At 39.5% G+C, this 61,726-nt stretch overlaps 2 protein-coding genes across 3 annotated transcripts in view; both read left to right on the top strand.

Annotated features, from left to right (window-relative positions):
• The window catches only part of CDX4 (caudal type homeobox 4), a 9,364-nt gene extending 8,928 nt beyond the window's left edge, over nucleotides 1-436 (top strand). The window contains exon 3 of the mRNA XM_032771813.1: nucleotides 230-436. Coding sequence (XP_032627704.1) covers nucleotides 230-436 — 207 coding nt within the window. The remainder of the gene's footprint in view (nucleotides 1-229) is intronic.
• Nucleotides 437-18,716: 18,280 nt separating this feature from the next.
• On the top strand, nucleotides 18,717-51,567 carry CHIC1 (cysteine rich hydrophobic domain 1). 2 transcript variants are annotated; one of them, XM_032771808.2, is made up of 6 exons: nucleotides 18,717-18,891; nucleotides 28,692-28,746; nucleotides 42,405-42,560; nucleotides 45,913-45,969; nucleotides 46,238-46,297; nucleotides 47,713-51,567. In XM_032771808.2, exons 1-6 carry the CDS (start codon nucleotides 18,734-18,736, stop codon nucleotides 47,761-47,763), a joined length of 537 nt encoding a protein of 178 aa, XP_032627699.1. In that variant the 5' UTR covers nucleotides 18,717-18,733; the 3' UTR covers nucleotides 47,764-51,567. The 2 variants fall into 2 exon arrangements, with proteins under 2 accessions (XP_032627699.1, XP_032627700.1); XM_032771809.2 differs by lacking the exon at nucleotides 47,713-51,567 and adding an exon at nucleotides 47,451-47,705.
• Nucleotides 51,568-61,726: the final 10,159 nt, after the last annotated feature.

Below are 61,726 nucleotides of genomic sequence, written 5' to 3' on the forward strand. Positions count from 1 at the left end.
CAATAAGGTAATTCCTATGTTGCTGTAGTTCTAATTAAAACACAAAAATATCTATAACATGGGCAGACATTAGAAAGTAATAAAGTTTCTATTAGCTATAATATGTTTGCATACTAAACATAGCTTTGTCACTCCTTAAAGCTAATTTTTCCTTTTCTGTTGCTAATGTTATTGTACACCGCTCTAACTACTTATAAGAATTAAACATACATTGTTTATAACATTTCAGGTGAAAATCTGGTTTCAGAATCGCCGAGCCAAGGAGAGGAAAATGATCAAGAAGAAAATCTCTCAGTTTGATGGCAGTGGGGGCTCAGTTCAGAGTGACTCAGGTTCAGTCAGCCCAGCTGAGATGTCTAACTCTCTGTTCCCGCCACCACATGCAATAAATGGATTACAGCCCATTGAGATACAGCAGGTCATAGTCTCAGAATGAACAGGAGAAAGTGAAAAGGATGCATCTTTTTTCTCCCCTTGAAATGTCAATTTTGTAAAGGACAATTCTCATTCAACTTGTTTCAGATTGCTAGCTGTCTTGCACAGGAACTAGGACTGTTTTCAAAATTTTATAATCATTGCAGCTATCTCAGGGAACCCTTGCTGCTAAAATTCATCACTCAGAAAACTTTTGAGTAGGAGATAATTTTTCTTCAGATACTGACAGAGTGAAACAACTGAAAACTCAGGTGAACATAGTTCTAGTCTGTTTATATATTGCTGAAAAATTGTTGCTGAATTGATTATAATGGATTAATATACAGGGCCCGTGCTTCCATTTAGGCGACCGGCACCAGGATTTGCGGGGGCAGCAATTCGGTAGCGGGGGGTCCTTCCGCGCTCTGGGTAAGCGGCAGCAATTCTGTGGCAGGTCCTTCACTCGCTCCGGGACCCATCACCGAAGTGCCCCAAAGACTAGGAGCGCGGAAGGACCCCCCGCCGCCAGCCGCAGAATTGCCACCAATGACTGGGAGTGCAGAAGGACTCTCGCCTAGGGCGCCAAAAACCCTGGCACCGCTCCTGCTAATATACCAGGAAATGTATGATACTGGGTGTATTTGTGCATTACTTTTTAAAAATACAACTAGAGTAAATTGTAGCTGTTTACAAAATGTTCAGATTTAGACTATCAAATGCCACCTTTTAAAAAAAAGACAATAAAAGAAATGTTTTAACACAAGAAATAATATTCTGTTCTATATAGGATTTTATTTTACATGCTCATAATCATAGTCTTTTAGCATCCATTTATACAGTGTTATGTTATAATCTTGGCAACAACTGAATGGCAGTATAAACAATATTAAGGACAATATAAACAATATATTGCATCTAGCTAAATAAAAAGTATCATCTTTGTCCTACATAACTGTACACAGTACATTCAAGTTTTCTGAATACAACAGAATTTCAAATTTGTAGCATTATACAGCAAACCTGCCAAGAGCTGTTCAATGCTAAAAACTTTAGCAATTTGTCAGCTATACAGACTCACAGTATATATGAAGTGGTTCAAAAGATATAAACATTGTTCACTTTTCAGTGACTGTATATATTATTGTTTAAGAATGGGAAGGAAGTCTAACATTATCATGAAGTTGTTCAGTAATACTGTAACAAATTCTGTTTATCTAATGACATAAAAAGCTTAGAGTCAAATATCAGCCTTCAGCTAGCAGCAGGTACTACCCACTGATTTTAAATAAAATGTGTGTGTTGGTCCATGGGCAGAAGGTAGCCCTTACAATTAATTTGGGATGACAGGTAGAATACCAGCAAAAGTGCCAGAGTACAGTGTGTAATCACTGGCAGCAGTCTTGCATTTACAAGCAACTCCATAACCTTACTGATATGGAAACAAAAATATTTTACTAAAGAACTATCATTCTGTTTCAGTCTTCAAACAGATAATTGGAAACAAGGACAAGAAAAAAGGAACACAAAGAGTAAGGAGAATATCAGCAGTTGTTCTCTGAAAGACTTTCACATGTCCCAAACATATTCATTACTTCAACAGGGTTGAATTATTTTTCTCAGAACTAAAGGATCAAATTCTCCCTTCATTACAGTCAAGCAGGATTAATAATAAGTGTACCTGGGAGCAGAAGACTGGTACATCATTTTTAATGCCAAGTAATGCTAACTAAATAAATGATTCTTTATCTGGTTCTAAAATGAAATCACTGCTTGCTTTCACTGCTTTCCCGATTCATTTAAAGATGTCCCACCATAACTGCTATAAAATGGTTACCAAGATTCTAGCATAATATTCAATATTATTACTACTACTGCTTTTTTATTTTTTGGGTAGAAGGAAATGTCTGTGGTTAGATTTTAAAGGCAGAAAATCTGTAACCTAATGGATCAATAACCCATTCTGAGTGATTTCTCCAAGTTACTTCCCAGAACAGTGCTTCTCAAAGCCAGCCCGCCGCTTATTCAGGGAAAGCCCCTGGCGGTCCGGGCCGGTTTGTTTACCTGCCGCGTCCGTAGGTTCGGCCAATCGCAGCTCCCACTGGCCGCGGTTTGCCGCTCCAGACCAATGAGAGATGTGGGAAGGGCGGATGCAGCAGGTAAACAAACCGGCCTGGCCTGCCAGGGACTTTCCTTGAACAAGTGGCAGCCCGACTTTGAGAAGCACTGTCCTAGAATATGCTATTCATATGGAATTAAATTCCCACAGTTTATTGCAAACAAACTGCAAACAATAAATCTTTTGTGTACATGTAGGAATCAATCATTGCAGCTTCCCTAAAGTGAGAACAAAGTCAGATTACTAATGGTGTACGGACAGTCAAAAAGTGTTCAGTGGTATTATTGGAGGCCTATTAGTATGGACACTTTGGAGGACAGTTAATCATATCTATTAACACAAATATGTTTAAAGTAGTATGCCGTGGTTTATGCCAGAAGAAACATATCTGCCAACAGAAGACTCGGCCCATACATATGCTAATCTGCATTGTTCATTCAAAGAAGACACGTATACATCTATTCTGGTGAACGATTTGAGGGAATAGTTTCCTCAGTTTGACCAGTTTTCTTGCATATATTGTCCCTTTGTAGACATAAGGACCATGTGATGGCTGCCTAAAATATGGGATGAATGAAGGAGGCATAGAAAGTCATTCTCCTCACCCCAGCACTTCGATTCTGAAGGTAGCTGTAATGTTTTACAAATGCAAGAGGGAACATGTCTGGAGCAGGGCAACTGCCTTACTATACCAATTGCCCCCACACCAGCAAACATCAGGAGGTCAATTCTCACAGAAGGGCAGGCTACAGCTTTTCTGAAGGTCTCAATCACTGGCAAGCAAGCTCACCCTGACACCCCAGTGGTGTCACAATTATTCCTTCTCCTACTCTATGTAGGCTTAAATCCATCCAGCCACAGCTACTCAGACAGTTCACCTCCCCCTTCCCCACAAGTGCTCCTCTGGCCTTGAAGGCTTAATTGAGACATAAATGTAACTTGTTAAATAGTGTGAGATTTTGCAAGTGGCTACAAGCACATGATAAAATGCGTATTTTTCTAGTACTTTAAGAAACTGCTGCCCTTCTTAGGCCATGTCTACTACAGGGACGGGACTATAGTGATGCTGTAGCCATGCCAGCACAATCCCATAGCACAGATGCCATCTACAGCAATGTTGGAGGGTTCTTCCATCACCACAAGAACACTACCTCTCCAAACTACAACAGCCAGGAGCATTCTTCAGTCAAACTAGCTGCTAGTCACTCCAGGGTATGGATTTTTCGCACTTCTGAGCACCATAGCTATGTCAACCTACATTTTAAGTGCAGACCAGGCTTCAGTGAGTAATGTTATTCTGGCTAATTAATTGTAGGTATCAAGCAATGCTTGCTAAGTAATTAGCTTTTTATAACTTCTAGATTAGGGAAGCGTTGAAAAAAATCCCATCAAAATGCTACTGTCTGTAGCACTCTAGAGATGGATTTTAAAAAAATATAAATAAACAAGCAAATAATATTTTCTCTTCTGGTTCTCATCTAATGTATCAGTAGGAAGATTTTAGCTGAACTGTAAAAAGATTAACAAATAACAGTAAAATTTAGAACTGAAATAGTAGTTTATATTTTCAGAGCAGCGTATAAATGTTAACTCATCAATCCTCACCATACATGTGAGAAGTTGGCAAGTATATTCCCATTTTACAGCTGAGGAAAATGGAACAAAGATTAACTGGTTTGCCCCAAAGCCACTCAGATAGTCTGTATAAGAGCTGGGATTCGAATTCAGGCATTCCTCGCTCCCAGGCCCATTCTATTGCCCTGCTGCCTTCAAAGCAAGAAGCAGGAATGGCATGAAAAAAGTTTTTGGAAACATATTACAAGTTATTCACCGAATGGATGCACACAGGAATTTTTGCTATCTAAACAGGCTCTCTTCCCAACAAGTTTATTGTACAAACTGAAATCAAACCTTCATCTAGCTATTTATCTGGTTCAATTCCAAGATCATTCATAATAGCTAACATGCTGCAGTTCCACACAAGCTGCAGTTTGCCCACTAGCCTTTCTGAGAGACCAGGCTGCCAGGAAGCAGGGGTGTTCACAAGGGATGGGGGCAAGAAGGAAAGCCCCCCCCTCCAATATTCATCTAAAAATATGTGTTTCTGCTCCAGCCCCAGCCCCTGCTACCCCTCAGCTCCGGCAGCTGATCATTGTTCACTGCCCCAGCCCCAGCCGCTGCTCCAGCCCTGGCCGCTGACCCAGCCCCCAGCCACTGCTCCAATGTGCCCCTCCAAAAGCAGTCAAATTTAAATTCCTGGGAACACCCCTGCCAGAAAGTGTCATGGTAGGAGAAAGGGAGCAACAGAACTGCTGAAAGCACAAGATTATACTTCAGAACAGCCATTGTTTGTATAAGGATCTCCTCTAAAATGGGATTTGATTTTAGATGTGGATGTGCTAAGACGTGTAACACATGAAAGTCTGTGAATGGAACAGGAAGAGAATGGAGCATGTATTTAAACCCCAAGAGGACATTTTAAGTAGATTCATTTTTTTCTATGAAAAATGTTGATGGAACAAAAAAAATAATTCTTTGAAATTTTTCTATGATTTTTGTGCATTTTCATTAAAAAAAATAAAATGTTTTGGTTTCCGGCAAATAAAAACTGAAAATTTTCAACTGACCAAGCAGAATTTTTCAGTTAAATAAAAAAAAGTTTTTTCTAATGAAAACCCCGAAAATTTAATCAAAAATGGTCATTTACTGTGGAAATTCCCATTTTGACAAAATAGACAATTTCCATCAAAAATGCTTGTGACTGAAAATTTTCAACCAGCTCGGTTTTAAAGGACTTAAAAACATATTACTAAAGATTTTGGGCTTGAACATCCAATTTGGCACTGGACTCGGGTGCCTCTAAGCCTACGTCATCTTTTCCACCAATTCTGGTCCCAGACCACAGTACAGTTTAGAACTGCTCTACACTGTAGAGGACAGTTACAGTAGAGGACACTTACAGTAGGACAGAATAGCCCTGGCCACATCTCCTGCCTGCCACTCTCAACCAGTCCTCTATGTCAGAAACCAGGACAGGAGGTCAGCACAGAGCCATTACACACCAGCTCTATGACAGCCCCTACAATGGGGCCCTGCAGGGCCATTGAAAGTCTTCATTATATCCCCTTAATGCTGCTGGAGCAGAGCAAAGTGGCTGCTTCATAAGGCACAATCTGGCCATTAATATTTAATGTTTATGCCCATGACATCCCAGGGTGAGAATACAAAGTGAAGGATAAAAATAACATTTCCCAATATTTATCTTGTCTCCTTTGAAGACTTCTCCACTGATCTTAATTAGACTCTCCCTTAGCACGATAAGGCAATTTAAACAATAGTAACTCAAACATGATCTTTCTCACTCAGGGGTATAGTTTCCAACCTCTCACACTTCTTGTCTTTTACACTTCATATAAATATAAAATGACTAGATTGCAAATCAAAGTTTAAATACAGCTATTTGCTTGGTATTATTGGGCCGCAACCAGTAAAATGCTTTAAAACTATACAGATTATAAATAAAAACTTCTGCATCTCACACTTGCTAAATTTCAGCAGCTAGCAAATCCTACTTCTTTGAATCATCTTTATTCTTAGGTGGATGCTGCAGCTCAGCCAATGGTTTGCCAACAACTGCCTTTCTCAGGCCCACTTTCTATAAATACTTAATCAAGAACCAGTGTTTTTGCCATTGAATTAATATGAAAGCAATGTGCAATGAAGTACTCAACTATTTGGATTCATGAATACAATCCTAAATACTGATCTGTTAAAAAAAACCCCACTATTTAAAAACAGACTAGTAGTGATTGGAAAGAACCACATCTGAAAACTTCCCAACTTCTAGAGAAAAGTGCAGAATTCAAACCCGCACTTTGTCACTAATTGCTATGTGTAGAACAGGTCAAATCAAAGCCCTGGATCAGAATACTTCAGAATTTTTCAGGGTCAGATATGGAGCCTGATTTTGCAACTTGGACCCAACTCTGGATTATAAACTAATGGTCATTACCGGAGAGCACAGAACTAAATATTCCTGCACAGAGCAAGTTATTTCCTGGCCTTAAACAGTTTTAAATGCCACAGAAAAGTAATTTAGTTCAGCCTCCATCCCTCTCACATCACCCATGCACTTGAATCCAGCAAATTGGCCTGTTCAAAGATGCCTAGTAATTTACATATGTTAACTAGTCCTGTAAAAAGTGCTTAGGGTATCTCAAAGAGATGTTGGATGTAGATAAGCAGGAATAAATTTCCATCAAACACAAAAACCAAGCAGTGAACATAGGACTCACATAAATGTACGAATGGAAAGGACTTGAGGTCATCTCTAGTCCATCATCCCATACTGAGGCAGGATAAAGGAAGGAAAAAAGGTACACACAAGATTGCTAGTGGGATGCATTATGAAAAAGAGACCCACAATACCATGAAAGTCAGCTGAATCTTTGTGTAATGTTTTCAGTCGATATAATATCTTTAATTTCCAGACAAAGAAATGTTGGGTAATATTAATGCATCCTTTTGGGACTGTTTCTAAAAAGATCACTTTAAGCCTCAGATATTTGACAGATAGCATCAAAATGGATGATTATTGGGAATTTTAATACTTCTAGGAGATGCCCTTTCAAAAAACATAACTGAGGGGCAAATTTTGATCCCTTTACACATGTTTAGTAGCACCACTAGACCCATTAACTTCAATGGGAGTATTTGCAGATTAACCTCAGCAGAAGAATCATAACCTGTTCATGAATGATTATGAAAGAGAACAGTGTAGTCTAATGGCTGAGCAGATCCCTGATTCTGACACCAGCTTCTGCCAAAACTTTCAGCAAGTCACTTAGATCCAATCCACAAAGGTTTTTAGGTGCCTAAACCCCAGATTTAGGCACCTAAATCCCAGGCTCCACTGTGATCCACAGAATTCCTGCCAAATACTGAAGGTACCTAAACTGATCCAGCATCTAAGTTTTCAGGGTAAAACTTCCCTAGGTGCCTATGTTTCTGCCTCTGGGCATACATACTGCTCCCTAACTCTAACCACATTCAGTCATACCTGCCACCTAAACCCCAGAACAAGCCACAAACTGGGGGGAAAATCGGTGTTTGCACATAGCTCACATGCTGGATCTGATCCAGAAGGCATCCTGAGGCTGCCTCCTGGATCAGCTCCCATTAAATAGCTGGCTAAAGACAGAGAAGGTGGTGGTGCTGTTCACTTTGTAACTTTCAGCCCACTGGTTAGATCACACATTTGTGATATGGAAGACTCAGGTTCAATTCTCACCCCCCCTCCACACACACCTGTATGGGAGAAAGGAATTTAACAGGTGAAAATCATAGAAATGTAGGGCTAGAAGGGACCTCAAGAGATCACCTAGTCTAGACACCTGCACTGAGGCAGGACCAAGTAAACCTAGACCATCCCTAACAGGTGTTTGTCTAACCTATTCTTGAAAACTTACAATGATGGAGATGCCACAACCTCCTTTAGCAGCCTTTTCCTGAACTTAAATACCCTTATAGTTTTCCCCATATCTACCAAAATCTCCCTTGCTGTAGATTAAGCCCATTACTTCTTGTCCTATCTTCAGGGGGCATGGAGAACAATTGATCACCATCCTCTTTATAACAATCCTTACATTTCAAGACTGTTATTAGATCCCCCCTCAGTCTTTTTTTTTTTTTCCCCCAAGACTAACATGGCCAGTTTTTTTAACCTTTCCTCAGAGGTCAGGTTTCATAAACCTTTTATCATTTTTGTAGCTATCCTCTCGACTTTGTCCAAATTTTTCCTAAAGTGTGGCACCCAGAACTGGACACAATACTCCGGATGAGGCTTCACCAGTGAATAGAGCATGACAATTACCTCCCATGTCTTACATATAACACTCCTCTTAATTCACCTCAGAATCACATTAGCCTTTTGAGCAATTGCATGACATTGCTGCCTCACAGTCAATTTGTGATTCACTATAACCTTTTTGGCAGTGCTACTGCCTAGCTAATTATTCCCCATGTTGTAGTTGCATATTTGACCTTTCCTTCCTAAGTGTAGTACTTTGCACATCTTTATTGACTTTCATCTTGTTGACTAAACACCAGTTCCCCAATTTTTCAAGGCCGTTTTGAATTTTAATCTTGTCTTTCAAAGTGCTTGCAACCCCGCCTGCAAATTTTATAAGCATACTCTTCACTTCATTATCTAAGTCATTAATAAAAATATTTGAATACTAACAGACCCAAGGCAGACCCCTTCATAACCCCATTAGATATATTCTCCTAGTTTGATAGCAAACCATTGATAACTACTATTTGAGTATAGCTTTTCAACCAGTTAAACACCCACCTTAGAGTAATTTCATCTCCCTAGTTTGCTTATAAGAATGTCATGTGGGACTGTGTCAAAAGCCTTACTAAAATGAAGATACATCACATCTACACCTTCCCCCACATCCAGTAGGCCAGAAGGAAATTAGATTGGCTTTGCATTTGTTCTTAACAAATCCATGTGGGCTATTATTTACCTCCCAGTGTCTAGTTTAAGTGGCTCCCCACCTAGTGTCTGGCTTTTGTGGATTGCATTCTTAGGTGCATATCTCTCCCCATTCGTTGTATTGGGAACCTAAGCAATGGCTTTGTGGATCACCATGGTGTTCCTGTGATTTTCTAGTTGCCTAAAAGTTAGGTGCCATGACATTGAGTGGTGCATGACCTAAGTTCCTTTGTGGAGCCAGGCCTAAAATTCTAAAGAGACTGGCTGGCTCTTGCCACCTCCAAAGCTGTGCAAGCAGATGCACATTCTGCACTAGGAACATCTGGTAGTTGCTAGAGTAGTTGTAGCAATGGGGATAGGAGAGAGAGCCCAGTAAGGCACTTTCCCCAACTTACTGTGAGGTGGGGAAGAGAGAGAGAGAGAACCTGGGCCACTCTTCCCATGTAAACTCCAAGGATTTAACATGTTGCCCCAGCAGATCATTCCCCATAGTGGGATAACAGCCTTTTCTGACTACCAACTAATGCAATTCAAGTGGCAGCAATGAGCACTGAAATTTCAGAGTTCAACTCTGCTGAGGATGCATGATGTGGAGATTGTTACAGCTGTACATAACAGAATTTGTTTGAATCTTTTCCCTTTTTTAAAAAAATGTAGAAAATTAGATTAAAAAACCAACACTAAAAGGAAGTTATTTAGGTTGCAAAATCACGCGCTTCAAAGTTAGGTAATGCCAGAATATAGGTTGCCCAGACAGCCCTCATTCTGTTTTTTTGTGCATATGTGTTATGATAGTTTTTAATTATATGATCACAAGCTACTTTTTTCAGAGGACCCCTGTGTCAAGCTGTCCTGCAATAACTCAAGAACATGAGTACCAGCCTCAGGGCAGACTGTTAAGAGCCAGGGCACAAACCCCAGATTGGCTGTGAGTTCTATACTTAGATTTCACCAACCAAGTATTATGTGTAAACTCCTCAGGCATTATAACAGCCTAAATGTGGAAGTACTCTGATCTATCTTGTCAACTAGGCAAGCTTAACTTTGTGCTATCAGATAGATGGTCTCTTGCACCACAGATCACAGCAACATTCAGGGTATTTCCAGTCCCAAAGGACCAGTTACTTACCCCAAGTCAACTGCAACTTTGATCTCACACCAAAGACAACTCCTGTAGACAATCCTATGATAAACTATCTAAAGATTTATTTAAAAGGAAATAAGAGAGTTATTTACAAAGTTAAAGCAGGTAAACATATAAAATTAATAGAAGCTTTTATAATAAGTGAGCTCTAGATGTCCTTTAGGGCTAACCCAGGCTACACACTGTATATCTTATGCCTAGAAAACCTTGTCCTCAAGAGTCAAAGTGCCATAGAGATACAGTTCCTCCTTGTTAGGCCTTTTTATTTTTTCCCACTTTTGCTTCAAACTGCAACCTCAGCTGGTAGGAGGAATTCACATACATTTCTCCTCTTCATGGGCAGGTGAGGGGGGAATGTCAAAGTCTTTTGTTCTCTGTTGTTCCACAATAGCTCATTTGGTGTCAGTGGGCCTTGTCAGGCAGGTCATAACACCTTCTGCCGGAGACTAGTATTTCACACAGATTAAAGCTTCTCTCCTGTCTGGTGATTTACAGTTACAGACGCTTATAATACAAATGCTCAAATATTGCCTTGCAATATAGAGATGTTATAACTGAGATTAATGCATGCAGCAACTCACAAGCATTCAATGAAGTCTAAACACTAAGCACATTTTTGTAACTCTAACACCTATTTTAACAATACATTACTAACACACAAGTGACCCAGACTGGTTCCCGCTATGTATTTGTCAGTATTCAGTTGAGGCAGGGGGACCCTGGCATAAGCTGGCACTTGGTTTACCAGCATCACAACCTGTCTCATTCAGTGCACAGGATGGATGCACACGGGAACAGGGCAACTGTAAATCTGGCATTTCCTAATTTTCAAGTCCTTGACTTTGCAGCCAAAATAACTTATTTTAACAGCTTTTGAACGTTATTATTATTATTGTTAGAGTAACTCAAGCAAGACAGTTAAAACATCCGGATTGTTTTTGTTTTTGTTTTGGTCTTATATTTGCAGAGATTACAACGAATGTTGTCATAATCAGGGATAAAGTTAGAACATTTCAAATAGCAGTAAGTATGAATTTCTGGTGATTCACTATGCTCATGTTTTTCCAGGGGAAGAAGAGGAAACTATGCAGTTCTCAGGAAAGATACCAGCTTGTCCCACATTCTAACAGAGTACTCCCAGCAACTGTAGGTGGGGGTTTAACAATCCAATTCCCACTAAGAATAAAATGGTTAAAATCCTAGACAGCAATTTGAAAATTTACCCTTAGATCTTCACCTATTGGCTTTATAATACAGTTCTCTGTATTGTAAACACCTGCCACTATAAACTTTTATTCCACAGACGCAAAAATTACTCTCCCCTAACTATACCGTACCTGAGAAAGTGTATGAAAGTAATACAGGAATGTACACATTTGAATAATCTATAGATTACATTTTCCTAATAGTCTTGTTCAGTTCACTACTAATTAAGGACATTGTGCTGAGAAAAATAAACCTGTACCTATTTTACTAGGTAATCAGTAGGTATTTTTATGCTCTGTCATAAACTAAACTGTAAAGAGGAAATACATTCACAACCTGTCCATCAAGATGAAATAAATAAAAAAAAAGTCGTTCAGCGTTTCCCCATTTTATAAATCCACCACAACATCAACTCCTCTTTCACAGAGCTACTTACTCCTTCATATAACAATTGAGCTAACTTCTGAATGCCTTTGCCTGCCACCCTCAATACTCCTAACTATACCATACTACCAGGTACTATGCAGCCCAGATTCACTGTTGTACCTGTAAATTAATCTCCACTATTAATAAAAACCCAAGGCCCTGCGATGGGATAGCGAATACCAGGTCAGAGAGCTCTTCCTGCTGTATTGGGTTTGGGTTCTTTTTGTAATTTTTAATGAGGGAGGGTTTTTAGGGAAAAGAAGACATTCAGATTTATCCCTGAGGAGTGAGCTGTGTAGCGCACGGAGCTATATCTTGGTGTAAAGGTCTCTGTGAATGAAACTTCTGAAGTGGAGAAATTCTTTTAAGATATAATCTAGTCTCTTCTTTTTTTCACTTTTTTACTGTAACAGGAAAACCCAGTATGGCCTCCTGTGTAAATACACTATCTTCCCAGGCCCCAGCAAACCTCAAGTCTGTTTCTCACTTGCTGCCCTTTCCCTTTGTGAGGTGTGATTTGCAATTCCTGTTTACAGCAGCTTCTAACACCACATTATGTCAGGCATTAAAGACCATGGCCCAGATCCTCAAAGGTATTTAGACACCTTTGAGGATATTGGCCCATACTCGTAAGGAGCTAACTTGGTTTTTTTTCAGTAAAAAGACAGGAGAAGCATAGCTGGGCTGAACGAAAGGCACCAGTGAAAAAAACAGGATGTAGTTTCTCATTGATAAATGATGGCTGTGGCTTTAACTGTGTGGCCTGATGAGATAGGTAGACACCATAAAAACTCACAGGCTCTCACTCTCATGAGACTCGTACTGTGTGAGAGAACTTCTGGAGAGTTGACAGAATAGCTACGGTAGTAGCACGACTCATGGCTATAAGTAAGGTCAAGAAATCATCCGGGCCTTTTTTTCCCCCTTAATTAAGCCATCCTTGTTTGAAAAATGTTAAATTTGGACTCTGTTATTAACCAGTGCACCCAACACGTTGCCTTTTCAATCTCACCAGAGTTTATCACAAAAGGGATTAAAGAAGTAACACTACAAAACAGATCTCCCTCTACTTTCTGTTCTTGTATTTAAATCCATTCATTCATTTTCCCTTTTAATCAAAGTTTGCAGAAGATGATAGGGGATACCCAGATCTATATGCCTTCTTGATACTGCTCAGATTACCTGCTATTTTCCTGAAGAAGAGTTTGGTGTAAATTTGTCTCTGTCATGCACAGAAATGGTAAAAAGATATTACTTTGTCTTTCCAGTATCCTGGGACCAACACTGCAACAACAACACTGCATTTTCCGAAAAGGCTGTTTTAAAGTTTAAAAGTTAACAGAATAGTTTGCTGCACCATAAGTGAGGCATACCCAGCTCCAATGATCCCTTGCAGCCCCCTCAGCAAAGAGATCACCCAGCTTACAATGGCTCATCTATCAAACTTAAAATGTGTACTGAGTCTAAAGATACACTTCTATTACTTCAGCATTATCTACATATATGAAGATGTACAATCACCCTATGGGATAAGAGTTAACTGTGAGCCATTGGACTTGTTTGTTACCTATGAAATTTAAGATCTGGTTGTGTCTGAATGATGCTGAATGATGATTGAGCGCTGAAGCTTTTTGGGAGCATAGTTTTAAAAAATACAAATAATGAAAAAATAATTCAGAAGAGGGGTCTTCTAGAGTTAATGCTAATAGGCATCAAGAAAAGTGAGAATTATAATGCAATATTAATTCAAAGACAGGAAGCTCCAATATTTCTCTGCATAATCATCATTCAAACATATATTTGTTGTTCTAAGAAGAACCAGAAAATAATTCATCCACCCCAACTTTCCTCACAATTTCAGTAGCTTCTAAACAGAGGTGGGCAAACTATAGCCCGGGGGCCGCACCTGGTCCTCCAGATGTTTTAATCCGGCCCTTGAGCTTCCACTGGGGAGTAGTGACCGGGCTTTGCCCTGCTCCAGTGCTCCAGCCAGGGAGTGGGATCCAGGGTTTGCCCTGCTCCATGCGGCTCCTGGAAGCAGCAGCATGTCCCCCCTCTGGCTCCTACGTGTGGGGCAGCCAGGGGGCTCTGCACACTGCCCCTGCCCCAAGTGCTGCCCCCACAGCTCCCACTGGCCAGAAACCATGGTCAACGGGAGCTGCAGGGGCAGCACCTATGGAGGGTGCAGCACACAGAGCTGCCTGGCCTTACCTCCACGTAGGAGGTGGATGGGGACATGCCACTCTTTCTGGGAGCTGCTTGAGGTAAGCACCGCCTGGAGCCTGCACCCCTGACCACCTCCTGTGCCACAACCCTCTACCCCAGCCCTGATCATCCCTCCTGCCCTCGAACCCCTTGTCCCAGCCCAGAGCACCCTCTTGCACCCCCAACCCCACAGCCCTCATCCACTGCCGCACCCCCAATTTTGTGAGCATTCATGGCCCGCCATACAATTTCCATACCCAGATGTGGCCCTTGAGCCAAAAAGTTTGCCCACCCTTGTTCTAAAACCATGTTAGCATAACACTTCCCACGTTCTTTTAACAAACTTGTGCAATAATTTCTTGATTGTGCTCAATACAATCCTTTCCTTTAGTCTGAATCCTCACCTATTCGGAATCGTGGTTTCAAAAGGTTGTAGATGGCAATCCCTTGTCCCTGCAAAATGACAGAGTTAATTAGGACACAGATTGTTGGAAGCCCCATCCACCCACACTACATAAATATTCTGATGTAGTTTTCATAGACTCATAGGACTTGAAGGGACCTCGAGAGGTCATCTAGTCCAGTCCCCTGGACTCATGGCAGGACTAAGTATTATCTTCTAGACCATCCCTGATAGATGTTTGTCTAACCTGCTCTTAAAAATCTCCAATGATGGAGATTCCACAACCTCCCTAGGTAATTTATTGCAGTGCTTAACCACCCTGACAGTTATAAAGTTTTTCTTAATGTCCAACCTAAACCTCCTTTGCTGCAATTTAAGCCCATTGCTTCTTGTCCTATCTTCAGAAGTTAAGAACAATTTTTCTCCCTCCTTCCTTTCATATACTTGAAAACTGTTATGTCCACTCTCAGTCTTCTCTTTTCTAAAACAAACCCAATTTTTTCAATCTTCCCTCATAGGTCATGTTTCCTAGACCTTTAATCATTTTGTTGCTCTTCTCTGGATTTTCTCCAATTTGTCCACATCTTTCCTGAAATGTGGTGCCCAGAACTGGACACAATCCTAATGAGTTTTCACACAGGTCATTACAAACCCATACTGAAAAGGTAATAGGAGCTAGCTACTTTTCCCATGAAGCCACAATTGTTGTACACTCCCTTCAACACTTCTACCTGCAACTGAATGCTAATTAGACATCTTCTAAATATCTGTTGTGTGCATTAGTATGAAGAGTGCAGGCTGTTGCTCTGACACTTAGTTTTATTAGAGACACAAGATGGGTGAGGCAATATCTTTTACTAGACCAAACTCACTAATTTAATTAATTAGCATTCTGCAGGTATTGAGGCTGGAAATTGCTAGTACGTAAGTGCTCTGGTTCTAAACTGTTCAACTGATTGACTTGAAACACCTCCAAGAGGGAATTTTTCTGCTGCTGAGCAATGGCTCACACACAAACTTGGATTTCAGAATCTGCTTTTTTTCTTCCTGAGAGTCATGTTGGCCACGAGGACAGCAGGGTTATGCCCGCTGCAGTTATATTTTAAATAACACCATGAAGCCTATAGCTTCAAGGACAGTCCACCAGAACCGCCAGAGCCGAGGAAAGTCTAACATAAAGGCTAAAACTTATAGTATTGTTGCATTACAGCTGTCTAGGCCATGTACTGCATTATAAAAATTTTATATGCTATGACTAACAGACAGTTACCACCATCAAAAATAGCCATAAGGTATTTATCTTATCCCATTGTAATATAATAATATAACTAGGCTTGGAAGGGTTAGATTTTTATTGGTAAATGTTAATAACGGTTGATTTCACAATACACATACAAACCACCAAAAATATTTCCATCAATACTAATTGAAATTTACACGTAAGTAAAGTAAGAAAAATGCTGCCTAACAAATTGACGTATACTGTTAACGATCCATTATTTGCATGTGACAAGAAAAAGCTTACCCAGGTGTCTAACTTACCAAACAATCCAGAACATAAGCTTTCATTTCTTTTAAAAATCTATAATTATAGAACACTTTCTTCCTGGGTTATGAAGAAAATTTTCCAAATGTGAATCCAGGGGTGGCTCTATGTTTTTTGCAGCCCTAAGCACGGCAGGCAGGTGGCTTTTGGCAGCACACCTGCAGGCTGTCTGCTGGTCACGCGAATTCGGCGGCAAGCCTGCAGGAGGTCTGCCGGTGCCGCGCCATCGGCATCCCTGTCACCGAAGCCGCAGGACTGGTGGACCTCCCACAGGTGCACCACCAAAAGCCGCCTGCCTGCCGCCTTCACAGCAACTAGCAGGCCGCCCCCCACAGCTTGCCACCCCAGGCACACGCTTGCTGCGCTGGTCCCTGAAGCCGCCCCTGTCTGAATCATTACAGAGCTGTCTTCCCAAGTCTGCAAACAGACTGCTCTGTATCTCCACTGCTGATAATTTGGTCAAGCAGCAGAAACTGACAAGACTTTAGCCAATATCACCTTGCTATTCAGAACCCTATCCGTAGCAGTGAAAAAAATTCAGAAGCATGCTGGTTCCACCTTGCTGCTACTTTGGAAAACCATGAAGAGTAGCAAACTTAGGTAATGGAACTACTCACCATGGAAAACACCCCCAAACACAAACAAAAGGAGGCTAAGAGTGCAGACCTATTCCCCCTCTTCCCAGAAATGGAGGTGAAAACAGTGGAAAATGAGTTACTAGCCTACTTCCTTCCAGCACCTTCAAACATGACTTCTGTTAACCAGGTGAAGATGGGGATTGAAGACAGCACTCTGGTAGGAATCTAAGGACTTGTCTACACTACCACGTAGGATCGATGTAAGGTATGCAACTTCAGTTATGTGAATAGCATAGCTGAAGTTGACGTACTTAGATCTACTTACCGCGGTGTCTTCACTGCAGTAAGTCGACAGCTGATGCTCTCCCATCAAGTCCATTTGCGCTCCACCTTTGTGGAGTATTGGAGTCAACGGAAGAGCTCTCAGCAGTCGATTTATTGCGTCTATACTAGACACAATAAATCGACCCCTGCTGGATCGATCACTGCCCGCTGATCCAGCAGGTAGCGTAGACAAGCCCTAATATTCTCCTTGCCAGCACTTCGAGCAAAAGTGGGACTTCACCATGGCATTACTTTTGGATCTCCCTGGCAAGGGTTTCCTTTTTCATCACCTCTGATTAATAGTAAATGTCCAGTAAACTCTTCGGCATTAGTGGCTTAGTGAACTGCATGCTGCAATACATTTGGCTGTCTAATACAGACCGGCTGGAATGTTAATTATAAGGCACCTTCAGAATCCAGTATGCCAAGTATTGTATGCCATACTCCCCAGTGTTGTTATGGTTTAGGACTTTGGTTAAATAGTACCCAGAGTAGAGGAAATGTTAACAAATCAGTGGCCCTCCTCGCAGGAGTTATTTCACATATGGCTACTCTCTACTTTTGCTAGTCCTGGACTCTTTCCTATACGGCTCTAATTCCTTGTCAGCCCTCCCTTTCCCTCTGCTCACCCTCCAAGCTACTCCAATAGATTCTCTGTTTCCCCAGTGCTGCTTCAGACTTCAGTTTCTATCCTTTGGATAACCACATAGACTCCAGTCCATTAACAATCACGACCATTTCCCCTTCCCATCCTCCTCACATTGGCTATCTAGCAAGTTTCTTGTCTAAAACTCTTCAGTCTGGATGAACAAAAGCAGTGGTAGAAAGTACAGATGCAGTCTGCCAAGAATGCAAGAGCTCTCTAATTAAATGAACTGGTTTCATTAAATAGACAAGTCACTGACAGAAAAAGGAAGGAGTAAAAGATAAATCAGCAAAAACTGCATTGCTGACAAACCAGAGGATGGTAGCAGAGAATGCCACTGGATCCCTGGCACAGAGGTGCCAGTTATCTGTTCAAAGGTAATATTATTCATCCCAGACCTAAATAGTGCACTGACTCCTGATTGCTAAGCTTTCGTGCTGTAGAAAGTCCTTGAGTAGACATGCACTGAAATGCTTACAGAAACATGCAGTAACACAGGCAGTGTGACCTAATGAACCAGAACTCCTTTGACCTGGGTTTTATTCCTAGCTCTGCCACTCACCTGCTGAGTGACCTTGGGCAAGTCATTTCACCTTTCTGTGCCTCAGTTTCCCCATCCGTAAAACAAGGATACTAATAACGATCTTCTCTGTAAAGCCTACACAAGCGCTAGCTACCAGTGGTATTGTACGGGGCGCACACGGCAGGAGGAGTTTCTAAGCCCCGGAGCTTCCTTCCCAACGGAGCTACTGCCGCTCAGAACTGTGTGGTGCCGCGCTGTACCTCTGCCCCTGGGCGCGGGCCGGGGCTCCCTGCCAGAGGCCCGGGGGGAGGGGGTTGGCGCTGCTTTCTGAGGCATGAGGTACTGGCTACGGCGGGACGACCGGGCTGAGCCCCCGTGGCAGAGCGCGGGGCTGCTAGGCACCCGACCCGCCTATCCTAAGGAGCCTCCAGTTGGCCACGGGGGGCCCCCAACCTGCCTCCCCTTTACACACAGGCGGAGGGACCTTGGCTGCCATGACCTGACGGGGCCCTAGGCGGCAGCTGCCCCCACCACCTCGCTTTGATGAGAACCGGGAGAGGATGGATGCAGGACTCGGAACGAGCCCATCAGGAAGCGCATGCGCACACCGCGACTCCCCTTCACCCTCCACGAGCAGCCCTAGCCCCGCCCACCTTGGGTCAGTGCGCATGCGCACTGGGCGTTTCGGTGGGGGTGGGGGGAGATGAGCGTACTGCTCCCCAATATGGCAGACTTCGACACTATCTATGAGCTGGAGGAGGAGGAGGAGGAGTCCGAGCCGGTGGTGAGGAGCCAGGAGCTGCCCCGGCCCCGAGATGCGCCAGACCCTGTGGCGGTACGGGGCGCCGGGCACATCACCGTGTAAGGCGTGGGGGCTACTGGGGGCGGGCGGGGCTGAGCGAGTAAGGGGCGGTAGGCAGGGGAAGGGGGCCTGAGGGAGCGTGGGCAGGAGCCCCGCGTGAGGGGGGAGCTGCCTTGCTGAGCAGTCAGATCCGTGCTCGTGGGGATGCTGCTGCTGCTGCTGCGGGTGGAGGCGATCAGGAAGGGTTCTTGGCTTCGGGCTACTCTGTCAACACTACCACGAATAATGCAACAAAAGTAGCTCCCTGCCTAAGGGCTTTGTGACTCAGGCCTGGCTCCTTTACATCTTTGTTTCTTTTTTGTATGCTTTGCCTTAGGCTGGAAAACATCCTGTTTTCCAGCAACTTGGGTCAACCAAAAACCTTGTCACTATCTATTCTAGCTGCAGAAGAAACAGCTGACCAGCACTTAGTATCTTAAGTTCATTGCTCTAGACTGAGAATAATTCCTGCTTGGGTTTAAAAGTTAACACCACAAGACAACAGAATCAATGGGTGATTTAAGTGTCTGTGCCCACAGTTTTACTATATTCCTTCTTGGGTTCAACTCAGCCGTTGGGCCTCCACACAGTACTGCAGAGAGAGGACATCTGGGTATGTTGTGTTGTAAATTTGAAACATTTGAGTTACTGAATTTGATTTTTACTATTTTTACTATGGGCAGTACAGAAGTTTTGTAATTAAAAAATCTGAAACAAAATTAAATAAAGCCAGGAATTTTGCCATTATTTTATAGTATCATAATACATAGAATGATCAAGCAGCATAACACACTGTCAGCTGTTTAAAAATAGGCTGTTTCTTACCAGTGAAGAAATTGAACATAAGGCAGTGTACAGATTATAATTTATCTTACACAGTAAATGGGATGGGGAATCATCAGTATTTCACATTTGTGTATTGTATAACTCCATAAACCATGTTTCATCTTATGCTTGTGTTTGGACTGTTAAAAGACGATGCATTTCTCTCTGTGGTGTGATCTAATGGTTTGAAGCAAAGACATGGGGAATAAGAGAATCTTGCATCCTGATAGACACAGTATCAAATATAGTTTTGGTTCTATCTGTAAATCCCTAAATCAGGTTTGGTTTGAGCTAATATTTATGTGCACGTTATTCCATGGCACCACAGAATTTCTGCTTGTGCTGATGGAGGTCCTCTCTATGATGGGATTAGTCTCTAAGGCAGTCTTTTGTTTACATTTTTCTGGTGTACTGGGAGCTTTCGAAACACAAAAGTATGAAGTTCCTGCCCCAGATATCATACAGTCTAAAAAGGACAAATGATGGGGATAAACGGGATGTAACACAGCAGCAAAGTAATTGGAATGATAGGCACATATCTTACTAATTATGCAGTTAGTATTTAAAACGTGTTTTAGATAAAAATTGGCTTCAATCACACATTTGTTTACTTCTCTCACAACTGTCTTTGTGCTCTCTTCCCCGATGACTGTATTACATCAATGCCTTCACTGAACTAATCCTTAGATCTGCTTCTCTTTCAGTTCCCTTCTCAAAACCCAGCTCTAGTGTGATACCTACAAGAAATGCGCCAACTAGTGATGTCTAAGTCAAGGGTAAAAGAAAGCAATACATTAAATGATTCAGTATCATCAAGTTGTGTACTTGGCCTATATAATTGCATGATCTTATTGGTATTCTCATCTTCCCTTCCCACCTCTTTGAATAAGAAAGGTATGGCAAATAGAAATGATGGTATAGTGCTCTTTATTGCCTTGTCCCAGTCATGTGATACAGGTCACTCTTACATCTTAAAACACCTCAAACTAATACAACCGGTTATTAAACACAGTCAATGAATAAAACTCAAATGGACTCTAGAAGGTCGGAGTAGGTGATGCTGACCCACTGGCAAATGAGAACTATTGTGTCTCTTAACGGACTCTGTCAGTACATGCTATCTCTGAACTTTAGTCACTTTGTGATCATAAAGCCACTTCTTCTGTTGGAAACAATACCTTTCATAAGTGGCCTATTGGATAGGCCACCAGGAGGCTTGTTTGTCTTTTGAAGATGCCTAGAATACTCCTGATAGCACTCCTGTTCTGACAGAAGTAATACAGGCTCACCTAGTCAGTGAAAACCATAGAGAAACACAGGAACCCATTGTACTCCTTGGGTTTTATTTAGATATCTTCTGTTCTTCATTTAGAACTGAGCCTTATGGATGGTTATGATGTATGATCTTGGTACAAATGGTATAACGTATCTTGGCAGGTTGCCAGCCATTTTGGAATCTTGGCATTATCTACCACTTGCAATAATTGTTCTTATTCCCATCTAACCTTCTGGTCCAGATTCCTTGAATGTAATTACTTCAGGGTTAATAGGCCCAAGAAACTTGTTAGATGTTGGTGCGAAGGTTTTATGCCCATGGTGATCCTAGTAAAGCACTTTAAGGTGGGCTGCAATATTCTACAATACTAAATATGGATCCTCGGATTCCACTAAGGTCTTTTTTTAATCAAGTGTTCTGCTATTTGTACTGATTCTTCTGCTAACCTTTTGCCTGTGCATTTTAAGGGCTAGAGAACATATTGTTCAGCTGATATTATAGTGGGTGCTAGTTGCAACCCATATATTTAGGTTGCCTAACACTTTCAGTTTTAAAAGATAGGAAATGCCTCTGCCACCTGAATTCTGCCCCTTTTGCATATGCATTATGATATGATGATTAGTGGCATCATATACTATTTTTTCCATAAGATTCCTGCATAAAGTGTGCAGGATGGATGGTGATCAGGGAATGAGGCAGTTCAGTATCTTTTTATCCTCGGCATTCAATGTGTGATCTTTGCCTTGTTTACTGCATACCATCAAAACCCTGTACAGAATATAAAATTAACTATTCCTTCATGGCCTTTACTGGAGCACTCATCGCTACAGAATCTGAGGTTTCAGAGTAGCAGCCGTGTTAGTCTGTATCCGCAAAAAGAGCAGGAGTACTTGTGGCACCTTAGAGACTAACAAATTTATTTCAGCATAAGCTTTCGTTGGCTACAGCTCACTTCTTCAGATGCTTAGAATGGAACACACAGAGACAGAAGATATTTATACATACAGAGAACATGAAAAGGTGGAAGTACCCATACCAACTGTAAGGGCCAATCCATTGAGATGAGCTATCATCAGCAGGAGAAAAAAACCTTTTGAAGTGATAATCGAGATGACCCATAGAAGGTGTGAGGAGAACTTAACATGGGGAAATAGATTCAATTAGTGTAATGACCCAACCATTTCCAGTCATAGAATCTGAGTGCATCGCAAATATTATGAATGTATCTCCACATCTGTCAGCAAGAGTCATAGAATTCTCCCGATTTTACAGATGGAGAAACTGAGGTGGAAACTTATCTGAGGTCACACATTGAATCCGTGGCAGAGGCAGAATTAGAATTCAGGATCCCCTGTCTCCCAAATTTATGCTAATACCTTATTATCAGAGATGCCAAGCATCCACAGCTCCCACTGATTTCAATGGCAGTCATGAATGCTTGTTACTTTTGCATATCAAACCCCACACATGTCAAGTTGCTCACCTACAGAACAACACACAGTTAGTGGTCACCTACTAAAATTTTAGTTTAAATGACTTATAGGACAAATGCTTAGTTTCATCTGGCAAAAACTACTTTGCTTCACTTGCTGTTTTTAGAGTTGCTAGGGGATAACTATGATCCGTGTCTTGTGGCTGGAGAAAGCCAATGAGGAAGTGTTAGAGCCACTAATGCAATTGATTACAGTCTCCTTGCACAAGAGCAAGATGCCAACCTCTTTTAAATAGTTTGTGGTTTGCCCCTTACTCAAGACTCCATCTCTTGAAGCTGACACCTGTTCACTTATTGTTGGGCTCCAATTCTTCCTCCTCTGGGGATGATTAATTCATTTTGTGAACTTGGACAAGTACTCAACCTTCTTATGCCATAGGCCCGTCTATACTGAGGCTTGGAAGGATTAGATTTTTTTACCGGTAAATATCAGTGAACATCTATTTCACCGTACATACACGAACCAACAAAAAATATTTCCACAATTTAAATTTTGATTATCAGACAGACAGAGTAAGAAAAATGTTGCTTGAGAACTTAAGGATTTGATTTAAGGATATTTACTTATATTTTGATGTGATAACTTTGTACAGCTGTGAAGATTTAAATGGATAAAAATTGAAAAAATGCTTACAAATAAACACTATTATCTGTAAAATTATTTTTTTAAAAATCATATTCTGCCAAGCCTATCTATGCTACACAGTTTAACTTTTTGAATCACCATGTAAAGCTTTTGATGTAGTCCCACAGAACATTCTCATAAGGAAACTAGGCAAATGTGGTCTAGATGCAATTACTATAAGGTGAGTGCACAATTAGTTGAAAGACCATACTGAGGGTATGTCTACACTACGGGATTATTCCGATTTTACATAAACCGGTTTTGTAAAACAGATTGTATAAAGTCGAGTGCACGCGGCCACACAAAGCACAATAATTCGGCAGTGTGCGTCCATGTACTGAGGCTAGCGTCGATTTCTGGAGCGTTGCACTCTGGGTAGCTATTCCGTAGCTATCCCATAGTTCCCACAGTTTCCCCCGCCCATTGGAATTCTGGGTTGAGATCCCAATGCATGATGGTGCAAAAACAGTGTCACGGGTAAATGTCATCACTCATTCCTTCCTCCGTGAAAGCAACGGCAGACAATCATTTCGCGCCCTTTTTCCCTGGATTGCCCTGGCAGACGCCATAGTATGGCAACCATGGAGCCCGTTTTGCCTTTTGTCACTGTCACCATATGTGTACTGGATGCCGGTGACAGGGGCGGTACTGCAGTGTTACACAGCAGCATTCTTTTGCCTTTGCAAGGTAGCAGAGACGGTTACCAGTCGTTCTGTACCGATCGATATAAAGGGCCTCGTGTGGAAAGGTGCAGCATTAAATCTGTTTTAACGCTGATAAATTCAGTTTAAACACATAGTGTAGACCAGGCCTCAGAGAGCAGTTAGAAAATATCAGTGGTTCACTGTCCAACTGGGAGGGTGTATCTTGGGGCCCTGTAGAGTTCAGTCTGGGGTCTGGTATTAATCAATATTTTCATTAATGACTTGGATAATGGAGTGGTGAGTGTGTCTATAAAATTTGGGGATGGCACCAAGCTGGGAGGGTTTGCAGGCACTTTGAAGGGTAGAATTAGAATTCAAAATGACCTTGACAAATTAGAGAGTTTGTCTGAAATCAAGAAGAAATTCAATAAAGACAAATGGCAAGTACTTCACTTAGGAAGGAAAAATCAAATGCACAGCTATAAAATGGGGAATAACTGGTTAGGTGGTGGTACTGTTGCAAAGCGTTTGGGATTATAGTGTATCACAAATTGAAGATGAGTCAATGTGTTGCAGTTGCACAGAAGACTAATATTATTCTGGGGTGTATTAACAGGAGTTTCATATTTAAGACACAGGAGGTAATTGTCCCATCATCTTGTCACTGGTGAGGCCTCAGTTGCAGTACTGTGTCCAGTTCTGGGTGCCACACATTAAGGAAGATGTGGACAAAGTGGAGGGAGTCCAGAGCATCGCAACAAATTGAATAAAAGGTTTAGAAAACCTGACCTATTGCAGAAGGATTAAAAAAACTGAGCATGTTTAGTCTTGAAAAAAGAAGACTAAGGGGAGACCTGATAACAGTATTCAAATATGTTAAGGACTGTTATGAAGAGAGAGTGATCGGTTGTTCTCCACCTCCACTGAAGGTAGGACAAGAAGTAATCTGCAGCAAGGGAGATTTAGGGTAGATATGAGGAAGAACTTTCTAACTATAAGTGTATTTAAGCTCTGGAATAGGCTGCCAAGGGACATTGTGGAATCCCTGTCATTGGAAGTTTTTAAGAACAAGTTGGACAAACATGTGAGGGATGGTCTAGGTTTACCTGGTTCTGCCTTAGGGCAAGGGGCTGGTCTGGATGACTTTTTGAGGTCCCTTCCAGCCTGACATTTCTATGATTCTATATTATAACTCACACATATGTCAAAGAAAGCCTGCTTCTAGTGGTGGACTCAGAGAGCGCAAACTACATAACAAAGATAATGTCAGGGGGTGACTAGATTACATTTTGTAAGTATCTAAATGGGAAACAAATTATTAATAATAGACTCTTCAAACTATCAGAGAAAGGGACATAATCCAATGACTGGAAGTTGAAGCTAGTCCAATTCAGACTTGAAATAAGGCATATATTTTTGACACTGATTGTAATTAACCATTGGAACAATTTGCCAAGGGTCATAGTGGAGTCTCCATCACTGACAATTTTTAAATCAAGATTGGATGTTTTTCTGAAAAATCTGCTCTAGGAATTTCATTTGGGGAAGTTCTTTGGCCTGTAATATAGAGGAGGTCAGACTAAATGAACACAATGGACCCTTCTGGCCTTGGAATCTATGGATCTGAATTCAGGGCTCAGAAATTATTGTTGCTAGTAGGCTTGTTGAATGGCTTCCCTGGCTGCTGTGAGTAGGGATTTTGGTTATCTGAGAACTGCATTGTAGAACATGAAGCATGGTTCTTAGAGGGAACCGCTAGGTACACAGTAGTAAAAGTATGCTAGAACCCTGCAAGGAACTGCTGTCTAAACATACTTGTAATTTAGCACAGTTTTACTCCCAACATAGACAAGGTCTCAGACATCTCATCTGTAAAAATGAGTAAGAGAATCTGGTTGTAAACAAGATACAGTTTCTCAGTTGAGCTTTCTTGAATGTGTTATACATTACAATTTTTATTTGAAATTGGAGGGAATGGTTTTGGGACTGATACAGTAGTGGTGAATGAAGGTGTGCTACAATAATGCCTTCAAAGTCCACTCAGTAAAATATACGCTGCTATTTTAAAAAAGCACTTGTCATTCTTACCAAATGTAATTGAAAAGTACTAATCTATTTTTCCCCATTGGTGGGGTTGGTTGTGCTGAAGGAATTTTAAAGGGACATAAATCAGTGAGTACCTCAGAATTATATCAAGTGTTTCAATTTTCAAAATGGGGTATCTAAATACAATTATATTGTCTTATTTTATTGCTCAGATTTTGTAAACTAATTTAGATCCATCATTGCTAATAGTTGGGAAATCCCATAGTAGATGCTCAAGTACAGACTTTTTTAGTTGCTAGTTGTTATGTATTTGTACACCTAATTTTTTTTCCTTAAGGTTAAATAAAGACTATCTTATTACTCTTGTAGTTATGTAGGATTAAATAAGAAGACAAACTGAAAATGAATTCTGGCATGTCAAAATACATTGGCAGAAAGTGGAAACAAGATATAGTTTAGTAACCTTTGTATTTGCCTAAATGCTTAAAGGTAATCCAAAACAAACACGAGTTTAATTTAGGAATTAGTGTTTACAGTGAAGATTAATAGAAATTAACTCTTTGTAAATATTAATGAGATATGTCTTTTGACTTGTAGTACTTCTGCTTTCTGTTACTAGATTTATAATGTTTCTTTAGCACCATGAGTCTTAAATTTGTCTTTTACAAACTGTAGTCTTGGGTTGCTATTGCTGTGCGTAAGAACTATTAATATACTTAATTAGAAGTGATACGCTAATGTTTATACTATATAAGAAATTAAGAGAGCAGATACTTGAGGAAGACGAAAAGGACAAAAGCATTTTTGTAAAAGTTGGACTATTGAGCAGACGTATGGAGTAACAACACGACACTTCAGCTGCTTAGCCAGCTGACTTCTAGAATTTAAGTGTGCATTTGAGTTTCTTAATTGACAAACTTTAAGTGAAACGAAATGACCACGTAGTTTTATTTAAGCATAGCATCAGGTGTGCATTTGGGGTGCAACCTCAGGCATACATTTATGTATATCTGATTTTTTTTTATTGCACATTTTATGCAGGTGCTGCTTTTAACAGACTACTAGCGTCATGGCTCTGACTGTTATATTAGCTATTTGAATGCTTTATAAGACTTCACTAGTACTGTTGACAAACATTGTAATGGGCTTAGTTATAGAGTTTTTCTAAGACTGCACCAGTTTTCTTTGTTATGCTTCACTTTTGTTAGAGTTAATTATGCACTAATCTGCACTGCTGATTTCATGTGTTGAATCAGTGATTCTAAGACCTGAGTGGTTAAGGAGCCAAATTAGCGATCAACATTACCCAAGAGTCACAGTAATGTGAATTGATTATATAAATAATTCTCACAGCCTAACTTAATTGGTTAATAACATAGTAAAAGCATCCTGACTGGTTGTTAACTTAGATTGGTTAATAATTAAATCACACAGTGTTTTAATAACATGTTCTGCAAAGAGCCACTTGCGGCTCACAGGCGGCACTCTGAGTATCACTGTTAAATTGTCAGGTTTGTCTGTGGTGTTACGGTATGCAGAATGGTGGTGGACGTGTAGTGGTCAGGAATGTTGGAATTTGCATAGATGACTGATGTAACTTTGAGGGGAAAGAACTTGTGATTTATCTTAATCTTGGTTTTTGGAGGCTTGTTATGCATATTCTCCCCCTCCCCCAAAAAACTTAACAAAGATTGCTACAAGAAATATAACTGTACAAAACACATCAAAGGAATATTATGATTAAAAGGAAAGGTTGGAAGTAACCAGGTAAGATAATTTAGTAGGGTTTGTAGTGAAGCACTAAACTCAGTGCGCAGTAAACAGCTTTGTTTCTTCAAGTATAAAAGTTTGTAGCTCAGTGAGGCCATGTATATCGCAGGACCCTGTAGAACTGTGAAGGATAGAGCTTCATAGGAGAAAGAAGTGAAGTATCTCAGGGACCCAGCAATCATAACAAAGCCACAAGGTGCTTGCTGAGTGGCAGGATTAGCCTCTGAACCTATTTAACTTCTTAGCTTTATACTTGTAAAAAGAAAGCAGCTTTCACCGCACCAAGTGACATGTTTAAGCATGAACCTGGCAATCTACAAACCAGTTTACTTACTAAACTGATTAAAATTTTCAGTTTGTGTAGGATCAGGAGCTACTCCTATTTCCAGTTCCCTTGCAGAGCTGCTAAGCTCTGCAAGATACCTGGCTCCCTTTAGGTTTCACTGTCTATTGCTGAGCAATGTGTAAATTTGACACAACTACTTTTCTGATAGAAATCCAGCCACTATTGTTGATGAATGTAAAATTTATTTTGCTTAAAATTCATATTTCTTAAAATCTATGGTATGCATGAGTTTTCATAAGTATTGCATGTCTGAATTTGCTTCAACTTAATATAACTGTTCTTAAATATTAGGCTACAGGGTTTGCATAGGGAAGACAAACTAGTTTAATTTATTTATTGCTAGATATATCTGCTATATGTGAATTTGTGACATGAACAAGCACAAACTAATAACTTGTATAAAACGATTAATTGGACCTCTTCAAATTGCAATTGGAGTCTAATATTAATAGTATTTTTTTATTTAAATTTGATTTAAATTTGAGTTACTGCTGTTTTCTGAAAATTCTTTGTCTGGCCATCTGTTTAAAAATTAGTTGCTTCAAGAAGGCAAAAAGCTACACTTTTAGTCACAAATTTTTTTTTCTGTAAAAGCATTTTAGGTGTAAAAACACTTTAAATTTATGAAAACTTACATAATATGTTAATAGTACAAACAAAAATATAGGAAAACATTCTACTCTCATTCGTTTTTTTCTTAAACACCAAATCAAGTGTTGCATAACTTATTTTATGTTTCCCTTTTTAAAATATAAGTTGGATGGAATATATTCTGTTTGTCTCTTTTATCTTCAAGGTTTGGCTTGAGCAACAAGTTTGACACAGAATTTCCTTCTGTCCTGACAGGAAAGGTAAGTCTGAGTTTGCATTGAAATTTTAAATTCAAAAGACTTTTCATCCAATAATTTGTGCATTACAAATGTCTAGAAGCATTGTTCTTGAGTTCAAGTAGAATAAGTCTAAGCCAAATCCTTCCCAGGTCAGTAGTGACAGGAGGTTGTTACTGTCTGCCACTCTGTCCCACATGAACCAATTTGGCAATCGCTGCCCAGTTCCTAGTGCATATGTCCACATCGTAAAAACTACTCACCACAATTGCAGTCATTGCCAGTCTGAGCAAAGAAAGACCAAGGACCAAGGGGGTCTAACATCACCTACAGTATCTTCACTCCTCTACAGGCAGTCTCTTCAAAACATGACAATGCCACACCCTGGTTTATGGATCCAGAAGCCTGCGCTACCAGCTGTGTGGATTAAATAAAAGACTTCAGTGCCTTTCAATCTGGTTTCTCTCTCAAGCACTGAATTCAATTTAACACTTTTTTTGGGTGGGGGGTGGAATTCCGTTTCTCCATAGACTGTCTGGCCTCCGGTGTAAGCCTGTAAATGGAAAAAGTTTGATCGCTTTGCTAAGCACGTCTATAGTTATTTGGTCGTTTGTAGAGATGATATATTGCAGAAGAAAAAGTACAGTCGGCTCACCACGTCTTTGGAGGAAATTCTCCCACTTTTCATAGTATTCTGTATCTTGACTGACAGAGATTAGCAGAAATCCCCTTCTTAAATTGATAGTCATCTATTAATGAAATGTTGTGACCAGATTCTTGGTTCTTGCTTTAAAACCTTTCGTCGTTCATACATACCTCTATTTCAGATTTGTGCTGCTTTAGTCTGGCTTTGACTTTTCTCATGTCTTTCATACCTTTAAATTCAGTTACATTACTCTAACTTTTCCCTTTGTTTCACCCCATACTGTACTATTCCTTTTCAGAATCTGGGGACGAAAAGTTCAACTCTTGTTACTCTCCCTAATGACAAAGCACATAGCTAAGGTCTCCTGCTGCCTTTGCACTCGCTATTGAGTCATATTAACTTTGTACATATATGCATTTGGATGGCATCCTCTGTCTGGTTCTGACAAATCCACCTGTTTCTCCTCCTGGAACATGATGATTATGAAAATACTGCATCTCTGTCCCACATATTATTTGACAACAGTTGAATTAAATGGTGAAAAGGCAGGTTGCCATTTGGATTTTCAAGGTGTTACAAGGCAACCTGGTAAATCTAGGCCTAATCCCCGATTAGGGAAAGAATCTCATTGACGTCATTGGGTTTTGAATTGGACCCAGTATCACTAAAGGGGTTTTTGCCATGTTACATGTTATTATATTCTCCTGGACCTTAAGTTAAACTTTCAGAAATAATTCCTTGATGTAAAGCAACAAACGAAACTCGATTTGAAAAGAATATGAAAACTCAACAGATGTTTCAAATAAGCATATTTTTCTATAAATGAAGCTACCAGTACGGAAAATTCGATGAATAATTGTTAAAGCGTAATTCAATATTGACATTAACAAATGCCAGTTTAAATAAAACTTTAATGGAAACATCAATGTCTCTCTCATTTTCCTCTTAATGGTGTTTTCAGCGTTAACTGGTTTATGAGCATTCTCCAAGTTCGTTAGCAAACATTTTCATTACAGGTCAACTGACTTTTCTCTTCTTTAGATTCAGAGGGACAAAACAGAAGTTGACTGGTTTCTTATATCCCCCTTTCATTCTTTCTTGTTGAGGGCTTTCATATAATGTTGTAAATAATAAATCATATCTGATATAACTGGGTGCAGGATTCAATAGAACCTCAGAGTTATGAACACCTTGGGAATGGAGGTTGTCCGTAACTCTGAAATGTCTGTACCTCTGAAAAAAAACATTATGGTTGTTCTTTCAAAAATTTACAACTGAATGTTGACTTTGAAATTTTACTATGCAGGAAAAAAATGCTGCTTTTTAACCATCTTAATTTAAATGAAACAAGCACAGAAAGTTTCCTTACCTTAGCAAAACAAAATTAAACTTTCCCTTTATATATATATATATATATATATATATATATAAGAGACAAAACAGGCAAATACAGTACTGTGTTAAATTTTATATATATATATATTTAACACAGTACTGTATTTGCCTTTTTTGTCTCTGCTGCTGCCTGATTCTGTACTTCCAGTTCAGGTGTGTGGTTGACTGGTCAGTTCATAACTGGTGTTTGTAACTCTGAGGTTCTACTATATATTTTTTGTTTTCAGAAATCAGAATCTTGTTTACCTTTTTCCCATACCAATTTGAGGAGCTGTTCTCAGTTATAGACATCTTGAAATAAACAAATAGTCTCCTGCGGGTTAAAAAGTAGGGCTGTCAAGTGATTAAAAAAATTAATCACAATTAACCATGCGATTTAATTGCACAGTTAAACAATAATAAAATCCCATTTATTTAAATATTTTGGATGTTTACTACATTTTCAAATATATTGATTTCAATTGCAACACAGAATACGAAGTGTACAGTGCTCATTTTATATTTATTTTTTATTACAAATATTTGCATTGTAAAAAACAAAAGAAATTGTATTTTTTCATTCACCTAATGCAAGTACTGTAGTACAATCTCTTTATCATGAAAGTTTAACTGACAAATGTAGAATTATGTACAAAAAATAGCTGCATTCAAAAATAAAACAATGTAAAACTTCAGAGCCATTCAGTCCTAGTTTGTGTTCAGCCAATTGCTCAGACAAACAAGTTTGTTTACATTTGCAGAAGATAATGCTGCCCACTTCTTGTTTACAATGTCATTTGAAAGTGAGAACGGGCATTCGTAAGGCACTGTTATAGCCAGCGTAGCAAGATATTTATGTGCCAGATACGCTAAAGATTCATATGTCCCTTCGTGCTTCAACCACTATTCCAGAGGACATGCATCCATGCTGATGATGGGTTCTGCTAGATAATGATCCAAAACAGTGTAGTCCAATGCATGTTCATTTTCATCATCTGAGTCAGATGCCACCAGCAGAAGGCTGATTTTCCTTTTTGGTGGTTTGAGTTCTGTAGTTTTTGCGTCAGAGTGTTGCGCTTTTAAGACTTTTGAAAGCATGCTCCATACTTCGTATGTCTCAGATTTTGAAAGGCACTTCAGCTTCTTAAATTTGGGTTGAGTGCTGTAGCTAACTTTAGACATTTCACATTGGTATTTTGTCAAATCTGCAGTGAAAGTGTTCTTAAAATGAACAACGTGCTGGGTTATCATTTGAGACTGCTATAACATGGAATACATGGCAGAATGCAGGTAAAACAGAACAGGAGACATACTATTCTTCCCAAAGCAGTTCAGTCATAAAGTTAATTAATGCATTTTTTTTTTAATGAGCATCTTTAGCATGGAAGCATGTCCTCTGGAATGGTGTCGGGAGCATGAAGAAGCATATGAATGTTTAGCATCTCTGGCTTGTAAATACCCTGCAGTGCCAACTACAAAAGTGCCATGCGAATGCCTGTTCTCACTTTCAGGTAACATTGTAAATAAGAAGCAGACAGCATTATCTCCCATAAATGTAAACAAACTTATTTCTCTTAGTGATTGTCTGACTAAGAAGTAGGACTGAGTGGACTTCTATGCTCTAAAGTTTTACATTGTTTTGTTTTTGAATGCAATTGTATAGCAAAAAAAATCTATATTTGTAAGTTGCACTTTCACGATAAACAGATTGCACTATGGTACTTCTATGAGGTGAATTGAAAAATGTTATTTCTTTTGTTTATCATTTTTACAGTGCAAATATTTGTAATAAAAAATAATATAAGGGGAGCACTGTACACTTTGTATTCTGTGTTTTTAACTGAAATCAATATATTTGAAAATGTAGAAAAACACCCAAAATATATAATAAATTTCAATTGGTATTCTATTGTTTAACAGTGCGATTAATCACAATTAATTTTTTTGAGTTAATCACGTGAGTTTACTGCAATTAATCGATAACCGTAATAAAAAGCAAATAATTTCTCTTGCTAACTGCCAGTTACTATCATGTTTGGTTTTGAGGAAGAATCTTGTGCTCAGGTGAATACAAGAAGCAAACATGCCAGTCCTGGCCATTTGCTGATCTATTTTAAAAAAACCAAAGCATGTCTGTTTAATTTCAGTATAAATGTATTTTCAGTGGCACCCAAAGTTCACAAGGGTGAATTTTGCAGTCAGTTGTTACATTTATTTTAAAAATAAATGTAACGTAAAAAGCATCGGAATGATTGTGCTCTGAAAGTCCATGTTATACATAGCATAGTCCCTTCTTTAGTGAACCATTCTGTTGTTAAGATGTATAAGATTCTTTGTTAAGAATAATGCACAATGCAATAAAATAAAGTAGTATTTTATTCAGAACACAGGCATAACAATTTAATAGATCTGTGAGTTCATATTGTCCAGTTCAGCAGCTTGAATGCATTAGATAAGCCATTAGATGTGGGCTGTGTTTTCTTTTATAATAAATTATTACTGGAGGAAAACTCAAAGGTAAATCCTTAAAGTAACAACAAAGGTCTAATTTTTAAAACGATGTTGTCTAGGTAACTGTCTCCCAAAAAATATTAACACTTGGGAATTATGATACTGGCTCACGTTGTGACTCTGGGAAATTTGCTTAACCTGTGTAAGTCTCAGTTTCCCCCTCTGTAACATGAGGATAGTAATACTTAAACTTTAAAGTGCTTTTGAGATCTATAGACAAATGCTATTGAAGTGCTAGGTATTGTTGTTACAACACTATACTGTTTCTTAACTGAAATATTCCCCCATTGTTTACAAATACTGGTTATTCATTATAGCGTTCTTGAGTGCTAAGATGCAGAGAAAATAAGCAAACAGAAAATGGTAACTGAAAAGCACATTGAAACATTGCTCTCTTTTTCTGGGAAATGGGCACATGTGTAGTGGAGGTTATATGGACTCTGAAAACAGATATATAGGGGCAAAGTTTCAGGGGGGTCAAAAATAGGCCTACTAATCTAATCAGTTTCTCAACTTTCAAGATAAATTGATACTAACAACACATCTACCTAGGTAGAACCGGGTCTTCAAACGGTCGATGCTGCATGTTTTTGATTTCTTTACGGTTTTTAAGAGATGAACAAGAGGTAGCGTCTAATATTTAAAATACTGATTGTATAACTTCATTATTGTAAATCTAGCTTGACAGGTTTTGGTGGCCAAATTCTATATGTATATTTTATAGGTATGTTGGGTTCATTTTAAATAGTTTGTTTAAAATGCTATTTAAACTAAGACTTATCTGTAATCTTGTATCCAAAATAACCTATAGGACTATAGGTTTAGGAAAGAGGAGATTCCTTCATTATCACAAAGGCTAAACCAAACTAGAAAAGTACTATTCATGATATATGGCACAACAGCACACTGCTCCAGGTGACAAGAAAATGACAGAGCCAGTGAACCTTAAAGAAGAAAGTGGAGCTTCCTGCCCTGATCTTAAAACAATAAGGGGTCCTATACAGAGATTAGTGTGCAATTCAGGGAAGTGTAAGCCATAAAATGTACCCTTAGTATTGTGATCCAACACGGCATGTGATGGATAGCGTTTGTGATCATGATGATTGAAGGAGGCAGATCAGGCCTGCTGGGCTTTGCTTGGTCTCTTCCTCTGTTTGCAGATTCTCTTGCATCCTGTTGTAAAATATTACGATCCCCCTTCTTTTATGTGTTTTTAAAGGCCTAAAAGGAACTAATCTCTCTTTACAATGTGGACTGCACGGCCAGAAGCAGCATACTTATCTTTCTTTTCAAGATCCAGACAGAAACCCTCCAAGCAATTTTTCCAAAATTATTCAAATGCAGAGTTTAAGCATTCTGTGAATTATGTATTGACAATTAACTAAAATCTTTCCAATACAACACTTTTAGATTAATCTCTCAAAGCTTCAGAATCAAATGGAGGAAAGCTACAGATTCAATGTGGCAACAAAATGGATATGGTCCACTTAGAATTTGTGTTCTGGAATGCATTGTATTGGTAAATTGGCACAATATTATGTATTTCATAAAAAATACAGCACATTATTAATTTCTTGGTGTGAAAAATGCTACATCTTTATCTGATTACAAAAAAATTTGATACCAAATGTGCAGTAACTTTTTTAATAACCACCTACAGTACTTATATGTACAAATAAACATGGTATGAATGCTTATAAATTAGATGGATTTAAAACTCGGTTTTTATCTGTTGAAAAGCATTTGTTCTTTAATTTGAGACAAAGGTTGCTGAGCTGTAAATTAATTGTAAACTGACATGAACAGAATTATATTATTTCTGTCTACACTAAGGTGAATCACCTTGGTATCGAATACCAAAACTTACTTTTCTCCATTAGAAACTTATCTCTGATTCACAGACCTATTTATCATTGCTTGATTTCTAAAACTGTGGTAAAAAGACTTGCATACTAGAGACATCTACGTAACTCCATTGCCTTCAGTAAGTTTGTGCCAGGTGATGTAACTTGTTGAAACTTGGTGCGCAAAGTTTCGTGATGTAAAAGAGAGACTAGAATCCAGTCACACTTCAGAACAGAACCATAATTTAAGACGTTAATTTCCTTAAAAGTTAACACCACAGACTCATTAATACACTCAATCCCAACATGCCTGGAGAATAAGCATCCACCATCTGTAACTGCAAAAATTGTGTGTTACTGGGCTAGATAGGAGTCTAGCAAGATTTGTTTGTTTTAATACAAAATTTGCATTAAGAGTACAGATGAAGTGTTATGGAATTATATCCATTTTTCATAAGTCTCACAAAAATTAAAGATGGGGAGAAAACCCTCCTGCTATTGTAGGATTTTTTTCTTACACTATATATTATTATTTTTCCATTTTTCTTTTAAAAAAAATTCCAAGTCAGGGGGGGATTCCTGGGCTTTCCCCACTTCCCTTAGTTGATTACTTTGTGTGCCATGTGCCTTAATTTTTAAATTAACATAAACCCATCCACAAATAGCTGTGATGATAAACAAATTTCCTTTATTCCAGTGAAAGATCCAGTGCAAATAAAGTATTTTAAATTTTGATATTTCAGTCACTATCAATTGGAATTGTTCCATTTGTGCTCATGAAAAGAATTAATTTAATTTGTTTTTAAAAAATTAAGTATACACTGTATTTGAACTTGCCCATTTGTCAGAAAATGTAAGCTTGTTTCCTTAGCCGAAAAAAGTAAATACTCTTCTAAAATATTCACTGTATAGTTATTCATTCGTGCTACCAAAAAGTACCACCCTGATTAATATTCTTTTGTTAACTGGCAGCAAGCCTGGCTTATGTGCACACCCAAATCACCACTGATTTTAATGATCAGTGATCCAAATGGTCAGGAAACAGCTGTTGTGGTTTTTTGGCACCCACTCCTGCACTCTTTTCTATGCTCTTGGCTCTTAGGAGGTAGCAGGATCCTATCTTCAACATTTCCTGCCCCCCTCCTCTGCAGATGTGGAAGAACAAAGGTGGCAGTGAAACTGATGCATTTCTGATGTACAGAAATTGTGGGAAGGAATATAGCAAGATTTGGTTGAGGTTGTGTAGGGATTGCTCATGCTCTGTGTAAAGCAGGGGCGGGCAAACTTTTTGGCCTGATGGCCACATCGGGTTTCTGAGATTGTATGGAGGGCTGGTTAGGGGAGGCTGTGCTTCTCACCCTCTGATGGTCCCCCTGGGACTCCTGCCCCATCCACCCCTCCCTGTCACCTGACTGCCCCTGAAACACCTGACCACCCCCTGCCACCAATCAAACCCCTCCTCTCATTCCTGACTGCCCCCTGCCTCCCCATCCAACCTCTCCTCTCCTTCCTGACTGGCCCCCCATGGGATCTCTGCCCCCATTCAATCCCCCTGTTCCCCACCCTCTGACCGCCCCGCCTCCTGACCACCACCCCGAACTCCCCAGCCCTCTATCCAACCCCCCCTGCTGCCTTACCGCACTGCGTGGAGCATCGGTGGCTGGCAGCACTACAGCTGTGCCTTCCAGAGCGCCAGGACGGGCCACAGCTCTGCAAGAGCCCTGCCGCCCAGAGCATTGCTCCGGTGGCGTGGCAAGCTGAGGTTGTGGGGGAGGGGGAACAGCAGGGGAGGGGCTGGGAGCCAGCCTCCCGGGTCAGGCGCTCAGGGGTCAGGCAGGAGGGTCCCATGAGCTGGATGTGGCCTGTGGGTCATAGTTTGCCCACCTCTGGGGGAAAGCCTGATTCTTGCTCTGAGAGTTGCTAATAGCCAGGAAATAAACCCCATAATCCTTTCTCGCCAATCAGGATGGATGCTATTGCTGAGGGAGATGGGATTTTTGCCTTAGTCCTAAACAAAAATATGTAACCTCATATAACAATCCATTTACTGTACACTTCTGAAAAATTCTTGCTATGGTAGCAATGATTTCTGTTAAAGTAAATTGACAATAATATCAGTTGTCTTTGATTGTAATGATTCTAGAATTTACTCAGCATCAGATGAAGTGAGCTGTAGCCCACGAAAGCTTATGCTCAAATAAATTTGTTAGTCTCTAAGATGCCACAAGTACTCCTGTTCTTTTTGCAGATACAGACTAACACGGCTGCTACTCTGAAACCTGTTAGCTGTTCCAGTGGTTGCCATTAAAAGAATATCTGTAGAATTAAATCTCATCATATTAAAACCTACTAATAGGAAAATGTTTTGATAGTCAATACAATGGAAAAATAAAAGCTTCCTTTTTAAATATCAAAACAAATTAATCAATTACTATGACCACTGTTGCAAATTGTTATACTTTTTTGAAGTTGCATATATATAAAACGTAAAAGTTCTAATCTCTAAGTGATAACCAGATATATTTCAGAAGACTTTTTACCTTATTCAGTATCAAATTTAAGAGCACATGTGGAGTACGTGTGTGTTCAGCAAAGGTCCTGTTAAAATAATATGTTCATGTTATATTCTCCATGACTTTGCCCCCACAGATCCCACTATGAGATCACAGGTCCTGCCATTCAGCAGTTGGACTCCTTTCAAAGCAGCTTTTGCGGGAGTATTTGTGTGCCTCTGTCACAGCATTCTAAAATCAAGGATGTAAGCTCTTCCACACACATGCAGTTATACATCATTACCTCTTTCCATTGGCCTAAGTGGACAGAACCCTACCCTCTGCTTGCATTGGGACTGGACTTAATTGAGTATTTTAGTTCATAAGTATTTATGTAGTAGTAAGTTCATAGATTTTATGTAGACTCTATTTAGATTTCCTTTGCAGGTCAAAAAAGAGATTTTAGTTCAGGACTCCATGCCCTGACATGGAGGAAGCCATGAGGACTCAGGCACTTAAGAGCACTCCAGCAAGAGAGATCTCAGAATTGTTGTATGATGCCAGAAGGTTCTTCTGGGTCTTTGCCTATGAAGTCCTCATATCTGTTGGAGAGGATCTAGTCATTGGATTTTGGAAGGCTCTTCAGGGTCTGAACCTGGATGCAAAAAGATGATTTGCCTATGAGTAGAACAGCCAGGTACTCTAAGAGTTTGAGGCTTTCCCCAAAAGCACGTGTTTCAGCTTCTAAAAATAGCAGAAAGCATAGGGGAAAACAGATATCCAGTAATGTACATTGGTCCTCTTCGTCTGGGATAGACTTTGCTGAAGATTGGCTCTAATTATGAAAGATCTCCTTCACTGAAATAGTTCAGAAATTTGCAAAATTTATTCATTGATGGTCTACAACAGGGGTGGCCAACCTGTGGCTCCGAAGCCACACGTGGCTCTTCAGAAGTTAATTTGTGGCTCCTTGTATAGGCGCCGACTCCGGGGCTGGAACTACAGGCGCCAACTTTCCAATGTGTCGGGGGGTGCTCACTGCTCAACCCCTGGCTCTGCCACAGGCTCTTCTACCACTCCACCTCTTCGCACTTCTCCCGAGCCTGCCATGCCCTCGCTCCTCTCCGCTTTCCCCCAGAGCCTCCTGCATGCCACAAAACTGCTGACTGGGAGGTGCGGGGATGGAGGGGGAAGCACTGATCAGCAGGGCTGATGGTGGGAGGCCCTAGGAGTGAGGGAGGAGCTGATATGGGGCTGCTGACACGTTACAGTGGCTCTTTGGCAATGTACTTTGGTAAATTCTGGCCCCTTCTCAGGCTCAGGTTGGTCACCCCTTTCTACAATGACGTTTCATACCCTGCAACTAGGTCCCTGGTTATGACCACTGTAGTCCATATCATGGCTGGCTTTGTAATTCTGCAATCAGATTAATAGTTAGAAGACTGAGGCTGGGAAGCAACAGAAGCTGCTTTTTTATTTTTTTTAAAGAGGTTCTTCATCACATCACTCAAGGGTACAGGAGATTTTTTTTTTTTGGTCACTGCAGAAACAGTCATCCATCTTGGTCCATCAGCTTCTTCTGCACTTCCAGTGAAACAGCAGTTTTGCCAGAAGGTCTAGAACCCATTTTAATTTTTAAGATGTTCACAGGCATTGCAGAATATCAGGTATCTTTCCAGGTTGCTGGTTCCTGGAGTTCTTGAATGGATATATGCTTTTCAGTTTGAGTTCAGGCCAAATCCTGGTCCCCAGTCCTTCTCATAGTAAACCATTACAGGATATATTGGTATCTCATGTGAAAATTGAGACTACATAATTGGTGCTGGTGGCAAAGTCTCACTACATCTGTGAGCCGTATAAGTCCTACTTTAAATTGAAAAGATTGCCAGGACTCATGCTCCCACATCTTAATAAAACAAACGTAGGAAGCACCTCAGGTTCAATGGGGGAGATTATCTCAGTCAGTGAAATTGCAAGCTACAGAGTGGCTTGTGTCCGGCAATTGTGGTCACCAACCTTTGTCAGCAGATCCTGAAGTTGTTTCCATATTAGATATTTGACTTCTAAGAGTCATCTTGTTGGGGCATGATTAATTTTCTACAGATCACTTGTTCTCTGCCCATTGCTGATGTTGAGTGAAATTGGGGAAATTTGGTCTTAGTGCTACTCATGTTCTGACACTTAAGAACTTTTCTGAGTTCTTGGAAGGTACTAGTTTGTTTTCTGTAAGAAGACTTGTGGACTTCTAACAGGTGTTATCAATGATCAGATCTCAGGAACTTACATAAACAGTAACTGGTTGGGGCTGAGGGCTTCATGCTTTTATTCCTCTGATCAGAGCAAAGCCGATGGATATTCACACAGATAACACCTGTCAATACACAGTTTATTTGAACAGGCAGGGTCATCAGTCTTCTGTGTTGTATCAACAAGCAGTGTATTTGTGATGCTAGTGCATCCATACGCGTACCGACTTCAACTTGCATTTTGGCAGTAATGAAGAACATCCTAGCAGATAAGTAGCATATGGTTAAATCAATGCATGTGGTTTTCAGAGAGTTTTTAGCAAATTCCTTCTCTGTCAAATTTCACCTGAAGGTAGTTGCTTTACCCTGAATCAGAGTACAGTGTAGCCAATATATTATTCCAGGATATTCATGATCACAGCATGGTTTCAAATGTTGTGTCACATTGGAGAAGAGAATGCACATATGTATCTTCTTACTAAAAGTTCTCAGGAATATTTAGCTAAGAGGGCCAGGTGATTCTGGTTGGGCTCACCAGATATTCTCAGTTCCATTAGCTCTGCTCCTGCTTGCAGTCTTTTAATAAAGGTTCCTTCCTGAAGGCTATGCCATTTGCCAGGAGATCTTAAGAAAGACAGCCTTTAATGGCATAACTTCCTTGTACTAATTTTCACACAGCTGATCAATTGTCTTAATATTCTATACCAAATTATTGACTTTTTACTATCACGTTTGTTGATATCATATTTTTGTCAGTGTTTTTCAAAGCCATGAGATCTTCTGTGTTGATCTTTGCTGTACACCTTGGTTGCTGAGAGGGCTGTTGATTATTTCTTGGACAGGGCAAAACCTGTTAAGAAATCCTCAGAACTGGCTGAATTTGCTTTTGAAGTTTCAGCTGTAGTTAAAAAAGGAACTGAGAAACAGTTGGATGCATGTGGGCCTTTGTACCCTTGGGTTTAAAATGCTGGAATAGGGGCATGCAGCCATTGGGGAAGCTCATGCATACAGTCTTGCAATGTGAATCTGCAGAGGCAGTACACAATTTACTTTGGTAAACATCCTCTTGTTCACTCCTCTCCCCCGCAAACAATAGTCCTTTAAAAATAAGTTTGTTGTTTTGAGAAAACAAAGTAAAAGATACTAAAAATTTATCAGATGAAATATCAAAATCATTATTTGTCTTGCTGCTTTAAATTGTTTTATCTTGAAAAGGATACTTTGCAATCTCAGATAATGTCCCACCAAACCATAGGGATACAGAACCTAGGGTTGTCTGTCCTTACAGATTTGTTTTGTTCAAATCTTGTTTTGGCTATTAATGGAGACTTTAAAAGGTGGAGACACTCTTGTGCTTCCACTGCTTTGTAACCAGAATAATCATGAGTCTTGCTTTGTGACACTTGCAGTAGTTAATCATTTCATTGGATGGGGGGATGTTTTATAAATCGGGGGGTGGGAGGAGTTCTGTAAGTGAAAAGGGGTAAATTTACTTCACTGTATATCACTGTCTTAGTAAACTTTCAGTCGTGTAGGCCTTGGCCAAGGCTTTCCAGAGTGATTAGTGATTTTGGGGTGCCTTGGTTAGTGAGTGTGTCACTTAGACTTTAAAGAGCCCTAACTTTCAGAAAGCACTGAGCGTCCACTCTCTGAAAATCAGGCCCCTTTACAGTCTTTCAAGTTAAGCACCCACTGATTGAGGCATCCAGAACCACTAGTCACTCTGGAAAATCTTGGCCAATGTTTGTAACTTTTACTTATCTCAGCATCAGCCACTCTTCATTGTATGACTTATACACCATGGCAAGCAATAAAATTAGTTGAAATAGGAAGGAATACAAACCTTCACATCACTGTTCAGCATGCTGCTGATCCTAGGCATGTTTTATACTCCTAGTAAAGCATAGTTATTATAACCCACATGTTCCCTTCGTGGTTACGCCTCCTCAGCCAGATACCATAATTAGAGATGTGGGATGGTACCAATCAGTAATTTGTTCCTGGAAGAAATATTTTCGTTTCTATTGGCAAGCACAGCTTTTCGCTCCAAAGAGAGGGCAACTTCACATGCATGTTACAAGCTTGTGATAGGGAGAAATTAGACACAGTGATGAACACTTGTTTTGTGTGTGAAATGGCACCTTTTTACATTCAAAGGTACCTTTTGTTTCCATGAAAATCAAAATGTCTTTTTCATCCAATTTTTTGTCAGTGTCACCAATTTTGTGTGTTGCTTGGCCCTGTTCCTAATCTAGTTTTACAGGGGATGGTTGTGTTATCAACACGATTTATTAGCAGTTGCAAGAGAACATGGGAAGAAACTCTTCTAACTTACTGCAATTATCATTTTTACATAAAAAAGACTTCAAGTATACAGGGTAAATGGACTTGATTTAGGAAGGTGAACTTTCACACTAGCTGTACTAGCAATGTTTTTGGAGGATTTATATAGCTTTGTTTCACACCTAATAACTGTACCTCTGTCACTTATGTTGTAATCCATGGAACCAGTGAATAAGAAAGCACATCTGCAATGGCTTCCAGTTAAAGTTTGCCATTTCTGTTATAGGTTGCTCCAGAGGAATTTAAGACTAGTATTAGCCGTGTGAATGCGTGTTTAAAGAAGAATCTCCCTGTCAACGTAAAATGGCTGCTCTGTGGCTGTCTGTGCTGCTGCTGCACCCTGGGTTGCAGCCTGTGGCCTGTTATCTGTCTTAATAAAAGAGTAAGTGCACATTTCAGAGTTGAATTGTGACCAAAAATTGACAACAGCTGCTAATGTATAATAGCCTTTAAGTAATGGTGCCTTTCTTTATTCTGAAACTTCTTTCTGTATCCCAGTTGCCGTCATATGTCTCCCTTTAACTGATGAGATATGTCTGCTAGCTGTTTAATCTTTAAAAGTAATAGTAAATAATACACACACACACACACACACACACACACACACATACATATATATATATATATATATATATATATATATAATGTAAACAATGTTGAATTATGTTAATAACAATGAGTTGTGCGGGAGTAGCAGTTAATGAGCCAAAGAATGTCCTAAATAGACTGAAATCTCTCTGTAAACCTGTGTACATTGTACAATTTATTAAAGGAAGAAACAGTATACTCCTTCATCTATTTGTTACTTTCTAATTTCATATCAGGATTTATCATTGTGAATTGAAGCTAATGTTATAGATGTTCAAAAGATTGGGCCATTTCTCCCATTGTCTAGTTTTGTTTCTATCTCTGGTGAGCTAAGTGTGAAAAAGAAAGTCTACCAAACTCTGCCCAAAAAAAAAGCCTACAGGTTGCACCACATGCAGAGAGAGGTGGTTTGGCAGCTCCTTCAATTTGCTTATGAAAGTAACAGTAGTAGAACTGCTTGAAGTGAAGCAGAATGCAGGCAGGCATTTTCCTTTACCCCTCTTCCAGATCATACTAGTTCTGCCCTGCAGCATCCCTTATATTATGATTTTTGGGCCTTTCTTAAGTAGAGAGAACCAAAATATGTGTGTTTTGTAATAGAGGACAAACCTTTGCTGAGGTGTACAAGGAGACTTTGCATTTAATGTTTGACCTCATAAGGGTTGATCTCAAGACTGAAAAGCATAGTGCTTTAACCCACTGGGCTGTTGTCGTACAGTTGGCTCCTCCTTAAGTGCCCTTCCATGGCAGGATGCAGCACGACAGCTGCATCTGCCTCAGTTTCCCTCCTTCACTGATCCCCAGAAAGGATCTCCAAGCATTCTAACCTAAGCTTGGTCTACACTGAAAACATATACTGTCATAGCTATGTCAGTCAGGGGCATCAAAAAAAACTACACACCCTTGCAACATAGCTATGCCAGCAAAAAAAAAAAACCCAGTGTAGGCCCAGCTATGCTTACATAAGAGTGTTTCTGTCAGCATGGCTAACATTGTGGCATTCCTACACCAACAGAATAGCTCCTTCTGTCAGCATACATACCATGCTGGGATGTGATCAGACATCAAGTGTGAAAAATCGGGACGTGAGATGGGGGTAATAGGAGTCTATATAAGAAAAAGCCCCAAATAACGGAACGGGACGGGACTGTCCCTATAAAATCAGGACATCTAGTCACCCTAATGCCAGCATATGCTCTGTAGTTTAGACATAGCCCTTGTCTAATCCTATACAGTGGTCATCAATGTATCTGAATGCTTCCCAAGTATTTAAAATAGAAATAACACTTGTATCACTCTTCCTCCTGGAAAGCAGTAACTCTGAAAAGGATTTAGATATGATGACAAACATCCAAATGAACATAAGCTCCCAGTCTAATCTTGGAGCCAAAAGGGTTAGTGTAACCCTCAAAGGTATAAACAGGTGTATATAGAGTAGGAGTAGAGAGATAATACTGCGCTGATCAGACCATAACTGGAATATTGTTTCCATTCAGGTATAAACAGTTAAAAAATGTTGAAAAAGTGGAGAGGATTCAAATAAGAGCTATAAAAATGATATAAGGACAGGAAAACATTACAGTGAAGGATTATAGATTAATCTGTTCAGTTTACTGAAGACAGAGTTAAGTGATCTGATCACTGTCTACAAATACCCACATGATGAGATGTCTGATAGTAAAAGGTTCTCTAATCTGACAAAGACATAACAAGATCCAGTGGCTGGAGTTTGAAGCTAGACCAACTCAAATTGGAAATAAATGCAAATTTTAAAAATGAGAGTAATTAAACAATAAAAAAAAAAATTATCAAGGGAAATGGTGGATTCAGGGCTGGCTTTAGGACGTGCGGGGCGCCATTCGAAAGAGTCGCCGCCGAAATGCTGCTGAAGACAGCAGCAGCAATTGAGCTGCCGCCGAAGATAACAGTGGCAATTCGGCGTCAGCTCAATCGGTTTCCACTGTTTCCAGCGGCACTTCAGCAGAGGGTGTGGGGCCCTCTTAGGCGCGGGGCCTGATACCCAGGAATTGGTGGAATTGCCCTAAGGCCAGCCCTGGGTGAATTCTCCCCTACTTGAAATCTTTAAATCAAGATTGGATATCTTTCTAAAAGAGATGCTCTAGCCCAACCACTGTTGTTGGGTTTGACACAGGAATTACTGGGTGAAATTCTATGATTTGTGTTAATGCAGGGGTCAGACTAGATCACAACCTTTGTGGCCTTGAAATCTATGGATCTCTGTCTCTTTTTCCTTTTCACCTTATTGGTGAAATAGTTTGATTAGTTTCAAAAATGAATTTTCCATTTAGCCCTCCAAGTAGCTATTTCGAAGGTGACTTATTTTTTTAGTTCCATGTTGTAGATCCAGGTCCTATGTATGTTCTGTTTCCTGTACATGTGACTCTCACAATGTGTTAAGAGTTCCCTTGCCCTGGTGGAACATAACCATCATGGCATGTTTGAACTGGTTGCAAGACAGCTGATCTGTTAGGTACATGTGGCCAGTCCCTTAGAGAATTTTGAATATCAGGCCATAGACCTTGAATTGGACTCAGTGTATTTGGAAGCCAGTGCAGAAGGCAGAGTACCAGGATGATACATTCAGAGTCCTATGTTGCTAAGCATACAGGTGCTGACTTTTGTACCAGCTGGAGATTTTTCTCAGCATATGTAGTTTCATTTCTAGATATGAGTTGCAATACCGGAGCCCAGAGGTCACAGTTATGTGGATCACTGTGACGGCTCAGATGGTTGTAATCTTTTGACCAATAACAGATGGAAGATGGAGTTTTGCTGACTTGGCTACTTGAGCACCCAAAAATGCTCCTGAGTCCCAGATAACTCCCAAATTGTACAGCTGAGAAAGGTAGTGGGAATGATGGAGCTTCTAGACAGAAATCATAATCTATAATTCTGATGAGACGCCCTTACTCTCCCACCCCTATAATCTATAGTTGAGACAAGTGGATTTGGGAAAGCAAGACTTCTCCAAGGTGAAATTCTTCCTTTCCTTAGTTATCCTTTCCTAAAACATACATTACCACTTTACATGTGATGCTTGAGAGCTGCAAATATAACTTTAAGACTTTTGGGAATGAGGTTGATAGCTGAGCCATTTCTAATATAATGTTGATTTTCTTTCCTAGACTAGAAGATCAATTCAGAAGTTGCTAGAATGGGAAAATAACAGACTATATCATAAGGTAATAAATATTAAGGACTAGAATCTATAAATTTCTTTTTCCACTTTTATTTAGAATTAATAAAATACTGCACAATTGGAATACAGGAATGCTATTAGCTTGTTTAGGAGCTAAAATACTAAATTCATCTCACACCTTAAAGCGTAAGAAATGTAAAAAGACATGCTTGAGATCTTGAACAGTTAGATATTGCTGAAGCTTTTATGATGTTGTTGATGAGAAATAATGCAATAGCACACCTTTAATCCCACAATAATTATTTTCTTAGCTTGGTTTGCACTGGAAGCTGAGTAAAAGGAAATGTGAAACTAGCAATATGATGGAATATGTAAGTATATTCTTTTTCTGTTACATTTTTAGTATCCATCACTACAGTGTGATTTTAATAGTTCAAATGTCACTAACTACCAGACTCTTTACCCATCAGTTTCCTTACGTCTAATTCGTTCTCAGCTGATGCACACACAACCGTTTGGAAATTCACAATTGGTATCACTCACTACAGAAACTCTTGGCTGGTAGAATGAAAATTCTATTTTGATACATGAAGATGGCAACATAACAGTGCAGCTGCTGCGTGTAGTAAAACTTTAACATTATCGTCTGAAAACAGAGTTTCTCCTTCATAACATTGCCTTCTCAGAGCCCTACTGCTAGAGATTTGTGTTGAATAATAGTTGACAGTTAGAGGACTATCTGTTATAGTGAGGTTACAGATTTCCCTCACCCCTTCTTAGTTCTCACCCACAACCTCAGTTCCTCTCCACCTGTTGAATACTCACTGAACAAACCTCTCCCTTTCTCCTTTATTAAAGTAGCTGTAAATAACTCACAAGTAGCTAGTATAGCATAGACTTAAAAGTGTTTAATTTTCATATTTTTTAGTTAGTTCAGCAATTTTTTGTTGGTTTGCGTTTGCCTAGAGCTTTGACCAAGATAGTGGACCCATCTAAGAAAGCAGAGTTCAAGATGTTCATCTTGTTTGACTATGTTTTCCTCTTCAGATGGGCATAAAAATTACCTTTTATACTTCGGGGAAGGTCACTTAGCCAAAAACTTTGATGCATGCTGTAGGTCTAGTCTTAGCAAGGACATGAAACAATGAACAAAGCGTAAATTACAGTAGCCTTGTAAATATGTAAAAGGTGTAGCTAGTAGAAAAGAGAGAGAAGGATAGTAAGCAATGTGTGATAACTTGCAGCTGTAGTGGAGTGGCCTAGCATGTAGTGGAGTGCACGAACAGCTCATGATTTAGTTAAGGATTGGCTACAAAAATTAGTAGACCAATCAGCGTGCGATATCATGTAGTAAGTGTAAGTATGTGTACAAACTGGTTCGTGATTATGTATTTCGGATGTGTGGTATACCCTGTACCAACCCCTACACTCGAGCCTGATCAGCTCAAGTATAGACTGATTGTATACCAGTAAAAAAACAACTCAGTGACGAGCCTGGAGTTGAACTGATTTCTTGAATTCCAGCAGACTGAATAAAGTGCTCTCCCACTACTGAACGAGGTGTTCTGAGATAAGACGACTGGAAAAAATTGTGGAGGGAATCCCAGCACCCACAGCATCCTTTCCAATGGGATCCAGGACAGAAGGACTCTGCTCAGTACCTGATTTTATTTTTTTTTAAGCTGGGTGGTATAGGTTCTGCACATAGCAATAAATATGTATACAGTTGCATCAACATTATTCTAAAGAACAGTTTGATTAATATGTTGTGTTTTTTCTTCAACAGGTAATACTAATAGAATTCTTACCAAAATATCCCATATTTCGACCTGACTGAGGAGCAGTATTCAGTCTTTCATGTTGCCTGCCATTTCCTACTCTTAGTGCCTTGTAGCTGATTTTGAAAAGAAGATGGTCTACTTTGCTGTGACTTAAAAATGTTATTTGGTAGAATATCTTCCTTGCTATGTTATTTTCTTTTGTTTAAGAAGAAAACAATTTGCACACTTTTTATGTTAAATGAGGCTTCTATGTTGCACTCTGAATTGTTAACATTAACAATAACAGATATAGTTGTCGCTAAGGATCTAACATCAGTGCTGCTTAAAACTTGTTCTGAGCATGCTGCCTTATTAATTTCCATACTTACTGTTTCCACATGTACATCCTAACTCTGTATCTCATTGTATTTCATTCTAAAATCACATTTCTATAAATCCTCAATAGAAGCATCCAAGTAAGCTTCCAGTAGTTAGCAATGATTTTACTATAACTTGCTTGCATAGGACTTGCAATTAACAGCACTGGTTTTGTCCCGCACTTTGCAAAATCATCACTTACGTTAGAGGGTTAATTATTTTATCCACTGTGGATTTGTAAATAGTGCCTCGTTGCATAATGTAAAGTGTGGTATGTCAAGGTTTACAGAAAGTTATATAGCTCTGATTGTATTGCCAACAGTTCTACATAGATTTATTAATGACATTTATTAGCATCCTGATTGTATGGACCCATTCATATGCCATTTTTATGGTAAAGCCATAATGAGTTTGTACATACTATCAGATGTAGGGCTCAGATGCACTTTGTTAGTAAATGGATGAAAAATGCACAGCATTTCTGTGTTTCTTCAGAGAGTTTTCAGGTGTCTTGGTTAGTACATGAAATAAGGAATCTTAAGTATTCTCATCTTTTGGAAAAATTGTATTTGTGGAGTAAACTGCAACTAATATTATCAGACTATCCTAAAAGCCTATTTTTAAGACACAAATATATGGAAGTCAGGAAAAAATGCTTTTTTTTAAAAAAAAAAAAAAAAAGCAAAGAAGCAAATTTAAAGTAATTGGACCAAATCGTTATAACTAAAGCCAACTACTTGGGACTGGTAAATCAATACAGAAGAAATGCTAAACTTATTATTTTTATAGCACAGTGGTACCTGATATTATTTTTTACATATTAAGTAGTTAACTACAACTGCATCCTTTCCAGAATGAAAAAGGAGCAGCATACATATTGTCAAACAGAATAACAGAGAACCACAAAACAGTCGTTTGATGTGAGCCATGAAGAGTTGATATTTGCCTCAAGGAGCTTTATCATAACTTAGTGTCCAGGCATTGGTTTACCCTTATTTGGATTCTTTGTGATGCTGTTTGGTGCCTAAGTTTTCCAGTTCCAGATTGAATTTAGACTTTCCTCTGAAATATTAATCCATACCGAAAAGGGATGGTACAAACCCTGGTTGGATTTGAAGAAAGCATTTGTTAAACCATTAAATTTAAGTAGCTGCAGTTGACATGACTTCTAGCAGAGTGTTTCACGGGCATGTAGTCTTGTTGAGTCAAATTCTTCATCCTTTTTGTTGCTCAGCTGAGGAACAAGAAACTCCTGTACTTGGGATGTAATTTCCAACCACAGCTGCCAAGAATGATGCTTCAAGCTGAGAAATTTGAATGCTGAAATGGATTGTCAGCTTAGTGAACAGGTTTCAGTTCACGTTAGTAGATCAGTATCAGCTAACTAACTGCATTTTAAAACACTAGAATGTAAGTACTTAAAAAAAAATCTACAATAATGTCTGACTATAAACTTTGCTGAAACTTTTTTATTACGGAACTAAAACAGCATACATAGACACATTTCAACATAATGTGGCACTAAGGGTGGGAAGCAGAGAGAATGCTTAAAGACTCGGAGAAAATAGAGTGCAAAACAGAATTGGAATTGCATGCTCAATTTTATATTCATTTCTATTAAAACAGGATTCTGGGCAGAAAGTGTTGCTAATAAAAGAATAATTGTAAGCATTTTTAATACCTTAAAATCTTAAATAATAGAAGCTTCTTACTGTTATGCTAGAGGTTGTTAATAATTACTCCCTCTCATTTTTGTTAACCAACAGCCCAGAAACCACACCACACTCTTTATTTCCTTCCCTCATTTGATTGACTATATTTTCAGAATGTTCCTCTGCAGCTGAGGGGACAAGAAGCCAATGAGAGTTTGATGTCATGAGTAGTAGTGAATATTAAATACTCTTTAGTCTCATAGTTATTAGCAGTCCTTCCCCTTAAACCCAAGTCTGTGTCTGACCTTAGGATATTGCAGGTCAGAATTGTTCAGTCTGATTTATAACACATTTTTGTGAAACGCTGTGCCAGGCTGAGAGAAAATACCATCAGCTCTCCCCAGTTAGACAGTATGTTCAATGGGTTATTAATTTAGAAGACTTGCACTTGTATCTGTATGAAAATGACACATTTAAGAACATAAATTCTGTATGGGTTTGGGGGTTTTTTGGGGAAATGTCAGATTACAAATTTGTTTAATCTTCACCCTCATTAATATTTAGTTCAAAAATAGGCACCTAAATTTTGCCCAGCTATGAGGCAATACTAGCAAATGTCCTGGAACATGAGAGCCAAGACAGCTGATTACGGCAAACTTCATCTGAATAAAGAGGTAATTTTGGATTGTGTTACAAATGCCAGCATGCAAATGACATAGATCATTTTTTTCATTTAAAGATAAAGGCAGCCACAGGTGTTGCTTTAGATTGTGGGCTGCATTCTGCCAACAGGTTCTATTTTGACTACCATTTGCTTTAATACATGAATATTCATCTGATAGTTTTCAGTCTTCTAAAATCTGTATTACCTTAAAAGCTATAAGTAAATATGAATTTTGTAAAAACCAATCCATGATGAGTTATTGAGAATCAGAGAGGGTCCATAGCGATACAACGAAGAGTAGTGGTAACAAAGTTTAATGCAAATGGAAAGGAAAGTGCCTTGACTGGTTCAAATGAAAGAGAAAATGCTGTGCAAAGGGGGAGAAAAGGGAACCAGTTTAAGTGAATATCTGTAAACGTAATTTCCCACAAATTTCCTGAAAAGCACATCTGGAAACATTGTTTAGTTTAAGTTTTGTCAGAATACTTTGATCGTTGTTTTCTTTTCCAGACTTCTGTATTAGGAAATGTCGCAGTATTATAGAATATTGGCGGACAAGGAAAACTCTCATCTAAAGGCTTTAAAATGACTCTTTTGAGAGTAGTTTCATGCTGGCCTAAAGAAATATAAATGTATATGAACATGTGTAGAAAGTTTAGATTTGATTATGTATGAGACTAGAAACAAAACACATTTTTGCTAAATTTAGTGTAGTCTTGATAAAATTCACATGCTCATCTTGATAAGTACAGAAATCTGTATGCAAAAACATGAATATGCGTGTATTAGTGTCTCCTGACATCGGTTTACTGCATTTATCTATAAACATTAGCGTTTGAGCAATAAAAATGTCAAACAGTTAATATTCAATGTAAATAGTTCTGACCATTTTAGTAAACAAGGTTGTCTGATATTCCTGTTCTGCAATCTTTGTTTTTGTTGTTTTGTTTTTGGTGTTTTTATGAAAGTGTAATATTATTTGTAACTCATCAGAAATCTGTTTTTGTTTAAGTTGTATGAAAGGATTTTTAATTGAGTCCTTAACACTTTTATTCTGTTTACAAGTAAATAGCCACTTTTTTAAATAGGACCTCATACCTTGAAGTTTTTTGAATAAAATCCTAAATAAGCTTTGTCTTTACAATTTACTGCATTGACCTGTGCCATTAAAGAAGCTGGAAGTCAAACTTGGTTAATCTGAATCATTTTTCAAAATGTTTTTATTTTAATTAAATCCAGAGATGAAAACAAATATTGCAAAGTTTGTATAGAAATGGAAAACACTCTTTTGTGCCTCTTCTGTTTTCACATATATGTCAATTTTTGAGTCTATCTGACCCAGCCACATAGTTCTCTACATCAAGGCCTCCACCATGTGTACCTGCTCAAGGTACCAGGAGTCAGCAGTTTATGAAGGCTCTGCTGGACTGAGGGTAGTGGAGGCCTTGGAATCATTCTGGACCATGCTCCTACTTCTCCATAGAATCTGTCCAATTGGTTGATACTGACTTTTTTCAAGAACTGTTTTCCACTTGCCACCGTGGAGATAGCGCTCTGGGCAATGGGAACCACAGTTTTGGAGTAGCCCATGCCATCTTCAGATCCAAGGCATCTGCAATGCCTGCTGGATCGGAGCTCTATGGTGAGGACTTCTCAGAACTGAGAAAAGCAAGTTCTTTTCATTCTGCTGTAGGTCCACCTCAAGGGGAGCCTGTTAGACAAAAACAGTTGAACAGAAGACTGTATATGCAGCACAACGCTGTAAAGCACCATTTCCCATTGCATAGTTGTTGATATACCAACTTTTCTTATGAGAGTGGGATTTTATACATAAGTCCTTCAGCATTCTATGTAGTGGGGAATGCATGGGTCCCTGTAACTAGCACATGTACATATATTGCTCAAAGATGAAGCACTGTTTTCTATAGCTCTGCATTTTCTCAGTACATTAGGCAAATGAAAAAGCATTCCAATGTGTGCACTTCACTGACCAGTTTTCTGTCATTGCTACAACCCAATACTCAAATCCCTCTAAAACAGAACACTTCTGGGTGCTGGGTCAAATCTCCATTAGCCAATTTTTACTCTGACTTGCATTTTTGTGTTTTTAATAGCTAATGAGTCTAGTCACTCGTATTACATGTTGTACCCCCTTGCTTTACAAACTGTATGTACAGAGCTACTGAAAATGCAGCTGCCTCTGGAGTGGACAGTAGCACCTAGAAGGACAATCGATCACCACTATATTGCACCTTTGGAGAAGGAATAGGGGGGAAATTGGCATGAGTCTATATATGCTTCCATTTCCTTCCATGGGAAGGTTGATTTTGTGATTAAAGCGGTAGATTGTGACTCGAGAGATCTGGGGTTTTGTCTCCGCTCTGTTACAGACTTCCTCTATGAGTCTGGGTAAATCAATCTGCCTGTGCTTCCATTCCCATCTGTAAAATGAGGGTATTTCCTTAGGTTACAGGAATGTAGTGAAGCTTACAGTGCAATTTATGTGTAATTGTAGCAAGGGTTAATTTACTTGCACTAGCTTTAATCTAGTGAATAACAAAGACATGTCAGCACAGACTAGCAACCAAGTATAAGCCCACTGGGGATCCTGGGTACCTACTCAGGTTGCTAGCTCATGCCGGTGTTTGTGCCACTGCATCTTCACTGCTATTGTTACTTGTACTAGCTAGAAGAAAGCTAGCTTGGATATATCTATCCACACTACAATTACACTAAATTGCAGTGTAAACTTGTTGTAAATCTGTTATGTTTATGTAGTGCTTAGATACTAAAGGGACAAGTGCTGTAGAAAAGATTTTAAATTGAATGAATGGACAAATCCTCTAATTATACTCCTAAGAGAAAATGGACAAAACAGTCCACTCATGATAAATTACATTAGAAAGAGTCCAAAGAGAGGAGGAGTGGCAAGTGAAATAAGCCTACCACCAGCAACTGTGGTGACATCCATGTTCTACAGATACAATTTTTAGCATCCAATATGCTATTGTGAACACTATTGAAGAAAAAGGATTTGAATTGTTTAATTATAAAATAACCCAAGACTTGTCAGATTGTTGTCAAGAAAGATATTACGACACTTGAAAACGGGGGGAAATTGCACTAGGAACTATGCTAACATCAGTCCTTTAATTATAGTTTTCTATTTCTCTGATGCTGCGTAGGAGCAGGTTTTGAATATATAACTGCCTGTTAGTGAAATCAGCCAATAGACAAACTATTTAACTTTGTTTTGAATACCTTGTATATTAAATATGCCATGTAAACCTCACTTCAGTCGTCATTGGAAAGTCCAAGAGGAGTTTAAAAATAGAGTAAATTTAAACTAAAATCAAAGAAAAATATGATTCATTTAAAGGAACTGATGCACATAAAATATCGTCTGACTTCCACCAGTCCAAGTAAACCACAATGTTATGCAAATCTTAAGGGACATAAAATTGAGGGGAAAATACAATAGCCTTCTGTTAGTCAGGGAGATGGGCATTTCTTGTGAAAGGAAGTTTTGTAAAACAGGTTTACTTCTAACATTCTATTGATAATGTTGTTATTACCAGCTATGAGGTAATGTCTCCCGTTGGTTGAAGGTCTGAACTGTGTTCCACCATAAAATGGAAATAATGACTGTTGCATAAGAATTGATAAGCAGTTTTTGTTTTAAAGAATTTTTTAAAACTTTGGGTGAATTTAGTGCTGGAGAATGAAATTGTTGCCATCTGAACACCACTAAATGGCCTGTGTGAGATTAGCTGGTGATCTCAGTCCCACTTCCCATGAACTATGATTATGTTGTTAAAACCACCATCATGTACATCTTTATTAGCCTTAGCTGAAAAGATATCTAGAATATGATTCAAGTTGAGTGTGGGAGGAAGCACAGGGGTTACGATGTTAACATAACAAACAGAGTCTAAAACTAATGTAGACTGGACAAGTTGTACTTAGTTTAGCACATGCTAGCTAACAGTTTCCAGCAATAACGCATCCAGGACTCTTCACAAACGCTAACTTAATTTCTAGTTTTTTAAAAGAACCTCACTCCCCCACGCACAGACTTGTTTAGTCTTGTTACTAAAATAATTGCTGTTTACTGAATATTGTTCCAGTCCTTCTCAGGCTCTGAAGCTATAGACAGGATTCTGAATCTGGAAACTTATTGCAACCTTCTGCCCTTTGGGGTAGGATTTTGTTTTTCTTGTGTTTGTACGTGTATGATAGGAGACCTAGCCATGGACCAATGCCCCAGGAGCTACTGCAATACAAATAATGTATCAATAGGGAAAAGTCAGGTGATATATTAGCAGCCTTCCACAGTGATAGTTATTTTATATCAAGGCCTCGTCTACATACAGTTTTTGTGCTGGTTTAACTCTTTCTGTTATGGGTGTGATTTCCTATTGAAATAGTTAAATCAATACAACCCCTAAACCTGATTTTAAAAATTGGACTTGGCACAGCTATGTCAGTCAGACGTGTAATTTTTTTTAACTATCATAACTATACCAGTAAAAGGTATTGTGTAGACACAGTTATACCGGTATAACTGTGCTTTATACCAGTACAGCTTATGCTGGTTGTAGGAATTAGCATAAGTTATATCAGTATGAGCACTTCAGTATCAATATAACTGCATTCATCCTTGAGGGGTTTGCCAGAATACCTAGGTTTATAGTTTTCTTTGTATCCAAGAATAAGCCATATTGATATAGGCACCATTATAACTGTGTACACACTAGGTGGAGAGGTTATATCACTTTAACTATACCAGTACAGTTAGAGCAGCATAATTTTTGCATGTATTGGGGAAGTGGATGGTGGATCCAATCTTCTGTATTTTGTGAAGGGTGGTGGAGAGTTGAGAGCAGTATCAGACAATACTTTTATCTTCTCTCTTACATCTTGAAGTCCAGTCATTGCCACACAACAGAGGGATAACCTGGATGTGATGAGTAAGGCCAAATTGTCTAATATTTAATGTTACTTGATAACTCTCATCTAATCTCTACTTCACATCTTGTTACCTGAATGAATCTGGCATCCTTCCAGCACTGTCTGCCCCTGCTCAGGTAAAATGCCCACGTCTGCCTCAAAAATGTCAACTGAGAATCAGTAAAGGATGGACATTAATGTGATGGGAAGATAGTTATCCTGGGCCAGATGTGAAGTATTTGTAACTGAGTTTGTTTTTAAATGACAAGATATGTATAAAGAAAACCCATTGATCTGTATTGACAGAAGATGATGTAATGCCTAATGCTAATTGAGTAGAGACTGAGACTGGATCTGTTGACTCTAAAGAGTAATAACTGGAGAGGACAGCTTGAGCTATGTGATCACAGTGAGGTGACTGAAAGAAAAAGACAACTTTAGACAGAAGAATTTAAAAAAAGGCATTTTCTGCCATGCTATTGAAAATGGCCTAAATTTGCTAATGAGCGTAGTGATTTTGGGTGCCTCCATTTTTTGGGTCCCCATATTGAGATGCCTTATAAAGGGATCTGATTTTCAGAGGGTGGGTGCACTGTCTGAAAATGAGTCTTCTACCAGGTCTGTAAAGCTGGGCACCCAAAACCACTAATCACTTTAGCAAATGTATACCAACCTTTCAGTGTGCAGTACTGTAAGCTCCAGTCCAGCTTAGTTATCCTTTCTGAAGTATTCATCTGGTCTTTTATGATTTTCTCTTGATTTTTGTGAAACTGCACATAAAATATTTCATTTATGAATTTCTGAAGTGGGTCCTGGAGCTGTTTGGCTGAAGCAGTTACTGGGCAAGCCCCTCAGGAACTAGAGACTGAACTTTTGCTTTGCTTTAGAACCATGATGAGCTCTGGCTCAAAGGAGGCTGCAATCTCGCTGTCTAAATTGTAGCTAAGGCCTATTATAGAGAGAATAGAATGATTTAAAACACATAAGGCCTGGTACAGTGTTGACAAGATCTTAGATGACAGTGTCGGTAACAATGATAATCTTACTCTTGTATTCCAACTTTCATTCAGCTACATCCCAAAGGAGATTTACAAATAGATGTTCAAACAACTAAATAGGAATCTCTGTAAGCAACCACTGGGGTGCAATGTGGTTAAACATTGTATGGCAGCCTACAGGTTAGTTCCACACGGATCTGCTACATCCCTGATGTCTATCATGGTTTTGTGCCTGAAGGACAAATTCAGCTCGGTCCAGTTTGTTCCATAATGACAACAATTGGATGGCTGGAGAAACTCCAGGTCATTAATCAGGGTGTCTCAGTGCCATGCACATTTTGAGTTACAAACTATGGAGAGCAAGACATAAACTGAAAAGACATTACAAAGCTAATACACTAACAGGTCTGTGCTCTATCACGGCTTCACTCTGGAAAATGTGGTTCATATTAAACTGCTTGAAAGCATCACTTTACTCCTGGTGGGGCTTACTTTTATTTTTAGACAGATCACACAAGTGTCACTTCATAAGGCCCAAGCAATGACTTGTGGACTGTTTGAAATTGTTTGTCACTTGTGAAATTTTCTGACAGGCCACGAGAGACACAGATGACTACAAATGTCAGTCACTTTCTGGTTGTGGGAATAGGAGTTTTCCACAGAAGACTGGATGAATGTAATCTAGGCTTAGTAATCCATGATATGGGGTCCCCCATGGATCTGCTTTCAAGCCTGTAAGTGTAGGTGTCTTTCTGTGTGACTTGTCTGTCACTACTGACTGTTTTCCATTCAGACAGAGAATGTGAGGATACGTGCAGTGTTTCTTTTAATCTGTAGAAGGAAACCCCAGGCAGAAAGAGTGAGAGGAGCTTTACAGGTAATACTGGGGTTTTTAATTCTAATCAAGACACTTGTACACTATTAGAACCATCTTTTTCTTCTGTTTGTACAGCATCTAGCACAACGGGGTCCTGGTCCTCGAGTCTGGCCCCTAGGTGCTACAGAAATACAAATAATCATAAGAAAGTGATTCATTCTGTGATTATTTGAGCCTGTCGTATGACAGTAGTATTGTTCAAAGCTTCCATGCAGCATGACCCAAACCAAAGAATCTGTAAGAGAGGAGATAGGTGGCGGCACACTGCCTACAACAAAATAGGCACTATGCAGCTGAGTCTCCTAAAATGACAGTTACTCCAAAGGATTGGGAAATACCAGATAACGATTTGTGTAATTCCCAGAAGGAAGAGAATGGGAAGCTATACACAGGTCTTGAATCTGCCAGCTGAGATGAAATTACTCATGAGTTGCAAAGCCAGAAATGAATTATGCAAGTCATCCCAAGCAAATGCCTATAAATCCTGCATAACACATTGCCACACCATGTATCCTGCATGTGCCATCTACTTGACAGAAGAACTATCAAAGAGTCATATAGAAATGTGTTGCAGTATTGCTTTTTGCATCCATCCACTTGTAAAACCCTATTGGAAATTCTGGATGGCTCATTAAAATTCTTTAACCGTTGAAGAGTTTCTTTTGGAGAACCAGTAGTCACAGAAACCAGTAGTCCAATAGCCCCTCCATTCCAATATCTAGTTGGCTAGCTTGAACTACCAGAAAGTGTTCACTAGAAATTTCTGTTAGGGAATCCAAACTGTCTTAATATCATGATCTTAATGGGATGAAATCAGGGGGCCCAGATAATCTTCATCCAAGAATATTAAAGGAACAGGTACATAAAATTGCAAGTCGATTAGCAAGAATTTTTAATTAATCTGTAAACTCAGACTGAAGAATTGCTAACATAGTTCCTATCTTTAAGCAAGGAAAAAAATGTGAGCCGGGCAACTACAGGCCTGTCAGTTTGACATCTTTATTATGCAAGGTCTTGGAGGTCAAATAGTATTGGACAAATAACACATGGTTAACAAAAAGTAGAGTGCATCCAAACCAACCTGATTCTCTTTGAGGAAGGTTACAGATTTTTTAGACAAAGGAAATGCCGTGGATCTAATTTAGTTCAATTTCAGTAAGCATTTGTACAGCTCCACAAGGGTAATATTAAGCTAAATTGGAAAAGATGGGATCATATGAAAACTAAAAGGTGGATAGGAACTGGTTAAAGGGAGACTACAACTGGTCGTACTGAAAGTGAATTGTCAGGCTTGAGGGAGTTACTAGTGGAGTTCCTCAGGATCGTTTTGGCGACCAATCTATATTATATCTTTTTATTTACTACGACTTGGCACAAAAGTGGGAATTTGCTAATAAAGTTTGCAGATGACACAAGCTGGGAGGTATTGAGAAGGACGCGGGATATCATACAGGAATATCTGGATGACCTCGTAAACTGGAGTAATAGTAATAGATGAAATTTAATAGTGAAAAGTGCAAAGTCATGCATTTAGGGATTAATAACAAGAACTATTGTTATAACTGGGGAGCATCAGTTGGAAGTAACAGAGGAGGAAAAGGATCTTGGAGCGTTGGTTATCACAGGATGACTATGAGCCGCCAATCGTGATATGGCTGTCAAAAAACGTAATGCAGTCTTAGGATGCATCAGGCAAGGTATTTCCAGTACAGATAAGGAGGTGTTTAGTACTGTTATACAAGGCACTAGTGAGACCTCATCTGGAATACTGTGTGCAATCTGGTCTCCATGTTTAGGAAGGATGAATTCAAACTGGAACAGGTTAGAGAAGGCTACTACTGGATGATCCGAGGAATGAAACCCGTTATATGAAGGAGACTCAAAGAGCTTGTTTGTTTAGCCTAACCAAAAAGAAGGCTGAGGGAAGATTTGATTGCTCTCTATAAATATATCAGAGGAATATATACCAGAGAGGGAGAGGGATTATTTAAGCTCAGTACCAATGTGGACACAAGAACAATGGATAAAACAGGTTATCAGGAGTTTAGACTTGAAATTAGATGAAGTTTCTAACTATCAGAGGAGTGAAATTTCTGGAACAACCTTCCAAGGGGAGTAGTGGGGCAAAAGACATTTGGCTTCAAGACTAAGCTGATAAGTTTATGGAGGGTGATATAATGGGATAGCCTAATTTTTGGCAATTAATTAGTCTTTGACTACTAGCGGTAAATATGCCCAATGGCTTGTGATGGGATGTTAGATGGGGTGGGATCTGAGTTACTACAGAGAATTCTTTCCTGGGTGTCTGGCTGGTGAGTCTTGCCCACATGCTCAGGGTTTAGCTGATCGCCATATTTGGGGTCAGGAAGGAATTTTCCTCCAGGGCAGATTGGCAGAAGCCCTGGAGGTTTTTCGCCATCCTCTGCAGCGTGGGGCATGGGTCACTTGCTGGAAGGTTCTCTGCACCTTGAAGTCTTTATTGAGGCCTTCAATAGCTCAGACACAGGTTTGATATAGGAGTGGGTGGGTGAGATTCTGTGGTCTGCATTGTGCAGGAGGTCCGACTAGATGATCATAATGGTCCCTTCTGTCCTTAAAGTCTATGAGTCTCAATACAAATAGCTCAGAAAAAGAATAAAATTTTAACTAGTTTAGAAATCACTAACTGTGACCTGTGGAATAGTAGAGAGAGCATTGGATCCACATAGGAGAGCTGGGTTCTATTCATGACTCTGCCACTGGCCTGATGGGTGACCTTGGGTAGGTCACTTGCCTCCCTATGCCTCAGTTTCCCCATCTGTAAAATGGGGATAATAATTTATTTCTGTGGTAAAGCACTTAGAGATCTACAGGTGAAAATGCTACATAAGAGATAGGTATTATAATTATATATGAAACTGACAAAGTATCTGTATCTTGGGATCTTCCAGGACTAGACCCAAGTGCTATACCATTAAGAAGCTGGGAATCTCCCCTTTTAAATGGTCTTAAGTTCCTGTACACTTGAGGCCTGATTCTCTGTTGCTGTGCAGCTTGTATAATCATTGAGACGAGGGCAAAATAGGTGTAAAATATATTCTACATATTCATATAAATCAATTTTCATGTTATAACAGCAGTAACGATCTTTGTGTAGGGCACTCCCTGGGGTAAATGGTCCAAGGCATTGCACTCCTTCCATCTAGTAACAATTTCTTGGGCAATTATTATTAATTTGTTTTTTATATTATGGTAGCAACTAGAAGCATTAAACAGGTGCTTTTGTGTTAGGCACTGTGCAAATACAGCCTTGCCAGCTCTTGCAGTTTGCAGGTCTCATGATATTTGGTGTTTTTTTTTTAAAGCCTCAGTTTTAGGAGTCATGTTATTTCATAAGAATGTTAGCTTTCGCTTTGAAAAACAAAGTTTCTAGCCATTGTTGTTGCAGAGACAAGCTATATAATGTGTCCCAAGTATATCCTATGTTAATTAGAAGATAAGTAAAATATTTTTAATCTTATGATTTTTAAGCCAATTTAATGATTTGGGAGGGGAGAGGGCTGACTCATGATTTTTTAATGCTCAGGGTTGGCCATACTGCAAATTTTTAATAAATTACAGTTCCAGTCTCAAATAGCTTATAGCCAAAGTCCCCAAAATTACAAATGTATATAGATATATATACATGCTTAACTTTAAGCACAATTAGTGCTACTGACTTAAAGTTAAGCATGTAAGTGTTTGCAAGATAGGGGCCAGAATTCACTGTGCTTTCATAGTTATTTCTCAAACAATGGCCAACACTGATTGATAATTCTGAACCAATGAATCCTAAATGCAGTTACACAGTGTGGCCCTGATCCTGCTAGCAGAAATGCCCTACCAGATCCCTGAACCCTTGTGAAGGCTTGATTAATTTCAGGGCTCCACATAGGTACAAGAATCCATCGATGTGGAGCTTCTTGCAGGATCTAGCCCTTGCATAAGAAAGTCAGCGGAACTATTCATGTGTCCAGATACTCATGTGTATTAATATTGGCAAATTTTGGCCGATTGATGCCAAATGCCTCTTAAATTGTAAGCTCTTTGGGGACAGGGACTGTCTTTTTGTTCTTTGTGCATACAGTGCCCCCCTAGCACGATGGGGTTCTGCTCTATTATTAGCAGAGGTGGCTCTAGACATTTTGCCGCCCCAAGCACGTAGGGTCCACTGGTCCTGCACGCCTGCGCGAGGTCCGCCGAAGCCGCCAGACCAGTGGACCCTCCACAGCCAAACTGCCGAAGACACCCTGCCTGCCGCCCTAGCAGCGACCAGCACAGCATCGCCTGCAGCTTGCCACCCCAGGCACACGCTTGGAGCGCTGGTGCCTGGAGCCGCCCCCGATTATTAGGGCTTTGATATGCTACCACAACACATCCTACTAATAAATAACAATCATGGCTTGTGAGCGCCAGCTTTTTTCCCTGTATATATTGCTTTGTTTGCCCTGGCCTTGCCTTTCCTTTCGCAGATGCTCTGCTCTGCCTTTTAAATGTTGTTCA

Source organism: Chelonoidis abingdonii, chromosome 8 (genome assembly GCF_003597395.2).
Source record: "Chelonoidis abingdonii isolate Lonesome George chromosome 8, CheloAbing_2.0, whole genome shotgun sequence".
Lineage (NCBI taxonomy): Eukaryota > Metazoa > Chordata > Testudines > Testudinidae > Chelonoidis > Chelonoidis abingdonii.

What these genes read in the sequence shown, in the direction of transcription:
- CHIC1 (XM_032771808.2), top strand. Translation starts at nt 18,734, where the DNA reads ATGAGCGTACTGCTCCCCAATATGGCAGACTTCGACACTATCTATGAG. An exon ending in GGCGCCGGGCACATCACCGT is followed by an intron (nt 18,892 to 28,691) that starts GTAAGGCGTGGG and finishes TTTATCTTCAAG; the next exon opens with GTTTGGCTTGAGCAACAAGT. An exon ending in CTAGCAATATGATGGAATAT is followed by an intron (nt 46,298 to 47,712) that starts GTAAGTATATTC and finishes TTTCTTCAACAG; the next exon opens with GTAATACTAATAGAATTCTT.